Source organism: Benincasa hispida, chromosome 5 (assembly GCF_009727055.1).
Source record: "Benincasa hispida cultivar B227 chromosome 5, ASM972705v1, whole genome shotgun sequence".
Lineage (NCBI taxonomy): Eukaryota > Viridiplantae > Streptophyta > Magnoliopsida > Cucurbitales > Cucurbitaceae > Benincasa > Benincasa hispida.
The window spans coordinates 54,981,012-55,053,100 of NC_052353.1; the positions used below are offsets into that span (position 1 = coordinate 54,981,012).

Consider the following 72,089-nt stretch of genomic DNA (forward strand, 5'->3'; position numbering starts at 1 on the left):
ATCCGGATACTTGGATTGTTTTTCAAAGGTATGATCTTAAAACCCTCTTTTTAGAAAAGCATGCTTTAGTTTCTACCAAAATTAGTGAATTTGAATGCTTATGGATCCTAGATACTTCTGCTGCATGTTTTTTAACTCTTTCAATTGGTATTAGAGCCAGGTTTTAAGCATTCAATTCGATCTAATTTTGGTGTGGTGGGTGTTTTTCATGAGATATATGAAACTGATGCACTGCTATGGTTTTCTAAGATTTGGCATCTTAATTCTCTTTAATTTCTCAATAAAATTTGTAATTGACTCTTGTTTGATGAGCTTTTGTGTGTTAGCAAGAGTTTTTAATTTATTTGGAGTCATTAGAGTTGAAATTAAAATGTAATTAAAGAAACAAGCGAAGGAGGCCGAGCTGCTGTTCCAGTTTTTCCAGCTTCTACTCAAATTTGTTGCTGAGGTCCAGTAGTTAAGTGATCGTTTAGCTCCAGACGTTACACGATGTGAAGAAAAGCTAAACGATCATTTAGCAATGGGCACTGGTCGTTGTGATGTTGAACGCTAAGCGATCGTGTACCTGCGGGAGCTAAGCAATGCGTGCATTTGTTATACGATAGTGCTATGTGATCGTTTAGCTTTGTCATGGGAACTAAACGATACGTTCAATTTTCTAAACGATTGCACCATACGATCGTTTACCTACGATGCACGCTAAGCGATGCGATGAAGTGTTACGTGATAGCACTGAGCGATCATTTAGTCGTGGAGCTAAGCGATCGTGTAGATAAATGCTAAGCGACGCTATGATGTTCTATACGATGGAGCTAAGTGATCGTTTAGCTGCGGAAAATACTAAAGAATGACATGAATGCACTAGGCGTTGGTGTTAAGCGATCGTTTAGTACTATGCGATGGAGCTAAGCGATATCACAGTGATGGAACTAAGCGATCATCTAGTCCTATATGATAGAGTTAAACGATCGTTTAGCTTTCAGCAAACATTAAGCGATCGTGTACTTCCTCTCAACCTAAGGCGATGACACTAGATGATTACCTTCAGCGTTACACGATCGACCTTAGCAGCACTTTGAGGTTGGACCGAGAGCAGCTGGTTCGATTGATTTTCTCAAGGTCCAATCTGGTTCAGCCTCAAATGGTTTTGGTTGGTTCAGTTCAGACTTTCTTGGTCCGATTCAAACTCATCCAGTTCGGTTCAAGTTTTTTGGTTTCGGTTTGGAGCGGTTCGAGCAGTTCAAAGATGGTTTTGAAGTTGTTTGTAATAGTTAGGCATCTGTTTGCTTGTTTATGCCAAAACGAAAACTATAACAGTTAGAATTTAATTGTTTATGCATGAGATGTATGTAATAATTAAATAATTCATGTATATGCATACAGTATACCATGTAGATTTAAAACCCCACCGTAGGAAGTATGTTATATGCATTGAAAGTATGTTATAATTGTTATAATATATAGTATGCATGTTAGGGTTGTGTTTAATACAATAGTTATATTAGATACCTTTGTTGAATGTTGTGGATGTTAAGCATATCCAAATTTTGTAAGTTGTTACAAAGATGGTTAGACTTTTAAAATCCATAACAAAGAATAGCTACATGCTCACTTAGGTTAACAACTAATTTTAAACGTTAAAATAGATTGTTACCTTATAAAATATGGTTACAAACTCATATTGGTTCATAAACCTGTCTAAGACTGGGGGTACTTAATTTTACGGTTTACAAAACACCTCCTACTTGGGGATTATGTCCAAACTATTGAGAATTTTTAACTGTTTTTATGAGCTTGCGTGAGCGAAATGAGGTAATAAAATGGTTTAACAAGACATTGTAGGTTAAATCCAATTATAAGATTTATATTTTGATTAACCACTTAGACTTAGGTTGTATGAAATTAGCCGTCATGGCTAAGTAAATTACCTAATCATTTAGAACACTTTAGTGGGAGATTAAAAATATATTTGATATATAGTTATTAGCTCTCACGTCCTCAAGAATTCACACTGTGAGATCCATGCTCGACTTCTTGTTGATTTTACCTCGACTGCTCCATATGGAAACTGTTTGCATGGGTCAATAACAAGGTGAATGAGGGAAGTGGTTCATAGTAAGTGGGTGAAGGAAATGTGTCAACATTGTCCTACGGTCTCCTCCATTAGTTTGAATCGTGAGATTCCTATGTTGCACCTGTTGTCATTTTTATGCAGCAATAGTTAGTCGTTAACCACGGCGATCCTTACGGAGCGTTGTAACATAGGATTCAGAACAATCCAGGCTTCAGTAAAATGAATAGTGTCTTATAGTTCCATCTTGGTATCTCAGAGGCATATTCATACCGTTCTATAAGATCTGAAAATGGCGGGTCACACTTACAAGAATTACTAAATGTTAGTAAGGATCTTAACCGAAAACGATAACAAAAAAGAACTATTGGAATATGAGTTATTTTAGATAATAGTATTTGGCCAAGAACTGTCTTGCTTTTATGAAGGAATTCTTGACTGCCCCACGGTAGCACTTGTTCTAAATCACTTAAGTATCGTTGCAAATAAATAAAGATTTATTGGGTACTTTAATAGTTTTGCTAAAATGAATTTAGATGCATATTTAATAGAGTTTGTTTAAAATGTTCCGGCAATGTCGAACTCGATCATACAATTGCTCGCTTCTGAAAAATTTAACAGAGAGGGTTACTTGAATTGGAAGTCAAATATCAATACAATATTAGTAGTAGACGATTTGAGGTTTGTGTTAACAGATGAGCGTCCTCCAGTTCCCAGTTCAATGGCTACCCGAAATGTTCGAGATGTCTATGATAAGTGGTTGAGGGTAAACGAAAAAGCCCGAGTCTATATCTTGGCGAGTATATCTGATGTACTCAACAAGAAACATGAGGTCATGCCTGCAGCTCGTGAGATCATGACATCATTACAGGAGATGTTCGGGCAACCGTCATCGTCTGTTAGACATGAAGCCATCAAATATGTGTATGTGACACGTATGAAAGATGGGACCAATGTAAGAGAACACGTTCTCGACATGATGGTCCATTTTAAAATCACGGAGGCTCACGGGGCTATGATAGACAAAACAAGTCAAGTGAGCACGATACTAGAATCTCTTCCTGAGAGCTATCTGCCATTCAGGACAAATGTTGTCATGAAATAAATCAATTATAACTTAACAACACTGTTGAATGAATTGAAAACTTATCAATCTATGATGAAACTCAAGGAAAAAGAAATAAATGTTATTTTGAAACCGAAAAAGTTTTATAAAGGGTCCACGTCTAGTACGAAACCCGTTGATGATAAGAAAGTTGGTCCTTCTTCTTCTAAGGATAAACCATTCAAATGAAGAAGAAAGGAAAAGGGAAAAAGAAAATCGCCGCGAAGAAAAACAAAAACAAAACTCCCAAGGGAATGTTTCCATTGTGGAGAGGTTGGGCATTGGAAGCGTAATTGCCCAAAATATCTGGCTGAAAAGAAAGCAGAAAAGAATAAACAAGGTAAATATGATTTACTAGTTGTTGAAACATGTATAGTGGAAAATTCTCACTTTACCTGGATATTAGAATTAGGTGTCGCTAATCATGTTTATACTTTTCCATTAGTTCTTGGAGAAGACTTTCTAAATATGAGATGACTTTCAAGGTGGGCACAGGTGAAGTCATTTCAGCTGAAGCAGTGGGAGATGTGAAGTTTTTTTTTGGAGATTCGTTTATCTTGCTCAAGAATGTGTTCTTTGTACCTAAGATGAAAAGAAATCTGATCTCCATTTCCTGGCTTTTAGAAAATATGTACAGTGTATCTTTTGAATGTAATGAAGTGTTTGTTTATTCAAGAGGTATTCATATTTGTTCTTCTAGACATGAAAATAACTTATACATATTACAACCAACTGAAGCAAAAACTATTTTAAATATAGAGATGTTTAAAATGGCTGAAACTCATAATAAAAGGCAAAAAATTTCTCCTAATGCCTATCTTTGGCACCTCAGGCTTGGTCACATTAATCTCAACAGGATTGCGAGATTGGTAAAAAACGATAATCTAAATCAGTTAGAAAACAGTTCCCTACCTCCATGTGAATCTTGTCTTAAGGGAAAAATGACGAAAAGATCTTTTTCTGACAAAGGTCTTCGTGCCAAAGAACCTCTTGAACTTATACATTCAGACCTTTGTGGTTCAATGAATGTTAAAGCTCGAGGAGGATATCAGTACTTTGTCAGTTTTATTGACGATTACTCTCGATATGGCTATATTTACTTAATCAATCACAAGTCTGAAACTCTTGAAAATTTCAAAGAATTTAAGGCTGAGATTGAAAATCAGTTAAGTAAAAGAATTAAAACACTTTGATCTAATCAAGGTGGTGAGTATATGGATTTGCAATTCCAGAATTATCTATTAGATCATGGAATTCAATCCCAACTCATAGCACCTAGAACACCACAACAAAATGGTGTTGCAGAAAGGAGAAATCGAACCTTGTTAGACATGGTTCGGTCTATGATGAGTTATGCTCAATTACCTCAATTCTTTTGGGGATATACAATACAGACTGCAAATTATATTCTGAACGTTGTTCCGTCCAAAAGTGATTCAGAAACACCATATGAATTGTGGAAAGGACGCAAAGTGAGTTTACGTCATTTTTGTATTTGGGGTTGTCCAGCATCCATGTTGATACAGAATCCTAAAATATTAGAAACACGTTCAAAATTATGCCTATTTGTAGGATATCCCATGGAAACAAAAGGTTGATACTTTTATGATCCCTAAGAAGATAAAGTGTTTGTATCGGCAAATGAAACATTATTGGAAGAGGATCATATTAAAAATCATCTACCTCACAGTAAACTAATATTGCAAGAACTGTCTAAAGATACAACAGAAAGATCAACAAGAGTTGTTGATCAAGCTTGTCCATCAACAACGGTTGTTGTCCCATCACGTCCATCTCAAGAGTTGGGAATGCCTTGTCGTAGTGGGAGGGTTATTCAACAACCTAAACACTACATGGGTTTAACAGAAACTCAAAATATCATACAAGATGATGGTTTAGAGGATCCATTAACCTTTAAGTAGGTAATGGAAGATGTCGGCAGGGAACAGTGGATAAAAGCCATGGACGATGAAATGGAGTCTATGTACTTCAACTCAGTCTGGGAACTTGTAGATCAACCACAAGGTGTTACACCTATAGGTTGTAAGTGAATCTACAAGAGAAAACGAGACCAAACTAGCAAGGTACAGACCTATAACGCCAGGCTCGTGGCAAAGGGTTTTTCCCAAAGAGAAAAAATTGATTATGAAGATACCTATTCTCCTGTTGCCATGATTAAATCAATAAGAATACTTCTTTCCATCGCCACATATTATGACTATGAAATATGGAAAATGGATGTCAAGACAGCTTTTCTGAATGGCTATCTTGATGAAAGTATTTTTATATCTCAACTAGAGGGGTTCGTCGAAAAAGGACAGGAATAGAAAGTATGTAAGCTTAATGATCCATATATGGATTGAAATAAGCATCCAGATCCTGGAATATTAGATTTGACACTGCAATAAAATCTTGTGGCTTTGAATAGAACATTGACGAACCTTGTGTATACAAGAAGATAGTCAACAAAACTGTAGCATTCTTAGTTCTATACGTTGATGATATCTTGCTCATTGGGAATGAGACAAGTTTTCTTGCTGACGTAAAGAGATGGTTAGAAACACAGTTCCAAATGAAAGATTTGGATGATGCTCAGTATGTTCTAGGAATACAGATCTTTTGAGACTGAAAGAATAGAACATTAGCATTGTCTTAGGCAGTTTATATTGACAAGAGGTTGTCAAGGTATAATATGCAAAATTCCAAGAAAGGTTTATTACCTTTCAGGCATGGAATTCATTTTTCGAAGGAACAATGTCCTAAGACACCTCAAGAGATTGAGGAGATGAACAAAATTCCATATGCTTCTGCAGTTGGGAGTTTAATGTACGTTATGTTGTGTACATGCCCTGACATATGTTTTGCAGTTGGAATCGTTAGTAGGTTCCAATCCAATCCTGGACACGATCATTGGACCGCTGTAAAAAATATCCTCAAGTATTTAAGGAGAACAAGGGGCTATATGCTTGTGTATGGACCTAAAGATTTGATCCTTACAGAATACACTGATTCTGATTTTCAGACTAACGTAGATTCCAGGAAATCTACCTTAGGATCAGTTTTCACTCTTAACGGAGGCGCTATAGTTTGTAGATACATCAAGCAAAGTTGTATCACTGACTCCATCATGGAAATGGAATACGTGGCTGCATGTGAAGCTGTTAAGGAAGCAGTATGGCTACGCAAATTCTTAGCTGATTTGGAAGTCATTCCAAATATGCATCTGTTTATCACACTATATTGTGACAACAGTGGTTCAGTTGCTAACTCAAAGGAACCCAGGAGTCATAAGCATGGAAAACACATTGAAAGAAAGTACCATCTCATCCGGGAGATCATACACAGAGGAGACGTGCGCATCACAAAGATAGCCTCTAAAGACAACCTTGCTGATCCATTCACCAAGGCCCTCTCGGCTAAAGTTTTTTAGGACCACCTATTTGGACTAGGACTCCGAATACTATAATCTAGGGCAAGTAGGAGAATGTCTATGGTATTATAGATGTCCCAGTTTATTGTATTTTTTCCAATATGTATCTCAACATTATATTGTATATATTTTTTCTCACTGGAGTTTTAATCCAAGTGGGAGATTGTTGGGAATGTCCTAGAACTCGCAATTCGTGTTAAACATTCCATTTTATCAATAATATTGACTTGTTGATTTTTGCATCTTATTATGAAAATCCAATAAATGCATCCTTGGCTATAGTCTGAATGTTGTAACTTTATGTAATGACGTAAACAGGATCAAGTTGACAGTATATAGCCTAAATGGTCTAATAAGTATATGGATGTAATTGTGTATCTCAACCTGGAAACACTATTGGATGCGGCCCACTCTATAGTTGTTACAAGAAGTTGTAAGGTGCTACAAACGATATGATCCCAAAATCGTTCATGTTGAGATATGGGAGCAGAGGCATCCTATGCAATGAGTTTGCATTTAGACTAGACCACAAAAATAGTCACTTTTCTTTATAACGACTGTTTACTATTAAAACTGACTATTTCATTTAATATGTAACCTAGGTTAACTCGATCTTAATCCTGAGCTAGCTATGAACTTCTTTTTGTTTAGGATTATCCTTTGATCTGCAGAGGTAAGAGTAGTCCAACAACACTGCTCAATAAGCTTACCATTTTGGGGATAAGACCGGATGAATAGCTGGAGACATAGCCTTGCAAGATAGAATTCACTCTTACCCTATTTAGGGTTAGCAGATAGGTTGTTCTCTTAAGTACTGATTCTAGATCTTGAACAATCAGGGCCCCGCCTTCTCATGATAGAAAGGATTTGATTCATAGAGATTATGAATCAGAATTGTTCATTAGAGGATCAGTAGGAACTTAAGGAACAAGATGTATTCACAAGGGTAAAACGGTATTTTTGACCTAACTATGATTACGAACAACCTGTGAAGGATCGACTTACCGATTATGGTTATTAAATGGACATAATATATCTACAGTGAGGGGAGTTCAACTATGGGCTATAGTGGAGTGTCCCATTAGTTAACGAACGGGGGTTAGATCAGACTAATGAGTTTAGCTGATTAATCTCGAATAGTTGGAGCCCATGATCTGTAGGTCCGCGAGGTCCCCCTACTAGCTCGTAAAGGGATAAGCATTAGAGTAGCTTGAAAAATTAATTTGAATTGTTCAAATTAAATGGAACAAGAGAATATATATATTTAAATATGATTTAAATTTATGAAGATGATTATTGTACAAAAAATTAATTTAATATTTGATATTAAATTATTTTTCAATTAATTTATGAAATTAATATTAGAAAATAATTTTTCAAATCAAAATGGTTTTGAAATCATTTTGTGATTTTAAAAGAAAATCGAAAATCAGTTTTTGCATGCTAAGCATAAAATGGAGAATGCAGATTTTCCATTATCTTCATCTTCTTTCTCACACAAAATCCATTTTCTTCTCTTCATTAATTCTCCAAGCATGAGCTGCAAGCCATGCGCTTCACTTCTTTGCATGTTCATCTACAATATATAAAGAAGTTTGGAGTCATTTGAGAAGAATTAATGCAGAAATTTTGAGAGAATCTCTGTGAGAAGAAAAAGGTTCTTCCTATCCGGCTGCTGTATGTTCTTCATTGTTCTTCACCTTTTCAAGCTATTCTTAAGTCCCACAACTCTGCCTAAAGCTCCAAGAGGATAGTAAAGAAGGCTTTGAGGTGCATGGTGATTTCTGGTGAAGACTGCTACTTTACATTCGGATACTTGGAGAGTTCTTCAAAGGTATGATCTTAAAACCCTTTTTTTAGAAAAGCATGCTTTAGTTTCTACCAAAGTTAGTGAATTTGAATGCTTATGGATCCTTGATACTTCCGCAGCATGTTTTTTAACTCTTTCAGGTTCAACCTCTGGAACAAAGTTTGTACCTTTTTCATCTGGCACCAAAAAGGAGAAGAAGAAGAAAGGTGGGAAGGGGAAAGCTAACCATGTAGTTGTTGATCAAAGGGGCAGAAGGTCGATTAAGGCTGCAAAGAAATCTGTTTCCATTGTAACCAAGACAGGCATTGGAAGAGGAACTACCCCAAATACTTGGCAGAAAAGAAGAAGGTTAAGACAGGTAAATATGATTTACTTGTTTTGAAAACATGCTTAGTGTAGAATAATGATTCTGCCTGGATTATAAATTCTAGTGCCACTAACCATGTTTGTTCTTTGTTTCAGGGAATTAATTCCTAACGACAACTAGATGCTGGTGATATGACGATGCGGGTTGGAACTGGACACGTCATCTCAGTTGTGGCAGTGAGAGGTCTCCAGTTGACTTTACAAAATAAATTCATTTTACTAAAAAAATGTGTATGTACTTCCTGGTTTAAAAATGGACCTAATTTTTGTAAAGCATTTGCTTAAATAGTCTTATTGTATCAACTTCAATGTAAATAAAGTGTTTATTTCCAAATGGTATTGATATTTGTTCTACAAAACTAGAAAACAACCTTTATGTGCTAAGACCGTTAGCAACTAAGGCACTCCATAACACTAAAATGTTTAAAATTGTGGTAACTCAACATAAAAGACCTAAAATTGGTGAATAATGGAATTTTAAGTGAGTTAGAAGAAAATTCTTTACCAGTGTGTGATTCTTGCCTTGAAGGAAAAATGATTAAAAGATCTTTTACTGGAAAAGGTCACAAGGCCAAAGAACCTCTAGAGTTAGTACATTCAAACCTCTGTGGTCCGATGAATGTAAAAGCTAGGGGAGGTTATGAATATTTTATCACCTTTACAGATGATTATTCAAGACATAGGTATGTTTATTTAATGCAACAATGTCTGAATCTTTTGAAAAGGTCATAGAATTCAAGGCTGAAGTTGAAAATGCATTAAATAGAACAATAAAGATATTTCCATTTGATTGAGGTGGATAGTTTATGGATCTGACATTCCAAAACTATTTGATAGAACATGGAATTGTATCCCAACTCTCAGCACCTGGTACACCTCAGTAGAATGGTGTCTCATAAATGATAAATCGAGCCCTGTTGGACATGGTTTGATCTATGATGAGTTACACTTCATTACCTAACTCGTTTTAGGGTTATGCAGTAGAGACTGCAATGTGTATTTTGACGTGTGTTCCATCAAAGAGTGTTACCAAAATACCTTTGAAGTTATGGAATGGTTGTAAAGCTAGTTTATATCATTTCAGAATCTGAGGTTGCCCAGCACATGTGCTTGAGGCTAATCCTAAGAAACTGGAATCTCATTCAAAATTGTGCCTTTGTAGGCTACCTCAAAAGAATGGGAGGGGGTTACTGAAGGAACTCTAACTGGAGAAAACGTGAGAGGAAGCAAGATCGACCCAATTTCCATTTTTCATTGAATTTATGTTTTACAGTAAAACAAGAACAAGATATGCATTTACATAAATTATAGCATGCAATAAATAAAGGAAAACTTAGGGTTTCAAAAACCTTACCTTTGAAGAACACTTTCTTCAAGAATCCCTCAAACAAATCACGAACGAATCTTCTTCTCCAAACGGGACACCACCACTTGAGAACCCTTTGTATTCTCTTGGGACAAGAGTTGTAGGCTTTTCTTGATTTCTTGGAAAAGGAAAGGGAGATGGAGAGGAAGAAGGGAGGAGAAGAACTTTTCTTCTTTGTGCGTTTCTTTCAGAGAGAACTCTTATTTCAGTCAAAACCAAGGAAGGAGATGAATCCTATCACCATCCATCTATAATCCCACGTACATGGCTGAGAGAAATTAAGAGGAGGGAGCTGTAACTCCCTCTCTTTAATTAATTAATATTAATTTAATAAATTTAATTAATAATAATTATACATATAATAACAATCTTATCATATGTATATAACCTATATGTTATATTGATAACTGGTAGAAATTCAAGTTATTAAAGCTTAAATTATTAAAACAATGGGAGAAAGCGATGGTAAAATAGGTAATATTATATTTGAATGCGCCAAACTAAAAGAAAATTGTGATCGCTAACACTCATCACATAAAAACAGTTAAATTGCGTTATTCCTGCAGGTTTAATGCGATGGTGCGTTTGAGTTGGCGATCCAAGGGTACAATGCGATGGCGCGTTTGAGTTTGCGATCCAAGAGTACAATGTGATGGCGCGTTTGAGCTTGCGATCCAAGGGTACCTCAAAGATGATCGCGTGATGACTTTACATAAAGGCGGTAGCCTAATGTAATGAAACATGATGGGACGTAAAGCTGATAACAGTCAAATCGGAAATGCAGTTGACGGCCATTGAAGACCATACTGTTACAAATACATTGAACTTCCAGTGACTATCAGACGACGTAACAGGGTATGGAAATTAATGTTGCCCATCCATGCAATCATTAGTGAGAAGAACTGTTTCGCCTAAAAGTCTATAAATACCCAATGTTACCAAACCTGAAAGAGCGCGCGAGGAGGTGAGGTGAAGCCGAGGGAAGGGAATCTTTGAGAAGAAATTAATTTTCGGAGAGGTTGAGAGACTGCCGGAAATAACACGAAAGAGAGATACCCAATCCTTGCGAGAGCAATATTCTACAATTCGGGAAAGAGTTGAAGTGATAAGAGCAGTGTAAAAAGCCAGAGGAAGCAAGACATTGCTTACCTGGCTTGATACTTCTTACACCATTTATTGCTTTGTACTTAAATACTTTATTTGCAAAATTGAAAACTTCATTTCAATTTATGTTCAGTCTCTCCACACCATGCATGAATAACTAAATTTGTGAATAAGTTGAGAAGTACTTAGCTGGCATGACTTAAGCTATGCACTTTAAACGATCATCTTGTCTTATGTATGCTTCATTCATCATTTGGAGTTCTTGAGAGAGTAGTTTGAAGACAAAATCTAGGCTTGAGAGAGTCGGATTAGATCGCATAAGCAAGAATGGAGACTTAGAAATAAGTTTTATCTGCTACATTCCATACACATTCATGCATCCTAGAAATAGGAAATGTGGCATTATGCATTGAGAAATGTAGTGCTTAATATTTGTGTATAGCATGATCGCATGACTTGTACAAAATCTTAAGAAATGCTAGCTAAATCTCTTCTTAACCCCTTCATCGCATACTTGTTATAACACCACCCTTTCATCGTTACGCATTAATTCCATCGCATTAGAAAATCTAAGTTAAATCACCATCTACTTCTTTATCACCATCGCAATAGGATCAGAGAGTCCGTCGCATATCTATTTAGTAATCCCTGCATTCGACTCTGGACTTACCAGGACTCTAAGAAGGCTTATACTTGGGCTTTGTTAGGAAAACTTGCATGATCATTGCATCCACACATCCTTTCATCGCATGATAAATCAACGCATCATATATCCTATATAACACATAATCTATAGTTACATATTATATCAAATACAATATAATCTATAGAAATATTTTCTTTCAACCATACATGACATTTAATATAAATCACAGTTATATTAAATTCACTTATATGAATCTCATTCATATAATTGACATTTGGATCATATCCAAATATTTAATTCCTCTCAATATAAATCATATTTATATTAAATTAATTACATGAATCTCATTCATATAATTAGTATTTGAATCATATTCAAATTTCTCTCATGTTACCTTATATTATAATGTATCAAATACATTATATTAATTATATCTCATATATAATTAATTTAATTAATTATATCATATATAATTAATTCCCTCAATTAATTTGAACACTTCAAATTAATCCAATAATAATTCTCAATTAAATCCCTATTAAGTTACAGAGGAGATCTTATGGACTTGTAGATTGAAGCTCTAATGATACTCAGGTAATTAATTAAACTCTTTAATTAAATTATCCAACATCCGTTAACTGTTGGTCATTCCACTAAAGACCGACAACTGCACTCTTGGCACTACAAATAAATTTATGTGTCCATTGGATATAACCAATCAAAAGTGCGATGACCTTTCACAAATTACTCGTAAGTACACTTGGGCCAAAATACCGTTTTTCCCCTGTAATTACATCTAACTCCTTAAGTACCACTGATTCCTCTAATGAACAATATGTCATAGTCCAACTATGACCAAGTCCTTCTTAGGCCAGGAGAGGGTGTGGCCACTATGTTCAAAGTTCGGAATCAGCCCTTAAGGGAGCAATTTATCTACATGCCCCTGCATCAAGAAATGAGTGAATTCCGTCTTGTGTAGCTATGTTCTCAACTCCCTAGTCAAACGAATCCCCAAATGGTAGGCTTGTTGAGTTGGCAATCTAGCCACTCTCACCTATCAAATCAAAGGACCGCCTTCATGAGCAGGAGTTCACACCTCACTCAGTATTCAGTTTATGTCACCTATGGTCATCCTAATGAAATGTAAGTCTCTATTATTAACGGTGTAATATAAAGAGACTAATCATTTCATGGTCCGGTCTTATATAAACTCTTTGTATAGGATAGCCCGCTCACATATCTCCACATGAATGATCAGGATCAGATCAATTGTAGCACTTTACAACACTTGTAACACCTGCAAAGGGGTCGTATTCGTAGTGTCATAAGGATAAGGTACCCAGACTTATCCATCTACTACAGATCATTTAGGTTATTATTTAAACAAGATCCACTTGTATGTCTTTACATACTTGTTTAAATTACATGAAATAACCTCGGATCTTAGTTTATTGGATTGAGTATATGTTTATAAAATAACACTTATTTTATTAACAACAATATGTTTATACAAAGTTTACAAACTACAATATTACAAGAGATTTAGGACACCAATCCCAACAATCTTTTACTTGTCCTAAAGCTTAGGGAGCCTTATGTACAATACAAATAAAGTACAAAATCACAATAAACTATGGCATACACTATACCTTAGTAACATCTCCCATTTGCCCTAGACAGTATGCTGCATATCCCGTAGACCCAAACTATCTAGATGACCCTCGAACACTTTAGCTGTGAGAGCCTTTGTAAACGGATCAACAATGTTATGCTCCAAAGCAATCTTCGTGATAATCACGTCACCTCGATGCACAATTTCCCGAATCAAATGATATTTTCGCTCTATGTGCTTGCCTCTTTGGTGACTCAGGTTCCTTAGAATTTGCCACAGCACCACTATTATCACAATAAAGTGTAATGGGCAAAGACATATTTGTAACAACTTCTAAATCAGTAAGGAACTTCTTAAGCCAATCAACCTCTTTAGCAGCTTCACAAGCTGCTACGTATTCGGCTTCCATAGTGGAGTCTGCGATGCATCCTTGCTTGATGCTTCACCATACTATAGCTCCTCCATTTAGAGTAAACGATGACCCTGATGTGGATTTCTAAGAATCCCGATCAGTCTAAAAGTCAGAGTTTGTGTATCCTGTAAAGACCAAATCTTTATCTCCATACACGAGCATATAGTCCCTCGTTCTCTGAAGATACTTGAGGATTATTTTGACCATCGTCCAATGATTTAATCCTGGATTGGATTGATATCAACTGACAATCCTTACTGCATAGCACATGTCAGGTCTAGTACATAACATTGCATACATAAAACTACCAATAGCCAATGCATAGGGGATTCATCTTATTTCCTCAATCTCTTGAGAAGTCTTAGGACACTGTTTCTTAGACAATACAATTCCATCCCTAAAAGGTAATAAACCCTTCTTGAAATTATTCATCGAATATCTGACAAGCATCTTGTCAATATACGATGCCTGAGACAAGGTCAATCTTTTATTCTTATGATCTCTTATAGTTTGGATCCCTAAAACAAACTGCACCTCTCCCAGATCTTTCATTTGGAATTGGGTGGCTAGCCATTTCTTTACATTAGTCAGAAAACCTACATCGTTCTCAATGAGTAGGATATCATCCACATACAACACAAGGAAAGCTACTGAGTTGTTGATGATTTTCTTGTAAACACAAGGCTCATCAACATTCTGATCAAAGCCATAAAATTTGATCGTAGTATCAAATCTTATATTCCAAGATCGAGATGCTTGTTTCAGTCCATAAATGGATCGATTAAGTTTGCAAACCTTTTGCTTATGATCTTGTTCAATGAATCTTTTTGACTGATTCATGAAGATGGTCTCTTCAAGATTACCATTCAAAAAGGCAATCTTGACATCCATTTGCCATATCTCATAGTCATAATATATGGCTATAGACAAGAGAATCCTAATAGACTTTAACATGACAATAGGTGAGAAATTTTCTTCATAGTCCACTCCTTCAACCTGGGTATAACCCTTTGTCACAAGTCTAGCTTTAAAGGTTTGTACCTATCCGCATGCACCTCTTTTCCTCTTGTAGATCCATTTACAACCTATAGGTTTTACCCTCGTCAGGTTTATCTATAAGCTCCCAGACAGAATTAAAGTACATGGACTCCATTTCTTGATTCATGACTTTAATCCATTCATCCTTGTCAACATCTTCCATTGCTTGTATATAAGACAATGGTTCATCAACTTCATCATCAATTATGATGTTTTGGGCTTCTGTTAAACCCATGTAGCATACAGGTGGGTTCATAACCCTCCCACTATGTCGAGGCAATCTCAATTCTTGAGATGGATGACTAGATGAATTGACATCAACAACCCTTATTGATCTATCAGCCCATTCAACAACTCTTGTTAAAGTCTCAGCAGATTCATTAGAAATCTCACATAAAACCAGTTTACTTCATGGTTTATGATCCCTCATGTGGTCTTCCAAGAAGGCAGCGTTTGTCGATACAAACACTTTATTTTCACTTGGATCATAGAAGTATCCACATCTCGTTTCCTTGAGGTAACCTACAAATAGGCATACTTTTGAACAAGGTTCCAACTTTTTGGGGTTTTCCATTAGCACATGGGCAGGACATCCCCAAATTCTGAAGTGGCGTAAATTACCTTTACGACCTCTCCATAACTCAAAAGGTGTTTTAGAAACACTCTTTGAGTAGAGATGTCCATAGGGCTGGGGATGTCATTCCCTATCCTCGTCCCCGCTCCCCATTTCATTCCTCATCCCCCGTGAAATTTCCCATGGGGATCGGGGCGGAGGTTCCCCGTAGGGAATTTTTCCCCATTTTTTTTTTTTTTTTTTTTTTTGTAAAATTTCAATTAATTTAAATCACTAATGTGAACAATTTCAATTAAACAATTACTTTATCACTAAATTGTTTATTATGGTTAGTTTTACACAATTTGAATTTAAAGAAAAATTACTCAAATTTTGGCCTAAAAAAGCTAATTGATTTTTTTTCGTAGAAAGAAATAAATATAAATCAAATTATTGACATATATAATCTAAATTTAAATATTAAATTTAAACATATTCGTTATCTTTCCCAATAAATAATCAAATTTGAGATTTAAATGTAATATTTATATAATAATAAGAATAACATAACATTAGATAACTATACTAAATGAATACGTAGAAGCTAATTGGGGTGCGGGGGGAGGGGGAATGTATTCCCCGTCCCCCTCCTCGTTCAGCTCATGAGGAATTTCTTTCCCTCATTCCCTTCCCCCTTCCCCGCCCCGTCCCCATGGGGAAATTGGATATCTCTATCTTTAAGGGAACGTTGTTCAAAATATAAACTGCAGTCTCTACTGCATATCCCAAAACGAGTCAGGAAGATGAGCATAACACATCTTAGATCGAACCATGTCCAATAGGATTCTGTTTCTCCTTTTTAATATACCATTCTTGAGGTGTACCTTGGACTGAGAGTTGGGATATGATTCCATGTTCTATCATATAGTTTTGGAATCTTAAGTCCATATACTCTTCACCACGATCATATCATAGTGTTTTTATCTTTTTACCTAACAAGTTTTCAACTTCAGTCTTGTACTCCTTGAATTTTTCAAGAGCTTTAGACTTATGTTGTATTAGGTATAAATACCCAAATCTAGAATAATAATCTATGAAAGAGATGAAATATTCATACCCACCTCATGCTCTTACATTCATCAGACCATAGAGGTCTGAATGTATAAGCTCCAATGTTTCTTTGACTCTATAACCTTTTTCAGTAAAAGGTCGTTTGGTCATTTTGCCTTCAAAGCATGACTCACATACTGGTAAAGAGTATTCTTCTAAACCATTTAGAAGTCCACTTTTCACCAACCTCTTAATCCTATCGAGATTGATATGACCTATCCTTAAATGCTAAAATGGGCATTTTCTTTAGGAGAAATTCTCGGTCTTTTTACAGTTGTTGCCAACATTTCAGTATTGAGCATAGCTTTTATGACTAACGACCTTAGTACATATAAGTTATTTTCCATTGAACCAAAACCCAACTCCATTCCATTCTTAAAAATAAACACTTTATTCTCAGATAAGGATATTGAATATTTTTGTTCAATTAGACAGGAAACAAAAATTAGGTTCCTCTTGATATGAGAAACTACATATACGTCATCTAATAACATATATCGTTTCTTGTCCAAAAATAACTTAAGTCTGCCTACAGTAACAGTTGAAACGGCCTCGCCAGTATCAACTCTAAGAGCCATTTCTCTCATCTTCCAATTGTTTCTAGGAATTAAATCCTTGATAGGAAGAACACACACGGTTAGTAGCTCCTGAATCAACTATCCAGGTAGAATCATCATTCTCTACTAAGCACGTTTCCCTAACAAATAAATCAAATTTATTTTCTTTGGAGTTCTTTCTTTTCTGGAAAGTAGTAGGACCAGCTCTACAACCCAAGTCATAATCTCCAAGTTTCATCTCAAAGGACAATCCTCGTCAATAAACTTCATCAGAGTTGGCAACAATTGCTTTCTCTATTAGTCCCTTGACATTCAATATGGAATGGTGATTATCATGGGAACTGACACTACTGATTTCATTGTCATCAATCCCTTTTTTGCTTGAATCGTGAGAATATTCGTTCAAACAATTCTTGCATTGATTGCATGATCTCATGTGCAATTACCATGTTCTCAAACCTTTTGGCCAATAGCTAGACGCATTTATCTCTTTAGCACAGATTAAGTTACTCGTTTAATCCATATTAATTACCAAGGTATTAAGAAAACTTCATGGAGAAAACGACTAATGGAGGAACGGAAATAGACAGAAAAGTGGAAATGAAAGTGATCGAGACATTCAATAAAACTATTTAGCATCTGATACATGATTTATGAATGAAGAGATTAAGAGAATGAAATACAATTGATGAAATAGAGTTAGAAACAAATACAAATAAGTGTCAACGTCTTAGCGCCGATCTGGATGGAGATTTGCTTGCCGGTGTAGATGGATTGTGTGGAAGGATGAGCTTCCCTCTCAGGCTTGCTCAACTGGTAGCAGGGATCTAAGCACAGAGCTTCAAGGCGGGGATTTGGCAGAATTGCACTGAGACTCACCTCTCGGCCTTGTCTCTTCTCTTCCCGGATTTTTTCCGATCAGTATTCAACTCAGCCTTTCTCTCAGTAATCTAGCATCAATTAGCCCTCATATCCAGTATATATTCTCTGAATTCTATGGGGGTATTTATAGGTGAAAAGCTTTGACTCTTGGCTTGTGGACCCCACTTCTTGTTATAGAAATTCCGAAGATGGAGGAATAAATATTCCTTATGTTATGCAATCAGACCGTCAAATCTGCACAACGGTTAGTTGTACATGTGTCACAATCCTCTGCGTTTGCATTGCTCAGCTGCATCTTTCGATCGATTGCTCGCATGCGGTGTTGTTTTTATTACCGCATACGGTTGACATTCAGCTTGGGATCAACTGTCGTATTACGCCGTCATTGCGTTAATCGTCTCTTCATTGTTGATTGACGGGCGCAATGTTACAGAGATGCGTTGTTCAGTTTCTCGTTGAGTCTTGATCGCAAGCGGTAACTTAGTTTCCTACAAAACAGAGTAGAAATATCCTCTTCTACCATTTTAATGATGTTAGTGGGTGTAATTGTGATAATTTATATTTATTGTATTTCTGAGCTAATTTTCATACAATCGACGCATATTCCTTCTCTTTTGGCCGCAATATCTGAATAAGGCAGCATAAATAACTTGTATTTCTATAAGTTATCACTAATGCATCAGGTATGCTTGCCAAAATGTGAACTCGGGTGCTCAAATTAGCCTTCATCTACACCTCATATGCATTACGAACATTTCGTGGTGCATCAGGGGCTGGAACTTAGGATAATCCTTAGTCATGACAATTTTGAGGTCGTTTACCACGAAAAACGTTAATGGATTCTTTCTACGTCGTGTATTTGAAATCAGTTAAATTAGAAAAGGCAACTAACGAAAAAATGCTATTTGACATATTTGCTGGAAAAATAAACACATTAATCTACATTAGATTTTAGCATAACTCTTATAAAATCCAATCAGTTTCAGCAAAATCTAAATGAACCCCATTTAACATCTAATTTTGCAATGACGCTTTAGTGATTTAGGACAAAAGTCACCGAAGGGTAGTCAATTGTCCCTTCACTAAATTGAGACACTCTTAACCAATCATTACACCAGAATAACTCTTATTCCCTTGTACTGGGGTTTTTTGTGCCCTAGTTTATTGTTTTGTGTACTTGTAATTTGATTATCTTGTACATCGCACTCGCTTTAGGACAAGTGTGAGATTGTTGGGGTTGAAGTCCTAAATCTCGTAGGGTTCTATAGTTTGTAAACCTTGTATGATTAAACATTTTTATGATTAATAATATATGATATTTTATTCACTTCTGTCTATGAAATATGTGATATTTTAGTTGCATTAACCACAAACCAATAAACTAACATCCATGGTTATCGTTGTAACTTAAACATGTATGTGGAGGCATATAGGTGGATCATGTTTAAGTGATAACCTAAATGGTCTGTAGTATATGGATAAGACTGGGTACCTTATCCTTGTGACACTATGAGTATGGCCCGCTTTGTAGGTATTACAAATGTTGTAAAGTACTACAAATGATCTGATCCTGATCATTCATGTATTAGACATGTGAGCGGTATTCTATATAAAGACCACGAAGTGTTTAGTCTCATTATATAATGTCGTTCATAATAGAGACTTTCATTTCACTAAGATGACCATAGGTAACACGACTTTAATCTTGAGTGAGTTGTGAACTCCTGCCTATGAGGGCGGTTCTTTGATTTGCATGGGTGAGAGTGGCCAGATCCCCGACTCAACAAGCCTACCATTTTGGGGATTCATCTGATTGAGGAGTTGGGAACTCAACTATACAAGCTGTCTCTTATACACATCTAGATGTGTATAAGAGACAGCCCTAAAGTAGGGGTAAGTAGATAAATCGCTCCTTTAAGAGCTGATTTCAAGTCTTGAACCTGTCTCTTATACACATCTAGATGTGTATAAGAGACAGCTCTTGGCCAGAGAGAGGTTTAGTCATAGTGGGACTATGATCTATTGTTCATAGGAGTTAGATGTAACTACAAAGGCAAAACGGTAATTTGGCCCAGTTGTACTTACAAGCAATTTGTGAAGGGTCATTGTACTTTTGATTGGTTCTATCCAATGGACACATAAATATATTTGTAGTGCGAAGAGTGTAGCTGTCGTCTTTAATGAAGTGTCTGGCAGCTAACAGATGGTGGATAAAGTAATTACAGAGTTTAATTATTTATTCACATACCGTTGGAGCTTCAAGCTACAAGTCCATAAGGTCCCCTTGGTAGCTCAAAGGATTTAAGCTGAGAATCAGTTTTTGGGTTAATTTAATATGTTTAAATTAATAAGAGTGAGTTTAATTATATATGATATAATTAAATTAATTCAATTATATATTATATAATTGACATGATGTATTTGATACATTATAGTTTAATTGGAGGAACAAATATTTGAATATGATTCAAATATATTTTCTATGAATAAGATTCATAGTCGTTAAATTTAATATAAATATGATTTATATTAAATGTCATAAAATAAAGAAAAAGAACTATGGTTTATATATTGTATATGATGCAATATTAAAATTATAGGCTATAAATATAATATGATAAATTGGTTATCATATTTATTTATATTATTAATTATTTGATAATTAATTTTCTTTTTCTCTTTAACCATCCTTAGTGGGATGTTAATGGGTTTTATGACAAAAATGGGATAAATGAAAATACGATTTTTATTACTCTAAGAGATAAGCATTCATGATTGAGAGACTATCGATCGCGTAAGAAAGCCTATGCGATAGACTTGATCGCCTACACGATAGAACAATACTCCATGCAATAGTGTTAGTTCTTCCTCGATCGTCTTCCTCCTCCATCCCACAAACTCCTTCTAACCAAAATAGCCAGAGCCCACCGCTCCTGGGTTCTCACATCAAGAATACCAAGGTCACCAAGTGGTATCGTCCTCCTTTGGTTCAAGTTATTGTTTGCTGCTGTTCGTTTGGAGTGTTCGTGACTTGTTCGACGCGTTCGTGAACGTTAGTTCGAGGGATTTACTTGAAGAATAGTTATTCAAAGGTATAATCTCTAAACCTTGTTTATTGTTAGAAAGCATGCTGTAATTTATGTTTTATGCATAATCTATCTGTTTTACTATAAATGTATGCGTTAAATCGAAATGGGATTTGGACGATCCGCTTCCACTCATAGGTTTCTGTCAAAAGAGTTCCTTCACCTATAACAATTATTCATTATTTATTTGGTTAAGAAATCATTAACATACTTAATAATTTCTTGTAAGTGTGACCCTCCATTTTAGATCCTAGAGTTCGCCCTAATGAGCCAATCGAAGGAAAAAACCGATGGGGGCAAGAACTAAAGCGATCTTATCCATTTCTGGAGTTTGCCTTGATATTAACCTACTGCAAAAACCATCTGAAGGGGGCTGCTCCCAGGGCGCCTCGAGGTTGTGTAAGAAGGTCTCACATTGTAAACTAATGAAAGTGACCGTAGGACATGTTAACACACATCCCTCTCCCACTTACTATAAATACTCTCTCCATTCACCTTGATATTGACCGATGCAAATACCATTCGAAGGAGGACACTCCCAGGGTGTCTCAAGGCCAAGCATGAGTCTCACGGTGTGAATATTAAGGGAGAAACGTAAGTGGAAAAATTGACGCATAGGGTCCTATAGTTTGTAAATGTATTGAATAAACCCATTGTCTATTTAATAAAATATATGATATTGTATTCCATATTTTTGTTGCATTAATGATGCGTTGTGAATTATGATGCAATTATGGTGTGAGTTTGCAGTGATGTGTTATGCGTTTCACATGCAAGTTTTCCTAATAAGACCCAAGTATAAGCCTCACTAGGTTTCCTAGTAAGTCCAAGGTCGAACACAGGGACTACTGAGTAATTATGCGACAGTTACTTCGATTCTCTTGCGGTGGTGAAAATAAATAAGTTGGATGGTGTTTCAAACAAAGAGTTGATGAAATTGAGAAGTACAATGAGTATGCGATGAACGGGTTGAGAAGGGGTTTAGCTAATATTTCCTAAGATTATGTACAAGCTATGCGATCATGCTACCCACAAACAACAGCATGTCATCTCTCAATGAAAATGCCATAATTCCTATTTCTAGGACGCATGCGATGTATACGAAAAAGTCGATAGGACTTATGTCCAAGCCTTTATTCTTGTCTATGCTATGATGCATGATGCACACATAAAACAAGGTGACCGCATACTATCATATCCTATTTCTAGGGTGCATGCGATGTGTAAATAGCGATAGAACTTATGTCTAAGTTTCTATTGCTTGCTTATGCGGTTTTAATCTGACTCTCTCAAGCCTAGATTCTAATCTGACTCTCTCTCAAGTCTAGATTCTATCTTTAGATTACTCTTTTAAGTATCTTTAAAGGGTGAATGACGCATACATAAGACAAGATGATCGCATAAATGTAAATCTTAGGTCATACCAGCTAAGTACTTCTCAACCCATTCGGGAATTTAGCTACTCATGCAAAGTGTGGAGAGATTGAACATAGATTGAAATGAGATTTCCATTTTCTAAGTAAAGTGCTGAATACAAAATAGCAACGAAATTTAGAGATAAGAACCCTGGTAAGCAATATCTTGCTTCCTGTGGCCTTTTACACTGTCTTTTTCACTCCAACTTTATCCAGATGAATTTTCTTGCTATCGCAAGTGTTGGCCCTCTCTCCTTGTAGCACTTTCCCGCAGTCTTTCGATCTGTCCTGAATGATCTCTCGGCTTCTTCGTCTCCTAGCTTGTCTCCGTCCTCTAAATCTAAGTATGTACGTGAGCAGACTAACGGCTCTCTAACTTGTTCTTTATATCTATTTGTTTTTTTGTTACAATGGTGGCCTTTGGTATTTATAGAGCTCAAGGTGAAACAACCTTTCTCTCTAATGATTGCAATGATGGGTGGTCATTAAATCTCCTACTCTGATGCACCGATTAATGGTCACCGAAAGTTGAGCGTACTTGTGACAGTGTGGCTTTAACGACTTGTCAACTAAATTCGGATTCGACCGTCATCAGCTTTCCGTCCTATCATGATTTATTATGCTGTCATCTTGATGCGCAGTCTTCATGCGGCCACCTTTCTGAGTAACTTCTCATGAACGCATATGATCGCATAACTTTGCGATCGCCATCTTTTAAGCGTGTGGACGCCTAATTCCTTGGATCGCAATTTTACTTGTGCCAACACATTTTTCTTGTACAAAATAAGTAAATTAACTGCTTTTATGCAATGGGCGCATGCGATCGCAATTTCTTCAGTTTAGCGCTTTTGGACATGATATTGTTTATTTCTACCGTCGCATTCTCTCATTGTTTTACTTATTTGCGTTGTAATAACATGTATTTCTACCCGTTATCAATTAACCACAAACCAATAAACTAACATCCAAAGTTATCTTGTAACTTAAACATGTATGTAGATACATATAGGTGGATCATGTTTAAGTGATAACCTAAATGGTCTGTAGTAGATGGATAAGGTTGGGTACCTTATCCTAGTGACACTACGAATATAACTCGCTTTGGAGGTGTTACAATTATTGTAAAGTTCTACAAATGATCTGATCCTGATCATTCAAGTATAGACATGTAAGCGGAGATATTCTATATAAAAGAGTTTATATAAGACCGGACCACAAAATGCAGTCTCATTATATAACACCATTCATAATAGAGACTTACATTTCACCAGGATGACCATAGGTAGCATGACCTGAATCCTGAGTAAGTTGTGAACTTCTGCCTATGAGGGCGGTCCTTTAATTTGTATGGGTGAGAGTGGCTAGATTGCCAACTCAACATGCCTATCATTTTGGAGATTCGTCTGATTGGGGAGCTGAGAACATAGCTACACAAGAAGGAATTCACTTTCCTCGAGGTCGAGATAAGTAGATAAATTGCTCCCTTAAGAGCTAATTCCGGGGATTGAACAATGTGGCGTCACACCTTCTCTTGGACCGAGAAAGTTTAGTCATAGTTGGACTATGATCTATTGTTCATTAGAGGGATCAGTGGTACTTAAGGAGTTGGATGTAACTATAGCGGCATAATTTTGGCCAGCTGTACTTACAAGCAATTTGTGAAGGGTCATCGTATTGTTGATTGGTTATATCCAATGGACACAGAAATATATTTGTAGTATGAAGAATGCAGTTGTCGGTCTTTAGTGGAGTGCCCGACAGTTAATGAATGGTGAATATTTTAATTAAAGAATTTGATTAAATATTCATGTACCGTTGGAGCTTCAAGCTACAGGTCCATGGGGTCCCCTTGGTAACTCAATAAGATAAAATGGGAATCAAATTTTGATTAATTTGAATTGTTCAAATTAATAGAGGGATTTAATTATATATGATATTATTAAGTTATTTTAATTATATGTGATATAATTATTATAATGTATTTGATATATTATAGCTTAATTAAGAGGAAATATTGAATATGATTCAAATATTATTAATATGAATTGGATTCATGATTGTTAAATTTAATATAAGTATGATTTATATTAAATGTTATATAAGAGAGAAAAGAATCTATAGGTTGTATTGTATATGATACAATATTAAACTATAGATTGTATGTTATATTTGATATAACATATAATCTAATATATATGATATGATAAGTTAGCTATCATATATATATATTATTTTATTTTAAAATGAGGGAGGGAGTTACAACTCCCTCCCGCTCTTTTTACGTGGGTGGTTGTTGCAATTTTGGCTTTTAGGAAGAGAAGAGAGAGTCTTCTTATTCACGACACACACTGTGAGAAAGACAGAAGAGTTCTATGAGTTTTGGATTTTTGGTTAGTTAATGATCTTCAAAACTTCTTCCTCTCTGTTCAAAACTTTCCCTCATTCCAAAATAGTCAGAGCCCGCCACTCCTGGGTTCTCTACCTGAGAATACCGAGGAAGCCTTCGTGGTAGTATTTGTGCTCTTGATCGAGGTTTTCTTGAATAAAGTCTTCAAGGCGTTTATGTACTGTTCGAGGGATTCTTGAAGAAAAGTCTTCAAAGGTAAGGTTTCTAAAACCTAATTATATAGTATGCTTTAATTTCTGTAAATGCATATCTTGTTCGTATTTTACTGTAAAATTTACATTCAATGAAAAATGGGATTTGGGATGATCTTTCTTCCGCTCACGGTTCCCTTCAATTAGGGATCCTACATATCAAAGGATACTCAAGGCTTAAAAGGCTAGGAAGGGAGCTAACAAAGGGTGAGTGGCTTCTAACTCTTAAAGTATTTGAACATAATGCTTTTACTAGTTTCAAGTCCTAGCATGTTGAAAATGGCTAAGTATAGAATGTTGATGAATGTTTCCAAGCATGTTTTAGACGAATTAGTTCTCAAACATGTTTAAGTTTTCTTAAAGACTGCAGTTAAATGCGTAAGAGTTTTATGAAGAATGAGTTCATGGAATGTTTTCTCTTATGAGCTAATGTATGTATTGCTAAGTTTTAAAGATGTTTTCTTTTAAGAAGTGTCATGCATGAACTTTAGTTTTATGATGAATTATCTAAGAAAACATGATTTCTTCAAGCTCTATTTGAACACATGATAAGACACTTATGGACGCATGACTTAAGATTTCTAATTCTAAGTTTCATGAAGCATGCGTCGTTCAACATTCCTTTATTCCATGCTAGTTATTACAGTAAATGCTTTTAAAGCTTGTTTTAGTGGAATGCTTGATATTCTAAATTGAATGATTTTCCTAGAAGTTTAACTAGTATGATGTGATGAGGAAGCCGATACTGAATGAAGATGAGAAGGTGTCTGGCTTATGATGAAGAAACCGATACCGAAGGACTATGAGAAGGTATCTGGTCCCTGGTACCTAAGGTTGATGGTACCAAGAATATTACCACGTGCACATAGGTATAGTTTGATGTTGGTCGTGTTGAGATTACTCCACACGAACTAAGGATTTCATCGTTGAGTGATTGAGCAAAATGACTCTCCTCAACTATGGTTATAAGGTGAAGAATTCTATTTGAGATTTTCAGTATTTTATGCGATATGATGATTTACATGTTTTACGACATAATATTTTTAAAACCCTGGGTTTCAGTGTTATATGTTTTTCAAGAAGAAAGATATGTTTTGAATCATTTGAATGTCGTTTTCAAAAGTTGTGTGAAAACATAGATTTTCATGGTAAAAACATATGTTATTTTTTAAAGTATGCCACTCACTGAGCTCCCCAACTCATGTTTTCCTATGGTTTCATTTCTCCCCTGGTAGCAGAAAAGTTCCAGGATTCCAGGGTTGCGGGTTACTTGACAAAGATAATTCAGTCTGCCACCATTGTAAAAGAGTTCGATAGTCAAGTGTGTTAGGCCCTACCTAATTAGAGTATGAATTTGGTCTATAATGAAATATATCTTGAGTGATAATGTGGAAATAATATAAAGTGATGATAGGTTATGTTGAGTTATGTAATGGTTATGACGTTTTACAGATTCAGTTGGCTGAAGATGTCATAAGAGGGTTGACATTTGCTGTTTTCACATGTTCTCTTGGATTAAATAGGTAATATGAGAGGGGTTGTGATATAACATCTTAAAACTTGGGACAAATGAAAATTAAATTCAAAACCTAAATATTAAAAATATATATTTTTTTTCAATATTTTATTCGTTAGCATATATTTATGTCGATTGAGTTAGGCTCATCTTAACGAACTTCATTTAATTTTAATTATATATTCAGCAAAAAGATTGGTGTAACCGGATGTGCCAAAATATTTTTGCTTTGATTTATTTTAAGAAAAATAAATTTTAATCCTTATCCCTTCCTTTCACCCTTTGGCCTTTGTCGCAATCCGACGCGATCACACGTGAGTTCAAGTCCACGAAATTTCCACTGTCACCATACCCCACATCTCGCAGTCACTCTCCAACCCAGTCCCTTTCTTTTTTTCAAAAAAGAAAAAAAGATTACCTTTTCGGTTTATTAATCTTATTTTAAATTTTAAGTTTAATTTCTATTTCACTCTAAATTTTTAAATGTTATATTTTTTTTTTTAAAAAAAAAAAATCGAATCTAATATTCATTTGATTATTAAATTTCAATATTTTACAAGTTTACTTTCGAGTTTTCGCTAATGCTCACTTTGATCTTTTACATTTTCACTTAAAAAAATTTAAATCATTTATTTAAAATAATCATGGAGTTAAAATTCATAACTATATAGTAATGAAAATTAGTTAAAACTAACTAATTAAAATTATTTTGGTTCTTTTAAATTAATCAATAGATATTAACACTAGGGGCTAAAGTGTATATTTAGTGAAAAATCAAGTTTAAAAGTGTGAATTTTGAAATTTAGGAACCAAATAGAAATAAAGCTCAAAATTTAAGGGTATAAATGTAACATTTTGAAATCTAATTACTAAAATAAAAATTAAACTCAAAATTCAGGGATAATTATGTAATATTTTAAAACATATAAATCAAATCAAAACTAGACCCAACGTCTAGGGATCAAAAAGTTAATTATCACCTTTTTAGGCATATTTTCACTTTTCTAAATATTGGTTGAATTATATGTTTGGGTTATAACTTCTGTTTTGGTTCTTTAACTTTAAAAAAATATTTAATAGGTGTGTGAACTTTTAATCTTGTGTTTAATAGAATCCTAAGTATTAAAAACTATTTAATATAACCTTTAAACATTTAGTTTTGTGGGAATAGGTTCTCCAAATTTTAATGTTCTTTCTAAGTCTTTAAAGGAATTCAAAGAAAAATTGTAATTTAACCCATAAATTATTCAATTAGACCGATATAAATACAATCGACAACTTTATGTTAGATATAGGGAAAAAAACAAGCGAAAAATAATTGTTACACTCTTCGTCCAAGTGTTGAGGAGTGCAACAACTACAATTTAATAGTTACATTGAATAATTTTCCTTGCTAGTCTCTCTTGTTCATGTTCGAATAACAATGTAGTCAATATTTTTATAAGTTTGGATATATAATGAAATTTTAAAGATGCAAGTTTAAACTTCATTTCAATCCTTTCAATCTTCCTTTTATATATATATATATATATTCTGTCTTAACTATTATAATTCAGAAAGTATCGACTTCGTTTTTTAGTATTTTTTTTTACTTTGCAGCATCTATTTATTCAATACTCGTCTCTAAAACATGTGGTTCAAATATAAAGTTATATCATAACATGTATACAAAAATTCAAACGCGCGTGATTAATTCATGGAAGGAAAAAAAGAGAAGAAGCAAAATGATTAGTTTTCTAAAATTGAAAGAACTAAAATAAATATTTTGAAATCTCAACGATATAAATAGAACAAATTTATAGAGATGGAAATCGACGTTTTTGAAAGCGAGTTAAACCGCGTGGAATGAGAATGAGATAAATCGATAAAAATTTGAACTTAGCATCAAATAGCATGACGCTAAACCCACATTAAACCAAAAATGACACTTTCTCAAAGTCCATAGGGGAATGAATTCTCTCTCTATTTCTCTCAGACGCGTCTGTGTGCTGACTGTTTGCTAGGGATCCTCGCTTCGTTGGCCTCAAAAGTTAACCCTTGTCACTCCTTAACCGGCGACCGCCGGCTCTCCTCCGTTTCCCCACCCACAGCCTTCCGCCAGACTTGCCTCCGCCTCCATTTCTGTCACGCCCATCTTCTTTTTCTTCTTCAAATCTCATCGAGGAGCAGCCAAAATCCAGAACCCACCTAGATCTTCCTCTATATAACATCTGCTATTCATCCCCCTTTGCAGATCTTTCTACTTTTCTTCTTATTCTTCTCGACTGTACTTTAATCTCTTGGTTCCTCTGTTTGTTTCCTACCCTTTTGGTCAAGTTTTTGACTGGTTCTGTTGATTGGGGTTAATTGGGGTTTTGGGTTATTTTTATTTATTTTTTTTTTTTAAAAAAAAATTGAATCGTTTGTGGGTTTAATTTGTTGAATGTGAATTCGTAGACTTGGTTCTAGATTGATTAAGTGTTTTCTCTGACCAATCCGCATAGAAATCTGGTGGAGGAAGTGGGTTTGGCTTTGACTACTATTCTGTTTCAAAAACCTCTTGAATCTTCAACTTCGACTTTGATTTCGTTATTTCTTTCTTTTTCTCTATTCATTGTTTGTGACCAGTAATTTTCCTTGGGTTTCTGGTTGGGATAAGAGGCAGAGAGGGGTTTTGGAAAATATCTCCTTGACCCCGATTGTTATGATAAGCAGAGGAATAAAGAATGAGAATTCAGTCCATTTGTACGGTAATGTTTTATTAGTACATTACCTACGTTGTGTTTGACTGAGAAAGGAGAAGGATATAAAATAAGGTAGGGGAAAAGCAAAACCTTCTGTGATTGGAATTTTTTAGTTTGAATAGAATCACTTAGGGAGGAGTATTTTTCTTTCAAAATGTGGAGGATTTTTTGGATGAGATGAGGGATGTTATCGGAGTTGATGAACTTTTTGAGGGCCTGTTTCCAGCCTAGCTCTGATCCGTATGCGGCAGCGGAAATCAGGGGGCGGCAGGACGGGCTGTTATGGTACAAAGATAGTGGACAACACTTGAATGGCGAGTTTTCAATGTCTGTGATTCAGGCCAACAATTTGCTTGAAGATCAGAGCCAGATTGAGTCGGGCAGTTTGAGCTTACACGAGTCTGGTCCCAAAGGAACATTTGTTGGTGTTTATGATGGCCATGGAGGCCCTGAGACTTCTCGGTATATCTGTGATCATCTATTCCAGCATCTCAAGAGTGAGACATCTACTTTCTGCACCAATTCAAAACTCAGAACTTTCTTATTGCAGCTTTATATTTTCTGTTTCCTATTTGATCATGGAGAGAAGGGAAAGAAACTAGTTTGTGGATCATTTAGGTATATTCCCTGTTTTTTAATGAAAAATTTCACTGATTTCCTTCTCTCACTTTCTCTCTTTCTCCTGTTTTCTTTTTTTCATGAAGTATTTGCCTGAATATATGATTTTTTTTCAATGAGTTTTTAAGGTATCGTGCACATCAATGATTCTGTAATAGTTCCTTTATAAAAAAGAGCAACTTGGAGTTAGCTACCGTTGATTCAGATAAAAGGTGACAGGCAATTGGGATTATGTTTACTAGGACAGAAGATTCTAGTTTGCACCTATAGTTTTCTTAATTAAGATGCTCGCTTCATATGCGATAAAAGGAATGTATCCCTGTCATAGATTTTTGGGTGGTCAGGGATACATCATTGATATTTGAAAGTTTTATTGATCTGTTTTGTGTAGGATTGACTTCTGAGCAAGATTTAATGTCTGCGGATGTAATACGCAAGGCATTCCAAGTGACAGAAGAGGGTTTTCTTTCAATAGTTCGAAGTCAATGGTCAACAAATCCTCAAATTGCAGCTGTTGGTTCATGCTGTCTAGTTGGTGTAATTTGTGATGGGACTCTTTATGTTGCAAATCTAGGTGATTCACGTGCTGTTTTGGGTAGAGTAGTGAAGGCAACTGGCGAGGTTCTAGCCATTCAGTTATCAACTGAGCACAATGTTTCTAATGAATCCACGAGGCAAGAGCTGCAGTCTTTGCACCCTGATGACCCACAAGTTGTGGTTTTAAGGCATAATGTTTGGCGAGTAAAGGGCATAATACAGGTTTGTATGTACAGATCTTTGCACTTCTCTAGTCTGTTGTAAGTAATTGATTGATTGGATTTGTGTCTGCTTTTCATATTCTGTATTGCTCCTACCTTCTATGTGCCGAATCATAGTAAGAGCAAAGGCCGAGTTTTTCTTGTGCGTATTGCGTCAAGTAACTTTTTCCTGCTCCACTCTTTGAGCAGAATGGAATTCCTGGATACACTAACCTTAAGGGCGTGCAAAGAATGAGTCTACATTGATTCTTTGGCATTGAAAGTTTCCTCCTTCCTCATATTTTCAATAGCAGTTTAGTTAGAACAGACAGCCATTAGTTATCCTCTTAGGTTCTTACAGATTCAGTATCCTTCGACCTTCCGACCCTAGCAGCTGCCTTCAACTCCAAACATTGTGCTTGCTCCTGGATGTGTAACCAAAACTCTTTTGGATTATTTTTTAAGGAAAAATGAAAATAACTCAGGATGTGGACTGCATATTTCTGGTTTTTATGTATTGTGGTTTAGAAAGGACATGTTGCATCCTTTTGATGAACACAAATTAATAACTTAAGGGTCGATGCTTAGGATCGATAGTTCAATTATCATTCAAGCTGAAAGTTAACCGGTAGGCCTTAGAGTTGATAGTCATTTGCATTGAATGGTATCAGGCATCAGCTTCTCCATTGTTAGCCGGTTATGGGGGAAAATAGCATAACACTCGTTTCATTTTGGAGAAATTAGAATGCCAAAAGATGTCTTTTCTTCTCTTCTTTCTGTTTCGGTTGCATTTTGGAAATATAAATTAACTTTAGAGACAAATGAATTGGATATTTTTATCAATGAACGCCATACACTAGTAGGATAGCTTGTCTAACTATTAATGCTTCTCATAATTCTTAGACCCATCTGGAGAATGCTTTCTTGTTGGGGCTATGGTTTTAATCTTCAGAGGTTTTACTATTACAGATTTCCAGATCTATAGGCGATGTGTACTTGAAAAAAGCTGAGTTCAATAGAGAACCGTTGTATGCAAAGTTTCGAGTTCAGAAACCCTTCAAAAAGCCATTTTTGAGCTCTGAACCAGCCATTTCTGAGATCCAGTTGAAGCCAGATGACCAATTTGTTATATTTGCATCAGATGGGTTGTGGGAGCACCTTAGCAATCAGGAAGTGGTCGATATAGTTCATAGCCACTCTCAAAATGTGAGATCTCAATCTAATTTTTCTCGGTTTCATCACCCTTTCCATTTAACAAGATATATAATTTTATTTTTCCTTATACTCATGCGGAGAACTAGAAGTTCAAACTTGCATTACTCTTCTTTTTGACGTAAGTAGTCTTGTTCATTGCGGTTTGAAGGAAGTTTGTTGAAGGATCTTGGATGTGATGAATTTTATTTTCCATCATGATGGCTAGAATTTGCATTTCATCTTTATTGTCTAAAAATTTGCACGAACTGATTTTGAGATTTAATAGGTATTGCCATAGATTTTCATCCATTTCAAATCTCTTTTTCCACTGATATACCAAGGATTGATTTTTTAGATGATTTCACTGTGGTCGACAAGCTTTAGCGGTTTCTTAGCCATAAGAATCTCTAGAACTTTTAAACTTGCAATTTCGTCCAGAAATTCTTTTTACCAATATCAGATGATTCTCAAATGAAATCTTCCATTTAGAGGTTTACCCAATTCACCAGTCTTCCCTTTTCAATTTTACCCAATCGTTTTTAAAATTCCAGGACTTTTTATGATTCCCTATTTAAGCACATATGAACAAATCTAGAGCCAAGGACCATTCTATTCTTTTTAACATATGCTATTACTTTTGCAGGGAAGTGCAAGAAGACTGGTCAGAGCTGCTCTTCAAGTAGCTGCAAAGAAAAGAGAAATGAGGTACTCAGATTTGAAGAAGATCGGTCGTGGTGTTCGTCGCCATTTCCATGACGACATCACCGTGGTGGTTGTGTTTCTTGATACAAATTTGCTCTTCAAAGCCAGCTCAACAAAGAGCTCAAGTGTCTCACTACGAGGTGGTGGAGTCAACCAGCTTCCTAACTCTTTATCCCCCGTCACTACGCCCGTGTAGAACCCAGAAAACCCCTGATTGAAGGCTTGGTATGGATCTTCTGCTGTATTCCCCCTATGTGAATAGTAAGTAGCTTCCAATAGAAAGAAAGAGCTGCAAGGCCCATCCAACTTATTGTACTAGATTCAAAGCTCTCAACTGAATAGTCTCATGTAAAAGAAGAGTAAACTTAAAAAAAAGGTGGTACAATCAGATATTTATTAGTGGGTTAGATCTTGTAATGTAAAACTCTATGTAACTCTGCCTGTTCCACCCCTTCTGGTATATTTCAGGTCTTCAAGTTCTTTATACTCAGTGTTAAACTTTTGCCCTTTTCCACTTAGAAAATGCAACCAACTTTTGTAACTAGCTTCAATTTGAAAGACACTAATACCATTTAGCCTTTGTAAATGCATCATGTCTTAACAGGGTTGAATGGCTTGAAAGAATTCTAGTTCCTTTGTAGTAAGGTGTTTTCACTGGCTCTATTGTTTCAGCCATACTAACTGTCCCTAATTCTCTACCTAGATGTTCTAAACCTATGTTAGTACGAATAGAAAAAGACAAGAAAACATAAGTAATTATGGCTTTAGATTCATTTGCATGGTTGTAATTTTTAAAATAATTGTTAACTATTTTGTTTTAAAAAAATCAATTGCGAACGAAGTAAATTAGTATTTGGTAAATTTAAAGTTGAAATCTAAAAAAAGTAGGTATTAGCGTTTGATAAATAAATATTAAATTATATTATTCTAGCTATAATTATAATAACTAAAATAAACTTACTACTAAATCTTTTATCTTTTTTTTAAAATATATAATTTTAGGTAATTATTTAGAATGATATATTTTGTTTATCGTAAATTAATTTTTAAATATTAAGAGTAATAACTTTGTTTTTTTAAAAAAATTGATATATTTTTTTAAAAAAAGGAGATGCATTCAACTTATGAAAAATAGAAAGTATAGACTTGATTAGGTGAGGAAGAAAATAAGTGTATGAAATAAATCTTAATTCTAAAAAATATAATTAAAAATTAAAATTTAATTTAAAACTATATCTAATTTTACGATAATCCAAAAGCTTGAACGTGCGATATTAAATGATTTAAATCCTAATCTATTTTACCAAAACACAAAAATCGTTAAGATTTGCTTTTAATTACTTTTGTTCATCCCAACATCAACTACAAACGATATCGATGAAAAAATTACAAATAATAATAACATTTCAAAAGGAGTTTCTCTCAAGTCCTACAATGGACGTTCCCTCCAAAGACCCTCTCTCTTATTTATAACCAAAATCCTCTATATAATTACCACTTTATCTCTTACTAATATCCTATTAATATTTATAATATACATCCTTACTAATAATCTCACGATCTAGCTTTAAATGTGTGGTTGTTGGCTTAGGTTTGAATTGAGGTAATGTTTTGTGCGTTAGGTTGATCTCTTAGGTTATGAGCTTGTTAATCTTATAGATTACAGTTTACACAAATTAATGTTACATGACCTTAAATTTATAAAATCCTTTCGATGTTATGTGTTGGTATTTACAAATCATAAACCCACAATCGTGAAATATATGTTATCAATCGGACCATACCTCGATATATAAGACATTTATTATTTTACTTTCGAAAATTCAATCTTCTTTTACTCCACTTTTCTTTATGTAAAATAATAAAATAAGTACATAATTTGAATACGAAAAATTATTTTAAATGACATAGATGGTTAAAAATATTTACAAATAATAATAAAATATTACAATCTATATACGATAGACTATTATTTGTATCTATATAAACACATTTATTGCAGTCTATGGACAGTGAAATTTTATTATTTTTATAAATATTTTGTCTCATTTTCATATATTTGAAAACAACTTCTTGAATAGATATTACATATTTTGATCATGTTTATATTTTGTTTTATTACCACTTTTTGATAGGGCCAAATTTTGATAAATGGTTTTAAAAACTTGACTTTTTTTTTTTTTTTTTTTTTTTTTTTTTTTTTTTTTAATTTAGCTTAGAATTCAAATGTACTTAAAAAAAACAAACAAAGTGGAACAAGTATAATTTTTTTTAAAATAATAATAATAATAAAAAAATAAAATAAAGCTCTATTTAATAATCATTTGATTTTTAAAAATTATACTTGCTTTCTTCTATTTCCTTACTATAATTTTCTTCTTTGTGAAGAAAACATTTGAATTTTATAGTCAAAATTCAAAAACAAAAACAAGTATTTAAAAACTTTTTTTTTAATTTCCAAAAACTTGCTTTTATTTTTGGAATTTGAATAAAAATTCAAAATTTAGAAAACCATACCAAAAAAATTAAAAGCCACATTGTTAACTAAGGGTGCCAAAATGATTATCTACCTCAAATTGTTCAAATTAATTAAGAGGATGTTTGACTCAAGGAGTTGGAGGTAGAAAAGAGTGGATGGAGCTTCTGAACTCCACTCTTGTTTGGTTCAAGGAGTTTGTGGGTCACATGACTAAAAAACATCAAGTTTATACTTTATTAACTTCTTAAACTATGCGCCGTAACTTCACGACTCCACTCCTTATCCCAAACATCCCATAAATCCGTCCTCTAGACATAGCAAGGTGCTAACATAGAACTACTTCGAGAAACATTGACATGAAACGAGAACTTAAAACCGGTAAAATTGGAATGATCAAATTCTCTATAAAACCAGTACAACTACTTGGGACTGTATTCTTTTCACTTCCATAATCTACAACTCAAACTGGAATCTTACATTGCAGACACAGGCTAAATCAGCATTGAACAGAATCGATATCTGCAGAGTTAACAAGTTTCAAAAACTTTCTCAGAGGGATAACATGGACACCTACCAGAACACTTCCTGAACAGTAAATTGATCATAACTATGTCAAGAATTTTTGTTCTGTTTCCCCTTTGTACAATATGAAATGATACACATCCTCAAAAATGCTAACGTATGAACATGTGAATGAATTTACATTGTTATGGAGATTTGACTATAAATCCAGAGCCTATCTCATCCCTAACCCAAGTAAAGAGAGACGAAAAGTTGAGAGAAGATGATAAATTCACTTATCATAGCGGCTGGAGAACGTAAGCCGAGGAATGGAACGACGTCAACTTGCAACCAATTCTCAACTGCTGAACCAACTACTGCACCTGCCACAAGCCCACCTATGACTATGATGGATGCTTTTCCTGCAAAGAACAGTAGAGCTAATAAAAAATATTATCATATGAAAATTGCAGGACCTATATATGGCTCCAAGATGTGAGATCTGTATTTCTCAGCACAAATTTGTGCGCACGAATCAAAATAATTTCATTTAGGTCAAAATTCCTGAATATCTGTAATAAAAGTAATTTAAATATCGCTTGTAGTATAAAAGAATATATTTTTCTTAAATCACCGATTGACCCAAAAACTTAAATTGATGGGTGAAGACAAATTTAATATTAAGCCTGTTCCCCCTCAACCATCAAAGTCTCCCCTTCTAAAATCAAGTAGAGAACAATAACTTAAGTTTTATTTCTCAAAACCTCAACAGCATCCGCAAGCAGAAAACCATGCAATTCCTTCTATTGTTCTCCAAATTCACAAAGATTGAGATAGTTTTAATCTTGTAAGAACTAAAAGCATAAAGAATTAGCATTAGCAGAACTCCTTACCAAGCTTCACATTCCTTTTGGTCATGAAATACAAGGAAGCTCCACAACTACTTGCTAAGATTAGTCCAGGAACATCAGCTCCATCATATGTCATTGTAGTAGATGTGGCTGCTCCATTTACATAAGTTAAAACCATCAAAGCTCCATATACACCTGCTTGTATGCCAAAATTACTAATGGTTGGCGTTTCAATAGACAATTGTGTGTTCTTCCTTGTAGACTTCAGCCACTGAGGCATTAGGCGAATCTTTGGGTCATTGATGGGTTTGGCATCAGCATAAAGGATCCCACTACTCACAACTTTTCCTGCTCGTCGCTGAGTCAAGCTCCGCATTAGCAACATGTCATATGCAGCCTCAACCTAGTACACGTAAAAGAAGCAATGACCGACCATGAGTGAACTGAAGACCAACACTAATGATTGAGATTATAGCGAAAAACAGATATTGAATTGCAATCATGGAACAAGACCAAATCAAAGTGGCTCAAGAACAAAATTTCCAATAACTTTAAGATTGAGCGGCAGAGATAATCTACTGTACTAAAATTGTACTCAATCGATGTAAAAAAAAAAAAAAAAAATTGTACTCAATCTGCAGCAGCATTATGAATTAACCAACTTCGATAAGTTTGTCCCGTGCCGTTAAAAATAACAACTGAGCTGCAAATAAATTTAATAATCCTGGTACAGTATTTTGTTCAAAACTATAACTACCTCCTTATGTAGTAAAAACGATCTGAATACAATGTGCGAATCTAAATTGTAGAGTCATGCACGTTTTCTTAACTCTTCATCTTAGCCTAGCCAATTCCTTCTACTTCCCGTTTGCCTGGTTCAATTTACAGTTTATGAATCAAACATTTCTCACAGTTAAAACTTCAAGCGCATAAAAACGAGGTACATGGATTCATAAATTGGACCATGTCGCCGGATTTATAGATTAATTGACAATGAATAGGTACAAAAGGAAAGTATTACTCACTCAAGAAATTCACAAGCTCCATGATGATCATATAAAATAAAATATAAAAAAAAAAACAAAAAAACAAAAAACAAAAAAGATAAAGATCATACGAATAATTACCAAATCAATCGGAGTTCAAAATTCAGAATGCCAATATTCAAATCAAAGAGGACGCAATAGTTAGATCCCTAATTTACCAAAATTCCCCTAATGAAGTAGAAAAATCGAACTCCTTCTACCTGCGCCACTGTTTCTTGGTCGTCGTTGCAAGCAGCCAAAATCGAATTCCTAGCACGAAGAATGTCATCGAACGAAGCCGCATCGGAAACTCCGAGGACCTTGAGAGCGTTTTCCACGGACATCTCGAACGGCGCAGAGTCATCGGCTCTCGAGCCCGCTTGCACCGGCGTGGCCGTCATCGTCGGCGTTCGAGAGGTTTGTGAAATGCTAACGCCTTTCCATAGACTCAATTTTCCGATGAAGTTCGAACGAAGACGGTGACATGGCGGCGTAGGAAAGGCAGCGCCGCCAGAAAGATTGTTGGGGCGGACGGAAAGAGTGGCTGCCATTCCTTTGAATTCAATGAAAATGTAAGGCTTTTCTTCTGAGAGGTGTGTATCTGTGCGTGGTTTCCAGTGTGAGCTGAACGAAGCAGAGCTGGTTGGATTAGGCTGCGCCAATCTTATAGTACGCTATTGTGAGCTCTCCTGAGTTTTTTTTTTTTTTTTTTTTTTTTGACCCAATCCAATATAGTACTTTGAAAAGAAAAAAAAAAAAAATATATATATATATATATATAATATATATATATAATTATTATGGTTAAAAGGACTATTTTGGTTGGTTCAATTTTAGTCATAGTCAATAAATCTTAAAGGTAGTTCTACTATTTGCATATTGTTTTTATTTTTTTAAAAAATTGTTTTTGAATTTCTAATTTGTTCCATTTTAAATTTTGAAAACATATATTATATTTTCATTATATAAAATTTATTGTTATTATTTAGTTAATTTAGATTAAAATTTGAAACATTTATTAAAAGTATAAGATTAAAATTATATATTTGAAAGTATATTATTAGAGTTGAACAATCTCAAATACATATATCAAAATGATATTTTAATTCACAAATTTAGTCTCTATATACTTATTTCTAATTTTAGTTTATATAGTTCAAATAAATTTTAGAATGAGTCTCTATTAGTAGTTTATTATTGTTTTTTCACAAAAATATTTGGTTATCTATTAACATTTTAACTATAAATTTTCAAAACATATTTACATATTGTATTTTTTTACATTGATATTGTTATTGTTTACTTAATTTTGATAAAATTAACTTCGAATCATTAAATTTAAAATTTATTGGAAGCTACAGAGTATGTGGGAAAAAAAAAAACTAAGACTAATTTGTACTCTTGCTTGAGAAGATGAGCAATATTTAGGTGCATTGTGGCAACCTCTATATTTGTTTACCTCACCTTTAATCACACAATAATGAAATTAAAAAAATATTTTAAAAAGAAAGAAAACAACATTAAATTTTTTTAAATATTTTAAAAAGAAAGAAAACCACGTGAAAAATTGTCGTTAAATAATTTAGTGGATGACAACAAAATAGATGCAACCCTCAGGCCTTGATACGCCTAAATATTTTCTTTAGAAGATACACAAAGTATTTTAGCTTTTTTTTTAGTACTGTATTTTAGTTCTTTATCTCCTATCATGTAGTTTTTAAACTTACTAATTACAACAAAGGTCGAGTATTGTCTAAAGTTATGCTCGATTAATATACAAAATTTATAGAGAATGTCAACTTAGCTCGGTTGTAACTGATATGTACTCTCTTCCTAAAAATCATATGTGTAATCCCTATCCTAAATATTTTCAAAACAATTTGATTTATTTTCTCACATTTAATTAAATAGTTGTACGTATCAACATAACTATTTGATTTTTTGAAAATCATGAAGTCTATAAATATTACTCCACTCCACTAGATTTATATTGTCATTGTTTTGTACTTTTCATATATATTTTTAAAATTTAAGTCAAGTTTTGAAAAGAAAAAATAAAATAAGTTTTACAATTTTTTAAAAAAACCAGCTAAGAATTCATTTTTTTTAAATGATAAAATTCACCGTAACAAATTAGAAGAAAAACAAACATAAATTTCAAAATTACAACTAACAACCAAATGATTATAAAATCACACATGAATTATGTATTTTAATTTGAGAAAATCATGTACTAAAATAATAATAGTAATAATAATAATTTTAGAAAGTCACAGTCAACAATGTCAATGCAAAGTTTATTTATATATGTTTGTACATATAGGTTTTCTTTTAATATAAAAAAACGTTTTTTTAACAAATAAAAATTTATGGATATTAATAAAGGCTACATTATTCAAAGTTTACGAAATTGGTTTTATGAAGCAAAGTTTCCACAATGTTGACTATCGTGTGTGTCTATTAAGGATGTTTATGGATTAAGCCTGTTATAAAATTTTCAACCAAAATAATATTTATTAAAAAATGAATCTAATCAAACTAAACCATAAAATATTTAAATTGGATTAATGCAGATTAATCGGGTCATTTATTTAAATTTTTGTTATAAAAATAAGCAAAATGTAAATATGTAAAAATCTAATTTAATTATTTTCATATATTGAATTAAAATAAACAATCTATTCTCAATTTACATAGTCTAACACCGCAAAGAAACTATTTTAAGAGTTGTTGAAGAATAAATTATTAAAAAAATATTGAAATTAAATTAAATTAAAATCAATATATATATAAATAATTATGTTATATATAATTAAAAATATATATATTTTAAAATGAGTAATAAATTCGGGTTGGTTCGGATTATATTAGGTTAACTCATAAAATTTTCAGGTCATCGGATTTTTTGAACACCCTCTATAAATAATAGGGGTGCAAGAAACCGAACCAAATCGGTTCAGACCGAATCGACCCAAAACGTTGAGGTTTGGTCGATTCACCGGTTCGCCCGACCCGCTTAAGTAGGGTTAGTGCAAATATCTTCGATTCCATCTTCTTCGTTCGGTCACCCGCCGCTCCCCTTTCTGCCTGTCCGTCTGTCAGCGTCGATAAGGTATGTTTGAACTGAAATTTATTCTGGGTTTTGTTTATTTTTTTATTTGAATTTTCTTCTAGGTTTATCGTGGACTTCTTCTGAAATTTCTTCTGGATTTACTGTTTTTTTTTTTTGGTTGTGATCTTGATTTCTGAATCGATTTTTCTATTGACTGCAAATTGTGGGTTTGTTGTGATATTGATTTCTGAAATTACCGACTTCTTCTGGGTTTTTTTTATTCCCTCTTCTGCAAGTTTTTTCCTTTCTTTTGTTCTTATGTTTTCATATTTTGATTTGGGTTTTAGTGGAAAATGTTGGATTCACTCAAGTTTTAACTAGTAATCAGTTGGGTATGTTTTTTGTTTTTTTTTTTGTTTTTTTTTGTTTGGTTTTGTTTTAATTTTTTGTTTTTGTTTTTAATCTGTTGATCCAAATCTTCTGTTGGCAGAGGTTAGAGCAATACCTCTGGAATATGTTTTCATTTTTTTTTAAAGTAGAAAAAAGACTATATGATTATATGATTATTTGGCAGAGGGCTGCTTCCGTAGATTAAAAAAAACCACTTGGCACGCCTCTGCCTAAACCCGTGGCAGGGTATTTCTTAACAGAATTGGAGCTTGCTAGCAAAAGTTTGGCCAAATCTCTAAGATGAGGGCACAACATTGTTGAACACTTGGGTTCGGCCATCACTTGTGGTAACCTTGAAGGACAGAGATTGGCCATTGAGATAGGAATTGGACTGCCAATTGGCCCCCCAATTCCTTGACATTGTGGTCCAATGGTTAGATTTTGAGCCTTTAATTGACACAGATTTGATGTCTACCTCCCACATTGCTTATCAAAACTAGTTCAAAATAATCTCTTCCATTCACTGTGAATCTCACTCCTCCTTTCTTTATGCAAGGAACCCTATCATTGAAGAAAAATTAAATTAATTACTACATTAGTTTTTGTCCCGGTAGTAATTTTTCATTTGGAGGATAGAATTTACCTTTGGTAGACGCCTGGGATGATTCCGCCTCTGTAAATGCCGATCTTCTGCCAAGCAGGCTGAGCCATATCGAAAAAAGATTATATGATTATATGATTATATGATTATTTGGCAGAGGTTAGAGGAATACCTCTGGAATAGGTTTGAATTAGAATACACAATTTTTAAAAGCCTTACCATCAAATAATACTCACGATCAGATGAGTTCAATATGAAAAAAATTTGATTTCACATTCACTAGTAGGTTAATGGAAAGGGTCATCCTTCTTCTCTGCCTCCATTTATTTCACATGTTGAAATGAAATCAAACTTGTATTAAATTTTGTTAATCCTATGGCATTGCTTGAATTTAACTGCTATCAGAAAAATTAACATGAAGATAGCTTATTCCTTTTTATGAGAGATGAGACAGTTGCTTGAATTATTTTGTAAAGAGAAAATGGCAGGGTGAAAACTTTTGAACCTTGCAAGTTTGATTTTTTACTTATATTTATGTTGTCATCCTTCTTCTCTGCCTCCATTTATTTCACATGTTGAAATGAAATCAAACTTGTATTAAATTTTGTCAATCCTATGGCATTGCTTGAATTTAACTGCTATCAGAAAAATTAACTTGAAGATAGCTTATTCCTTTTTATGAGAGATGAGACAGTTGCTTGAATTATTTTGTGAAGAGAAAATGGCAGGGTGAAAACTTCTGAACCTTAAAAGTTTGATTTTTTCCCCTGTTTGATTTTTTACTTATGTTTATGTTGGTTTGATATTGTCAGTTTGGTTTTGATTTTGCTAAGGAAACTTACTCATTTTAAGATTTTTATTAATAATTAGTTTTTTTTCTTCTTCTTGAAGATGAAAGCTAGATTGGACGGTAGTAGTTTTTGTTGAGAATTGGGGTTTCATATTTCACCATAATCTTCACATTCTTCACCACTACATTGTTGCAGCTATTGATCACAACATGACTTTACTGACTATTGATTGATATTAGCCCATTTATAGTTGATGCTGACATCTAAAGATTATTAAACTTAGTAGTGTGTTTAATTTAAATATTATTTTTCATAGGATGACTTCATTGTTTACGAATGAGACTTCAAATCAAAGTTGTTTTAGTCCAGTAAGATTGTTAGGAAAAAGAAAACCTATTAAACCAGTTTCATCGGCCTGGGAACATTTTATTAAAGTAGAAGGATGTGATCTTGAATATCCTAGGGCCGCTTGTAAGTACTATGGGGTTACGTATGCCTGTGATTCCAATAAAAATGGTACAACAAATCTAAAATGACATAGAGAAATGTAAGAAGTATACAAATAAGTCAGAAGATTATGTTGAAGGAGAGGGAGATTCTGAAAGTAGTTTGATGGCTACATCCTTCACTCAAGAAAATTGTACAATAATGCTTGCTTGTATGGTCATATTAGATGAATTGCCATTTAAGTTTGTAGAGAGTGAAGGATTTCGTAAATTTTGCCAGGTATTAAATTCAAAGTTTATAATTCCATCCAGAGTAATTGTTGCAAAGGATTGTTTTCAAATGTACATGGGAGAGCAAAAAAAGTTAAAGAGGGCATTGACTCAAAGTGGTCAAAGAGATTTTTTAACAACTAATACATGGACTTCGGTGTAGAATATTAACTATATGGTTATAACGGCTCATTTTATTGATGGTGATTGGAATTTGCACATAAGGATTCTTAACTTTTGTCAAATAGCTAATCATAGAGGAGATACGATAGGTAGAGCAATTGAAAAATGCTTAGAAAGTTGGGGTATTGATAGGATTTTTCCCATAACGGTCGATAATGCAAGTTCAAATGATAAAGCTATTGCATATTTGGTTAAGTTTAGAGGCAAAAATGGATTGGTGTTAGATGGTGAATTTATTCAAGTTGGATGTTGTGCTCATATCCTTAATTTAGTAGTTAGTAATGCTTAAAAAATTTGCACACGTCTATCACTCGAATTAGAAATGTTGTGAAGTGTGTTAGGTCATCTCCTAAAAGATTGCAAATATTTAAAGATTTTGCTAATGAAGATAAGATGTCAACAAAAAATTGTCTTACAATGGATGTTCCAACACGATGGAATTCAACTTTCATTATGTTGGACGGAGCAATTAAGTGTCAAAGAGACATTTGAAAGATTAGAGGAGTATGATCCAAGTTATTTGTCAAAGGATGATATGCCTACTATTGAAGATTGGGATAATGCAAAAGTGTTTGTAGAGTTTCTAAAGACTTTTTCAGAGGTAACGATAAAGTGTGTTATGAATTTCATATCAACTTAACACATTTCCTCTAAATTTTCCTAATTATTCTAAAGAAAGAGATACAATAACTTGTATTTCTACAAGTTATCACTCGGTCATCTACTCGAGCAAGGTATGGATCGGGCACAAAATTTGAGAACCACTGTCACACTAAACCTAATCAAACACCCTATTAGGGTGAGATCGGGACCTCTACCCACCCGATACCAGGGCAACAATGTCTAACCTGGTCCATAATCGACCAGGGTTTAAAACAGGCCAAAATACTAGTATACCTATTCTTGTTCTACTCCCGATTCCTACCTGGTCGGGGCGACGCTAGGGTCACCCCTACCTTCTCGGGCACCAGGCTCTCCTTTCCCTCAAGCTCGGTCCTTACCCGATTGAGGCAAGACTAGGGCCACTCCTACCTACCTCAACATAGGCTCATCCTTTCATTCAAGCCCGATATTTACCAATTAGGGTGAGACTAGGGTCCCCCCTACCTACCCCAACCCTAGGCTTCTCCTTCCCAACCCAGTTGCGACCCAACCAGGCTATAAGCTAGTCCACCTGGTCAATACCTGGCCAAGGGTAGTTTGGGCTCATTCATATTTGTTGGATTTTATGCCTTAAAACTCGTAAACAGTAAACATTATTAATTGATTGTCATTAGTAAAAAGTTATCAATGTTAATTCAATAAATGTTATTGTTTGTGTTATTTGTCTATTTTATCTTAATAACCCTAAATTGAAAAAACTAACATCCAAGGCTGTCTTATGAGTCTTGAACTATATGTGGAGGCAAACAGGGATCAATGTTCAAGATATAGCTTAAAGGGTCTATATTATAGAGATAAGGTTAGATATCTTATCCTGGTAACACTATGGATAAGACCCACTTTGTATTCGATGCAAACGCAATGATCCAACGCGTTTGTGTAAGTGACACGCGAGTGTGGGTATCCTATGCAATGAGTTTGCATAAGATTGAACCGCAAAATAGTAACTGCAGATATAACATCGTTAACTAGTTAGGTTCCTATTTCAATTGGATGACTTAGACAATTTAGTCTTAATCTTGAGTATATTATGAACTCCTGTGCATGAGGGATTATCCTTTGACTTGTACGGGTGAGAGTGGCCAGATCGTCGATCCAATATACCTACCATTTTGGGGACAAGACCGAGTGGGAGTTGGGAACATAATGATACAAGATGAAATTCACTCATTCTCGTCTTAAGGGTAGTAGATGAGTGTTCCCTTAAGTGGTGTCTCCGAGACTTAAACAAAGGGCCCTACTCTCTCATTGGCCTGAGAGGGGTTTCTGTTTATTGGTTGGACCATAAACAAGTTGTTTGTTAGAGAAGCATTGGTACTTAAGGATTCATAGGTAACCCAAGGGTAAAATGGTAATTTGACCTAGTTGGTGTTAAGAACACTCATGAAGGATTAACTTGTTAGTGTTGGTCTATATCTATGGGCGCATAAATATATCTGTAGTGAGAAGAGTGCAGCTGCGGGTCTTTAGTAGAGTGTACCCACAGTTAATGAATATTGATTAACTTGATTAAAGAGTTTGGCCAATTAAACTAAAAGCCAATATCTCAAACATTTATTTAATTCGTAAATATCAGAACAAAAACAAAACAAAAACCCAACATTTTAACGGCTCAAACATAAATCAACAAAATTAGTGAAAAGATGTGATGGAATCTGGCCAAAATCAAACTTGAGTGAAACGTGAAGAGTGAAGAAGAAAGAGTGAGGAAGAAAGAGTGAAATGTCTTGTGACTTTTAAAATTCAAGGGTAAGATTGTAATTTCACATTTTTTTAATAAAAAAATTGGAGGTGTAAAAAAAATTTAAAATGTCAATTACCCGAAAAGAAAGAGGCCTTAGGCTCCCTCTTCTTCTCTCCCTGTCCGGGATAGCTGCCCAACCCACCCCGGTTGCATACCTCTTCATCGGCAACCACAGACCAGAAGTGACGGTCGGCGAGTCTTCTATGACAACAGTGCTAAATTCTTCTTGGTGCTGACAACCTCAGACCCCGTGAGCCCTTGTGTTGACGGCAGTACCCATGAAACTCAACCAAGGCGACTGCATTAGCTTCGTCGGTGTACTCTTCTTTCGACGATGAGCGTCTCCTTCTCCAGCGTTTTTTTAATTGAGCTTGCGAACGCCGCACCAGCAGTGGTTTTCTGTTAGTTTTGAAGTTTTCAATTAGGTTCTCGAAGTATTAACACATTTTGAACCCTTTCGGACCCGTTTTAAAGTATGTTAGATCAGTCTATAACATGCGGAAGCTATCTGTTTGTAGTCTTGGACGTATTTGAAGTGGTTGATTAAAGTTTATGGTGGATTTTGGACAAGAATATTCCTCATGAATGATCTTTCAGTATTTCTTGGTAGTGATTAAAGTTTTTGAGCAGAGTTCCTAACACCTATGTATTGTTGCTATTGTTTAGGCTTATATGATATTGATGCTTTGTTCAAGTTTTGGATTTTGGATTGAGAACAATAGGTTTTCGATTATGGTAAGCAGTTTCTGCATCCCTTTCAAAGTATAAATTTTGATAAAGTTATGTTTTGGTTGTTGTGATTTGACAAACGCCCGAAAGTATATTTGTATGATTTGAGAATTGACCGAACTTGTTTTGTTTGTTTTCAATGGTTTTTCCTAAATGAAAGTATGCGACTGTTTTGAACGATCTTTTGGAAGTGTTTTGATTGGTTTCAAATTGAAAGTTTGTTTTAGTTTGGTCACTTATGAAAATTATTGAGTCTGAATGTTTTGGTTCCATGAATTCTTCTACATGTGTTGTTTCAAATGCTTGTGTAAAATTTTTGGAAAATACGGGCAGTTGCACTATTGAAACACTATTGAAGTGCAGGTATCATAATCTATCTTATTCAGAGTAACAATTAAGCTGTTTGATTGAGTTTTGAGCAACTAGGAAATCTTGTAATAATTCGTATGTTAGTTTGTCTGTTTCATATTGATTTTGTTATGGATCGATGGTAAGCATTTTTTTTCTCCTGTTGCAGTGGTGTTATTAAACTCTTGCTCAAAGATGGTGATCGCTTCTGCACTTGGGGCTAATCCTATTGGTTAATCCACTTTTCTCTCTCATAGTATTTTTGTTTGTTTGTTTAAGTATCTTTTGGTCCTCAAAAACTCGTTTCATTTTAGGTACGGTTTGTATTCCTCAGTCCAAGGAACCGTTCCATGTTCTACATTACAACACAGCAAGATTCAACAAGTCCACTATCTTGCAGAGACTGCACACAAGGGTACTTTCTACTCATTTTAAACTTTGAATTTGATTTCAGTTATAATCTGATCATTTCAAATTTTCAATTGTTAGATTTCTAAAAGGACTGGACATCATGTCTATGCCGGGAGAATGGGCTTTAACCATGCTGCATCGGGACAAGATAATCAGCAACTGAGTTTTAATGATGAATGGCCTCCAGAACCTTTCTTCTTGAGTCTAATTAAAGAAACCGTTTGGTAATCTTTCGCGGCTCTTTCTCCCGTTCTTATTCGTAATGAATGTTGGACATTGAAGATTAGAACTGGTTTTAGTTCTACAATCACTTGGTTGTATTTCTGGAGATATATTTGCCCTGGTCTGCTTATGCTAATGTGCCCCATATCTACACTTGAATCTGGACACTGAAACGGTGTTTGTTATATTGCATTTTTAAAGATGATTAGTACGTTTTGTTCATTCAAAAAAAGTAATGAATTTTGGATCATCATGTGTAGGATGGTTTTGTTTTGAACTTTAGGGGATTGAGATCGTTGTTAATATTTCTGGCTGAGCAGCCCAGTCAACTGAAGTACATTGAATGGCCTAGCTTCCAAAGCACGGTATGGAGGCAAGATTAGTATGTTAAATATTTCATGTGCATTACCTTCTTGTAGTTTGTAAGATTTATATTTGATAAAATATTTTAATTCATTATGGGAATTCTCTCAATATTCTCTTTGAAATTTGGCTTTTATTTTGAATTCAATTCAATTTTGTGCAGCTGAAGACTGCCACGTTAGCTCTCGTTCTCGTTGCTTTGTTGATCGTAGCACTCTCATCGGTGGACTCGGCGCTCAGCTACATTTTGACCTTATTTCTCAGAAGAACTTCGTAATAAATGCTTCTACTCTTGTTACAACAGTTACTCAGAAATTTAGCTTCTCTTTGCCTTTTTTAAAATGATAACTGAGAGTGAGAGTTGTTGGTATGTTAATGTAGTTGGAGATGTTCTGAAATAGGTAATGCATAAGCATCTCTTTGAAATCATGCCACAAAGAAAGTAGAGAATGTTGTCTTCCATGTTTCTCATATACTCACACTTGCGACCCTCCCCATATGTACAATCAAGAAGGTTGGGTCATAAGTAACTATTATACACTTCCTTTGTAGTTAAGGCCGTAGGGGTATTAGTGGTTCGGTTCTGACTGTTTAAATATATACAGAATAATTGAAAACCACTCGAAACTGACAACCGACAGTTTAGTTGGTTATCAGTTTGTCGTTCCCGTTTATTACTCACTTGCAGGGGCAGTGTGGGTGTTGGAGCGAAATGGGTCAGTTGGCACCAAAGCCAACTTGACCAACTCATCCACTTGATAACTAATTCACATTTTTTAATATAAGTATTATCGGTTGGCTCGATTTATTTCGGTTTAGTCTTAACATAATCTGAAACTAATCGAAAATATTCAGTTTTCTTTATTTTAAAGTTGAAACTGCCAAACTGAACTGTCTCCAACCCGATCCGGCATTGGTTTCGGCTGGTTTGAGTGATTTTTTTATTTTGGTTTTTCAATTTTTACTTGTACTCCTAGTTGAGGGGATATTCTGTCATCACCTTCCAATTTTTTCCCTCGGTTATCAAGTTTTATGGTTAAAAAAACAATTTCATTGATCAAATGAAATATCCAAAGATATACAAGATAAGCTCGTATAAAAGATGTTTTTAATATATAACAAGAAAGGAAAAACTATGACCTGTTGAGTTTTTGGAAGACTCCGGAACTAGAAGGATGTATATTGAAACTAGGTGGAATAGACACCCTGCATCTCTTCCTGATCATCTCCAACCTTTAGGAAAACATACTTCCAAATGCCCTATCACATGCTCCAATCTACCCAACTAAATTGTTTGTACTACCTTTCAGTATTGAATCTCAAGAACCATATAATACTTGAACACATTACACATCCCAAAAGTGCTAGACCTGCTGTTAAGATTTGTATACTAGATTTAGAATGACAATGCCTTGCTTAGAAGTAAGCTTTTGCTTTACAATAATGGATCTCCATGTTAATGTTTTGCAATTTATCATCATTATAAGTGTTATTATCCTTCAATAGATTTTATCCGGAATCAAAATTTAGTAAACAAAACATTAATTACACCAAATAACCAAGTTCCTTCTATGGATGATGAGTATTCCTCCCATTGGCTATTTGGCCATATTTCAAAATAGAAATGTGGTCATGGATTCACTCCAATTATCCTTTTTGTTGTTTGAATACAACCACCTATTATAAGCACATGTCTGCTTAGTTAATAATAATATCCAGTGTGAAATACATGAATTTGAACCAGAGTGATACACTCCTGGTTTTAATTATATCAAACAGTACCTAAAATGAAACGAGTTTTTGAGGACCAAAAGATACTTAAACAAACAAACAAAAAATATTATGAGAGAAAGAAAAGTGGATTAACCAATAGGATTAGCCACAAGTGCAGAAGCGATCAGCATCTTAAAGCAAGAGTTTAATAACACACTGCAACAGGAGAAAAAAATGCTTACCATCGATCCATTACAAAATCAATATGAAACAGACAAACTAACATACTAATTGTTACAAGATTTCCCAGTTGCTCTCAATCAAACAGCTTAATTGTTACTCTGAATAAGATAGATTATGATACCTGCGCTTCAATAGTGTAACTGCCCGTATTTTCCAAAAATCTTATACAAGCATTTGAGACAACACATGTAGAAGAATTCATGGAACCAAAACATTCAGACAATAATTTTCATAAGTGACCAAACTAAAACAAACTTTCAATTCGGAACCAATCAAAACACTTTCAAAAGATCCTTCAACACAGTCACAATACTTTCATTTAGCAAAAACCATTGAAAACAAACAAAACAATTTTGGTCAATTCTCAAATCATACAAATATACTTTCGGACATTTGTCAAATCACAACAACCAAAACATAACTTTATCAAAATTTATACTTCGAAAGGGATGCAGAAACTGCTTACCAGAATCGAAAACCTATCGTTCTCAATCAGAAATCCAAAACTTGAACAAAGCATCAATATCATATGCACAATAGTGACAATGTATAGGTGTTAGAACTCTGCTAAAAAACTTTAATCACTACCAAAAGATACCAAAAGATCATTCATGAGGAATATTCTTATCCAAAATCCACCATAAACTTTAATCGACCACTTCAAATACGTCCAAGACTACAAACAGATAGCTTCCGCGTGTTACTGGTCTAACATACTTTAAAACGTGTCCGAAAGGGTTCGAAATGTGTTAATACTTATAGAACATTAATTGAATGCTTCGAAACTAGTAGGAAACCACTGCTGATGCAGCGTTCGCAAGCTCAATTAAAAAACGCTGGAGAAGAAGACGCTCACCGTCGAAGGAAGTGTCCACCGACGAAGCTAACACAGTCACCTTGGTTGTGTTTCGTGGGTACTGCCGTCGACACAAGGGCTCACGGGGTCGGCACCAAGAAGAATTTAGCGCTCTTGTCGTAGGAGACTCGCGGGCCGTCACTCGTGGTCTGTGGTTGCCGGTGAAGAGGTCTGCAACGGGGGTGGGTTGGGCAGCTGCAAGGGACGGGGAGAGAAGAAGAGGGAGGCTAAGGCCTTTTTTTTTTTTTTTTTTTTTTGGGTAATTGACATTTATAATTTTTTTTTACCCCATCAATTTTTTTAAAAAAATGTGAAATTACAATCTTACCCCTAGAATTTTAAAAGTCACAAGACGTTTCACTCTTTTTTCCACACTCTTTCTTCTTCACTCTTCACGTTTCACTTGAGTTTGATTTTGGCCAGATTCCATCTCATCTTTTCAAGATAATTTGGATTTCTAATCTCAACATCCAAGTTTTGTTATACCCCATTTTTTCGTGAATTTTGTTGGCTTTTTTAGCTGTTAAAAACGTTGGGTTTTTGTTCTGATATTTATGAATTAAATAAATGTTTGAGATATTGGCTTTTTGTTTACTTTATTTGGAGGCTGCTCGTTCTGAGAAAAAACAGTAGGACTTCTAATCGTTTAGGGTTTTCGATGGATTTCTCTTGCATTCATATTTGAGTGAAATTTCTTCGTTTTGAGAATACTTTAATACATTTCCCCCCTCAATTTCGACGTTTTCTAAATGATTTGAACCCAAAAAGATGATTTTTCACCTAAAAATCAGATTTTTATTTTCTGTATTTCGTTCATTATCTGATCGGGCTTCATACGAGGCTAATCGAGTAATGATTTGGGCGAGCATATTGGGGTAGAAAATGATTCTTATCTTTGTAGATTCCTTAATGTCACGAACAAGTCTCTACAAGGTTCCAACGAACGGATCTCCAAACGGTCTTGATTATGAACAATTCTTTGACGGATCTTGAACACTACCATGAGAGAAACCTCGTTTTCTCTTAGGACTGCAATAGATGATAGGTGATATCCAACTATTAGGAAATGGAGAGAAGAATAGTGTTTTGGAGAGTAGATAGGGTAAGAGAAAATTCTGCACAATAGCATTACGGTGTTGTATATTGTCAAAATTTCTCTACAATGAGACTGTATGAGAATGTGTGTATTGCCATAGGGAGGTCTTCAGCTAGAGAAGGGTCAAGACCTTTCCCTAATATATTTTCCTTTTTCTTAATATATTTTCCTTTTATGTAATTAATTAATTAACTCATTTAATTAAATAACACTTATTTAATTAATTAATCAATTAAATAACAGTTATTTAATTTATCAATTAAATAATAGTTATTTAATTCTAATTTGCATAATGATTAAATAACCATTTATATATTACACCCAATTTAATGTATGTATTTAATTATCATATACATCACATGAATATGTGTAATACCTCTCTATAAATTAATTCTTTATGAATCTAATTCACTTGAATTGATTAATTTTGAATCTTATTCAAATATTACTTTCCAATTTAATTATAGATCATATCTATAATTAATTATATATTTATCACATTAATATATAGTTTCCTTAAATTAATTTGAACTACGCAAATTATTCATTTTAAGTATTCTCTAGTGAGCTAACGAGTGGATCTGATGGACCTGTAGATCAGAAGCTCCAACGATATGAGATTAATTAGCCGAACTTTTTAACCAAGTTAATTAATATTCGTTAACTCTGGGTACACTTCACTAAAGACCCACAGCTGCACACTTTTCACTACAGATATATTTTGTGTCCACAGATATAGATGAACACCAGCAAGTTAATGCTTCACGAGTGTTTGTAACACCATCTGGGTCAAGTTACCGTTGTATCCTTGGGTTACCTCTGAATCCTTCATTACCAGTGCTTCTCTAATAAACAATCTGTTTATGGTCCAACCAATAAACAAAAACCCCTCTCAGGCCAATGAGAGAGTAAAGCCATTTGTTCAAGTCCCGGAGATACCACTTAAGAGAATACTCATCCACTTACCTTTAAGGTGGGAATGAGTGAATTTCATCTCGTATCATTATATTCCCACCTCCTCACTCGGTCTTGTCTCTAAGATGGTAGACATATTAGATCAACGATCTGGCCACTCTCACCCATACAAGTCAAAAGACAATCCTAATGAACAAGAGTTCATAATATACTTAGGATTAAGACTAAGTTGCCTAGGTCATCTAATTGAAATAGGAACCTAACTAGTTAACAGTGTTACATCTAGCAGTTACTATTTCGCGGTCTAGTCTTATGCAAAATCATTGCATAGGATACCCACACCTGCGTATTACTTACACGAATGCGTTGGATCATTGCATTTGTATCGAATACAAAGTAGGTTTTATTCATAATGTTATCAAGATAAGGTACTTAGCCTTATCTCTATACTATAGACCCTTTAGGCTGTATCTTGAACATTGATCCCTATTTGTCTTCACATATAGTTCAAGACTCATAAGACAACCTTGGATATTAGTTTTTTGGATTTAGGATTATTAAGATAAAATAGACAAATAAAACAAACAATAACATTTATTGAATTAACATTGATAACTCTTTATTAATGACAATCAATTAATAATGTTTACTGTTTACGAGTTTTAGGGCATAAAACCTAACAAATATGAATTGGCCCAGACTACCCTTGGCCAGGTATTAACCAAGTGGACTAGCTTATGGCCTAGCTGGGTCGCGACTGGGCTGGGAAGGAGAAGCCTAGAGTCGGGGTAGGTAGGGGGGGACCTTAGTTTTGCCCTAATTACAGGCTTGAATGAAAGGATGAGCCTATGTTAAGGTAGGTAGGAGTGGCCCTAGTCTTGCCTCAGTCGAGACTGAGCTTGAGGGAAATGAGAGCCTGGTGCCTGGGTAGGTAGGGGTGACCCTAGTGTCGCCCTAGTCGGGTAGGAATTAGGGGTAGAACAAGAATGGGTGTACTGGTTTCGACCTATTTTAAACCCTAGTCGGTTATGTACCGGGGGGAGGTAGGGGTCCCGGTCTCACTCGGGTTAGGTGTTTGATTGGGTTTAGTAGGGTTGGAAAAATTCCCTGCTGGGGACCCGATTGAGGAATCCCCGATTTGATGTGGCAATGGGGTCAAATCGGGAAAAAATTTCATAGCCCCATCCGGGGACGGGGACGGTATCCTCGCCTCGACCCGATCCCGATTAACCCCCGACCCTTGATTTGATATATTTATATTTTGATAAATATATATTTATAATATATAAAATAATTTATTTATATATATGTTTATAATGTATAGTGTTGGATTGGAGCCCAATATTAAATATCCAAATTCTAACTTTAAGCCCAAGAAGCCAAGCACAAACTTAAAAAACTTAAATAAAATCAAATTTTAATTTTAAAAAAGGGGATCCTACGAGGAACTAGTAGGGGATTCCTCGCGGGGAACTAGTAGGGGAACTAGTAGGGGAATCCTCGCGAGGAAACGGGGAATGAGGCCCCGCGGGACCCCGTTTTCTAATGGGGAATTCGTGCCACTGTCCCCGCCTTCAAATGGCGGGGATGGGGGCAGGATGCGGGAGAATTTCCCCACAGGTTCGGGGACGGGGGACGGCTCCCTCGCCTCGCCCTAGCCCCGTTGCCAACTCTAGGGTTTAGTGTGACAATGACTCTCAAATTTTGGGCCCGATCCATACCCTGCTCGGGTAGATGGCCGTGTGATAACTTGTAGAAATACAAGTTATTGTATCTCTTTCTTTAGAATAATTAGGAAAATTTAGAGGGAATGTTTAAGTTGATATGAAATTCATAGCAAATAATCTTACTCTGCATTCATATACTTACAAAACTCATAATCTTGAACACTATAAATTTGGTCATTTTTAATGCATGATTTGAAGAAAAATGGCCAAGGAAGAAAAAGTTGCAGCCTTGAACGCATAAAAGAGATTGGCTCAATTTCCAACTTTGCAACAGAGAAAACTACACGATGAGATGAAACATGAAGAGAGAAAACTACAAACGCGTAAGCGGTGGATGTCATATCAAGATGCAAGTTGGTAGCTGATTTGAAATATCCACAGCAGAGCCAATGAATTTGTGACGCAAGTGGTCGACGCAATAGGACATGAAATGAAATGAAAGGTGTCAGTGCATCATTAGAGAGAGGCAAAAAAACCTTCTTTCTTATGTCTATAAATAGTCCATTGAAGATTTGTTTAAGTATCAGACGAGACTTCTTACCTAGGAATTGGCCAAAGTTCTATAAATTCTTCACTTGAAACCCACCATTGCCACCACTTCAAGTTTTTCTTTGGAGAATTCTGAATGAAAGCTCAGTTTTCTTCTCTGGAAAATGAGAAGAGAAGCCACCACCATCGTGCAGCCACATTGAAGTTGCACCATAAGAGTCAAAGGGAACAAGAAATTGTGACCTGCAACTTGACATTTTTATTTCTTGATTTTCATTAAATTTTTCTCAACATGCTCATTTGCATTAAGTTGTAGAGATTGAAAGACTTTTTAATCTTAATATGAATACAATGTCTTCCATATTCTATCCATCCACATCTCTTCTCGTAAGCATGGGCGGCTAAATTTTTAGTGGGTTGAGGAAGATGAGCTAGCATTTTTAATAAGTTGTGCATAAGTAGGCGTTTATTTTGTTTAATGCATACACAGTGAGTAGCTGAGATCAAATTGAGAGATTGGTCTAAGTAGAAAACAATCAATTACTTGAGAGAGTATGTGATTGTGGAACTCGTTAAACAAGGATAAAAGTGGCTTTAGAGATAACATGTTGCAACTAAAACTCATCACATGAATCCTAGAAATAGGACATTGTGGCTTAAAATACTGAGAAGTGAAATTCATTACTTTATGAGTTTATAGCATGAACACATGACTTATGTACTACTTAGGAAAATGTTAGTGAAACTTTCTCAAACTCTGTCTAGTAACTGATATTCTCTCCATTTTCACCACATGTTGCTTCATCTAGTAATTGAACTTGTCATCACACATTCATCATCATTCATCGCATCACCATCATCCATGCCACTATATTTTTAAGTAATTCATGAGTTAGGAAAACAATATTTTCAATGCATACTTGAAAACAAACTACTTCTTTAAGGTCAAACAATCATATCATCACACTTTAGTCATATGACTCTGAGTTCAACCTCGGACCTCACCAAGACTACCCTTTTTAGACTTGCACTTGGGTCTAAATAGGAAAACATTGCGTTCAAACTAGATTATTCATCACTTTTAGGATTCTAGAAAATGCAATAAGTTTTTGGCGTTGTTATTGGGGACATCTGTATTTGATTTGTGCTAAAATTTGTTTTTGATTTTTTCAGGACCTTGATTTTAAGTGTACTGCACCCTTTTTTGTAAAGTGGTGCAAAAAATTACATGAGTGAAGGCACGATGCCTGAACCAATATATGACCCTTAGATCGAACAAACTTTCTATATACGCATAGGAACAAACTGGAAGAGACGACAGAGAAACAGGCCTCAAGTAATGAGAGATCAACAAAAAAAAACCAATAGCACCAACATGATCATCAATAAAGGCAACAATGTGGTGAACAACGCATTGGCACCTGCCAATCCCACACTTCTTACAAATGATTGCAACGGACCAATCAAAGACTATGCTTTGTCCGAGCTATATGATTTTTCACCAGACATCATGTGACCATTAGTTGAAGGTACACGATTTGGATGAAATCAGTAATGCTGCAGATAGTACAAATAGTTAGATAGTTTGGAGGAACACCAGAACAAAATTCTCATGCCCACTTAAAAAGCTCCATTGGGATTGGCAACTCTTTTGTGATTCTAAATGTCTCAACTGAGGAAATTCGATTATTTTTGTTTCCATTATCTCTGAAAGATGGAGCAAGACGATGGGCATATGAACTAAAATCAAGTGAAATCAGCTCATAGGAACAGATGGTAGCTAAATTCATGAAGAAGTTCTTCCATTCTACGTAAAATGCAAAAAGGCGAAGAGATATCACCAATTTTCAACAAACGGATCAGGAAACCTTGAGTGATGCTCAAAAGAGATTCAAGAAATGAGTAAAAAACTACCCGCATAATGGTCTTCCATACTACGTGCAAATGGAGATTTTAATGATGGACTTACAGAAGCATCACAGACCGCAACTGACTTTGCAGCGGAAGGTGGCTTGCTACAAAAGACATATATTGAGGCAAAGGTCGTCTTGGACCAGATCTCACAAAACCATGAAGATTGGGAAGATAATGGATTTGAATCACGATCAATTTCAACAAGGGGAAAAAATTGGAGAATGGATAATGACACCATCGCAACACCAAAAATGCAAGTGACCACAACGACGAAGTTACTGTTATGACAAAGAACAAAGATGGTGCATAGAATGGTAATCAGTTAGGCTTCGTGAATCAAATCATTAGCCCATGCATGGTCTGTGGTGGACCACACGCTTATGCGATATGCCCGTATAACCCACAATCGGTATGTTTCATCAAGAACAACTCATCCTCAGATACTTACAGTCCAGGCGGAAAATCCACCCGATTTTCTCTTTTGGGGAAGGGGGACAGCTATATGCAAATCAACATGGCAACCAAAGTATGAATAGAAGTGATCACCTGGGTTCCACCAAGGACAACAGAGACACCAACAATTTCCAAGTTCATCGCAATAGTGATCAACTTCATCATCCCCATTGGAGAATCTACTCAAAGAGTACATATAAAAGAATGAAGCTCTAATGCAAAGCATCATCTATCGGGAATCTAGAAGTCCAAGTGGGCCGGCTTGTAGGGGAATTGAAAAATATGCCACAAGGAACCTTATCAAGCAATATAGAAGTTCCACGCCACACAGGGAACTTAGATAAGAAGCAAGGTCATACGGTAGCATTGGGAAGTGGGAAGCCATTGATGGAAACTTCCAGAAGAAACAACTCACCAATCAGATCAACCACTAAGAAGATTAACGATTTTTCTAACTAGTAGCCCAATAATCAACAAATGTAGAATTCGAAAGTGCACAACTCAATGCAAGAAAGCCAAGAATGTGAGTTCAGAGTATCATCTGTGAATGCATCAACCTTAAACACATAATCAAAGATGCGATCACCTCCCTATCCACATAGATTGAAGAAAAAGAATGACGAAAGCCAATTTTAAAACTTCTTAGATGTGCTAAAACAGTTGCATATCAACATTCTTTTGGTAGAAGCGTTGGAACAAATGTCGTCATATGTGAAGTTTTTGAAAGATATTCTCTCCAAAAAAGAAGGATTGAAAGATTTGAGACAATGACTCTGACATAAGAATGTAGCGTCATAATACAAGAGAACATCCTAACAAAAATGAAAGATCCTGAGAGTTTCACCATTTCTTGCTCCATTGGAGGCGTTGACATAGGACAAATACCATGTCATATAGGGGCCAACATAAATTTGATGTCCCTATAAATCTTCAAGAAGTTAGGAATTGGAGAAATAAGGCCAATTACAGTGACATTGCAAATGGTAGATCGTTCTCTGATGCACCTTGAAGGAATAATTGAAGATGTACTGGTGAGAGTTGATGAATTTATCTTACCCATAGACTTCATAATCTAGGATTATGAAGCAGATTGAGATGCACCCATCATTTTGAGTAGACCATTCCTATCCACTGGACGGACGCAACTTGACATTTGATGCGTTGTGAATGTGTGAATGCGACGGTAAATTTTGATTCCTTTGCGTATGTTGGTATGTTGTTTAAAGTATAAATCCTATGTGGTGGAATCGAGTAAAGAGTTAATGATAGCGAAAGTTACAATGAGTATGTGGGGAATGAATTGAGAAGGGATTTAGCTAACACTTCCTAAGATTGCGTTCAAGTTATGTGATCATGCTACATGCATACAACAACATATCATTTCTCAATGCAAATGCCATAGTTCCTAATTTTAGGATGCATGCGATGTATACGATAATGTCTATAGGACTTATGTCTAAGCCTCTATTCTTGTCTATGCGATGATGAATGATACACACATACACAAGGCGACTGCATACTATCATATCCTATTTCTAGGGTGCATGCGATGCATGATAGCAAAAAAAACTTATCTCTAAGTCTCTATCTCTTGCTTATGCAATTCTAATCTAACTTTCTCAAGCCTAGATTCTAACTTGACTCTCTCAAGTCTAGGTTCTTTCTTTAGATTACTCTTTCAAGTATCTCTAAAGGGTGATGGACGCATACATAAGACAAGATAATCGCATAAAATGAAGATCTTTGGTTATGCTAGCTAAGTGCTTCTCAACCCATTCGGAAGTCTTATGCACAATGTGAAGAGATTGAACAGATGTAGAGATACAAATTCCATTTTATAAATAAAATCAGAATACAAACGACAATGGAAAGTAGGGATAGGAAGCCCGATAGCAATGTCTTGTTCCCCAAGGCTTTTACATTGTGTTTTACTCTATTCTGCCCAAAAGAATGTTTTTGCTTTTGCAAGTGTCGGCCCTCTCTCCATTCTCAACGCTTCCTGGCAGTCTCTCGAGCTAACCATGAATGATCTTTCGGCGTCTTCTCTCTTCGCTCGCCTCCTAAGTATAAGAATTACAGACTAACGACTATCTATGATTTATCTTCTATGTATATGGTGAACTGTGTATATGTCGAACTAGCAAAATTCTGAACTTCTTTGACGAAGGTGGCCCTCGGTATTTATAGAGCTTCAAGGTGAAAAACTTTTCTCTCAAATGATTGCAATGATGGCTGGTCATTAATTCTTCTGTCTGATGTGCCGATTAATGGTCACCAAAAAGTTGAGTGTACTTGCTATAGTGTGTCATTAACGGCTTGTCAACTAAATTCGGATTTGACCGTCACCAACTTTCTGTCCTATCATGATTTATTAAGCTTTCACTTTGATGCGCCATCTTTATGCGTCCACCTTCTTGAGCAGATCTTCGCGAGCGCATACGATCGCATAACTTTGGGGTTGCAATCTTTTAATGTGCTCAGGTGCCGAATTCCTTGGATTGCAATGTGCTTTGTGCCAACGCATTTTCCTGCTCAAAATAAGCAAATTAGTTGCTTTAATGTGATGGGCGCATGCGATCGTAATGTTCTCAACTTAATGCTTTTGGACACGATTTTGCATGTTTTTACCATCACATTCCCACATTATTTTATATCTTTGCATTGTAATAACGTGCATAAGGTGAAATAATAATGAGGGTAAATGGACAAAAGGTATCAACATCCTTAATATTGGGAATGTCCTAAAACTCACCGTTCGTAGTATGAAATATATTCTATCATCAATAAAAGTATTATCGAGAATTTATTCAATAAAAAGTATTATTGAAATTTCATTCTATTATAAAATCCAATAAACGAATCCATGGCTATAGTATGAATACTTTAACTTTATGTAGAGACATAACAGAGGATCAAGTTTTAGTGTATAGCCAAAAAGGTCTATAAGTATATGGATGAGTTTGGGTACCTCATCCTGTAGACATTATTGGATGTGACCTACTTTATATATTCATACAAATGATGTGATCCCAAAATCATTCACGTGGAGACATGAGTGGGGGCATCCTATGCAATAAATATTTGCATAAGACCGGACCACGAGATAGTCACTTTTCTTTATAATAACCGTTTATTGTTAAAATTGACTGTTTCAATTAGATGATCTAAGGTAACTCAATCGTAATCCTGTTCTAACTATGAACTCCTGTTTATTCGGGATTCTCCTTTGATCTGCATAGGTGAGAGTAGTTCAGTAGTACTGCTCAATAAACCTGTCATTTTTAAGATAAAATCGGATAGATAGTTGGGGACATGGTCTTACAAGATGGAATTCACTTCTACCCGTTTTAGGGTTAGCAGATAGGTTGTTCTCTTAAGTACTGATTCCTAGTCTTGAACAAAGGGACCCCACCCTCTCATGGATGAGAGGGAAATGATTTATTAGTTGGACTATAAACCAAATGTTCAATAGAGGATTAGTGGAGAATTAGGGAGCAAAATGTATTTATAGGGGTAAAACGATAATTTTGACCTAGCTGTAAATACGAACAACCTGTGAAGGATCGAATTACTGATTATGGTTAAATCAAGTGGACAGAAATATATTTACAATGAGGAGAGTGCAACTACTGAGCTATAGTCGTATGTCTTGGTAGTTAACGAATATTAATTAATTCACTTTAAAGAGTTCAGCTAATTAATCTTAAATTGTTGGAGCTCATGATCTATAGGTCTATGAATAGGATTCATATTTGAAATAGGTATTTTATTAATTTAATATTAATTTAATAATTAATTAATTAATTAAAATTATGTAAAATAAATAATTTTTTAATTTTACAAAATTCAATTTCAGAATTGAATTTTAGTTTTTATTTAATTTGATTTTAATGAAAAATTAAATTAAATAAAATATGAAAATTGAAATTATTTTTAATTTTGAAATGGGTTTACCTCATTTTTATCTTGTTAGTGGATTAATCCACATTTTTATATCTATCCCACTTACTAAATGTCATTTGAAGTGTCAAATGGCTAGATTAGTGAGTGTTTGCATGTATTTGTTGATTAAATACTTCATTTTTAGAGACTGCATGGATGGCTTATATGCATCTTTATTGCATTTTTATATCTCTCTCCAAACTTGCACCGAAATCGCTCTCTATTCAGAGTTCCACCACTCAATCCAAGTTAGAGGATAGTAGAGAAGATTCTCTTAGTGGTCTACTAAGAATTTGAAGGTCAAATTCGTGGAGTTCAGCTAGGATGAAGAAGAAATCTTCAAAGGTTTTATTTTTTTTTTGAAAACCCTTGTATGTGAAAAACTTATTTCAGCATGCTTTATACTCAAATTAAGTGTAATAAAAGTGCTTAATGATTATGTTTGCTTCCGTTTATTACATGTTTACTCTAACACTTAAGGCGTTGGAATACCCAGAAGAAATGGAGGGATGGCAAGTAATTGATGCAGAAGACGATTGGTGATGTGAAACACATCTTGAAGGTGATATTGAAGATGAAGAAAGTGAAGTCAACACATAGCTCCCTGACACAAGTTATACGACGAAAGTAATTCAGAGAAACTTTGAGCCTCTGGACTTAGGTGACCGAATAGTAAGGTTAAACCTTCACTGGAGTAGTCACTAGCATTAGAGATGAAAATTCTTCCCGCTCATTTAAAGTATGCCTTATTCAGTGAAGGAAAAACCTTGCTTGTTATTATCTTAGCCATGTTTACTTCAGACAATGAAGAAGTTCTTTTGAAAGTGTTGAAGAAATACACCTGAGTCATCAGATGGACTTTCATAGATATGAGGTAAGTAAGCCCTTCATATTGCATTGAAAAGCATCTGAAAAGTGCTTTAATTACTTTCAATTTCAGAATTATTATTGCTAGTCTTATATGGTTTGATGTGGTTTGTTGAGTAATTTCAGGAAGCTGAACCTTAGGTGCAAAATAGGCAAAAATGACCAAATCTTGAAGCAAACCTCCAAATACAAGTATCTAAAGGTCAACTATGAAATAGGAGGGAAGCTAGAGACCAAAATTGAAGAAAAAGAGGCTGAACTTAAAAGAAAAGTCGGGGGGTCAACGTTAAGCTAGCGTTGCAACCCTGCCTCGCGATGCTGAAGACCTAAGAGCAGAAATAGGTTAGTGTCGTAATGTTGCTTTGCAGCGATACAACGCTTTAGATGGTAGGTGCGCATTACAACCGCTTCGAACGTCAGCATTGCAACGTTGGGAAAATCTGTCTTAAAGAACAGTAGCACCGTCTAAGAGAAGAAGGAGAAGAATTGGAGGAAAACAAGATTTTTTGGGAGAGAGTTCAACCTAGGGCAGAGAGCATTCATCTAGAAAGTGATTCCTAGCTGGAGATCAGCCCGGAATTCGTTGGTGGAGGTCAAGAAGATCGTGATTGAGATTCGGTTACGGTGAAGAGAGATTGTTTCTTTAATTCTTTAATTCATTCTTTCTCCATGATAAATTCTCTTTGTCTAGGGAGTATTATTAAAGGAATCATGTGTAGCTAAACTCTAAATTCTAGGGTGGTGTTGGATTTTTGGGTTTCTTGAATGAATTCTTAATATTATGATTGATTAATTCTTGATTAGGTTTCTAAATTATTTGTTCTTAATGTTTTTGCTTAACTGGCCATTAATCAATTGATCTATGGTTAATCTTCTACTTGAGAAAGAGATTAATTTGTTAAACATGGTTATCTAGATTGTTGTTCAAGATTGCATGAGAATGATTCAAGAATAACAAGAGGTGTAATTGACGTGTTTTAATGCAAACTAGTTTAAGCAATAGGAAGATATTCAACTTGATAAACTAAGGTTAGGATGGATTGAGCTTGAAACTTTGAAAGAGAAATTTCCGAATTTAGAACTTCTACCTTCAACCAATCTTTATTAATCAATTGCATGTCAAGTTCCATTTGCACCCCCTTAATGAAACAACACCCTAGAATTGAACTCTTCTTGATTGTGTCTTCCTTTTTATTAATTGTATTTTAATTTCACTCACAAATTGATATTCTGATTGCCTAACTAAAATCAATAAAGAACTACAATAACTAAGCTTAGGAGAAATTATTCACTTTAGTCTCTGAGGACGATACTCGGTTTTAATTGGGATATTATTACTTCAATACCTATGCTTACATTTGGTATCAAGTTTTTTGCGCTGTTGTCAGAGACTGACAATAATAATTTTTCGAAGCTTTATATTGTTAAGAACTGAATTGATCTTAATTTAAATTTTTGTTGTTTTTTTTTGTTTTTTTTTAATGTTTATTGAGTTGTTGGAGAATCCCTGTGTATGCGACGAAGTCAACAATATGATCTTATTCCTTTTGATCCAGAAATTGAATGAACATTGAGAAGAGTAAAAAGGAATGTGAGAGCTGAATTCGACACCATGGGAGACCAAGTGAGAGCTGGTAGAACTATTCGAGATTACTTCCAGCCAGCTGTTCCTACGTCGCAGTCTGGCATTGCAGAGGTCCCAATAAATGCCAATAATTTTGAGCTGAAGCTTGGTCTGATTCAAATGGCGAGAGAACACATTTAGAGGAACTCCACTTGAAGATTTGCACAAGCATATCCATTCCTTCCTGGAAATTTGTAGAACAGTAAAAATAAACAAAGTCTCTTCGTATAAGATTGTTTCCTTTTTCTGTACAGGATAAGGTGAAGGATTGACTGGAGTCACTGTTAATAGGAATCATAACTTGAAGGAAATCTAAAACATAGACATCCAACGAGTGGAAGCGAATCGTTCCAAATCCCATTAGAAAGAACACAACAATTACAGTCTAAATAGAAATGATTATGCATATATTATAAATTACTACATGCTACTTATAAATGAATAAACAAGGGAGACTACAAAATACTATGAATTTGTATCATATCTAGTAGCAGTGGATAATAGAAACATGCACATTTCTAAATTCAGATCCTAACAGGTATCAAAAACCAACCACAATGTGCATATCGTTGGATAATTTATTCCTCCTCGATTTGTTTTATATTAAAAAAGGTATATAAAAATGTTAAGTTATTCACATTTTCTCACTAATTTGCTCCCTAAAAATGGGAATTGAAATTATATATATACACACACATATATTCAAAATATTAAAAAGTGGATTTTTTCCCCTACATATGAAAATTTCTGATCCTGTTACCATATATCCGAAGCCTATCATATAGACTTACTACTCGATCGTGTAGCAACGAGTAATTGAGTAACTATCGTATAGTAAACTCGGAACTCCATCGTGTAGTCTCTCTATGTTATTGTTTAGTAAAACACTTTTACTTGATAGCCTTTCTGTGAGATCAATCTGAATGAATTATCAACTTGATTTTTGGAAAACCATTTTCCTTTTATCTCGCAGTTACCATAACTATTTTAAAAACCTCCCACTCAATTCGGTTTTTAAAGAAAAGGATAATTATCATATAATTAATATATTATAAATAAATATGATAACCAACTTATCATATTATATTTATAACATATAGTTTTAATATTTCATCATATGAAACATATAAACCATAGTTCTTTTTCTATATTATAGTATTTAATATAAATCATATTTATATTAATTTCTCCAATTAATGTATCTAATACATCATATCAATTATATCACATATAATTGAATTAATTTAATTATATCACATATAACTAAATTTTCTCTAGTTAATTTGAACACTTGAAATTAACCCAAATTTTGATTCTCAACTTGTACCCATTGAGTTACCAAGAGCACCTTATGGACCTGTAGTTTGAAGCTCCAACGATATGTGAATAACTGACTAACTATCTAATCACGAGATCCACCATCCCCTAACTGCTGGTCACTTCACTAAAGACCGAAAGTTGCATTCTTCGTACTACAGATATATTTATGTGTCTATTGGATATAACCAATAAACAGTGTGATGACCCTTCACAAATCGCTCGTAAGTACAGTTGGGTCAATTTACCGTTTTACTCCTGTAGTTACATCTAATGTCTTAAGTACCACTGATTTCTCTAATGAACAATAACTCACAGTCCTACTATGACGGAGTCCTCTCTTCCTAAGAGAGGGTGTGGCCACTATGTTCAAGACTCGGAATCACCTCTCAAGGGAGCAATTTATCTACTTACCTCTACTTTAGGAAAGGAGTGAATTCCTTCTTGTGTAGTTGAATTCCTAGCTCCCCAATCAGACGAATCCCCAAAATGGTAGGTTTGTTGAGTTGGCAATCTGTGTTGGGTTTTATGTCCTAAAAACTCGCAGTTTGTAAAATAGTAAATATTTTCTATTATCAATATACTTGTTATTGATTTCATAAATTGTATGAAAGTCTAAATTCAATAAACTAAGACCCATGACTATTGTATGAGTACTTGAACTTTATGTGGAGACATAAGAGTGGATCGGGTTCAAGTAAATAGTCAAAATGATCTATGGTACATGAATGAGATTGGGTACCTTATTCTGGTAACACCATTAGATGCGGCCTACTTTGTAATTGTTACAAAGAGTTGTAAAGTGCTACATACGATGTGATCCTAATTCGTACATGTTATGACATGAGAAGTGGGGGCGTCCTATGGAATGAGTTTGCATAAGATCAGGACCAAGAAATAAGTCACTCTTACTTTATAACGCTGTTTACTATTTAAGACTGACTAGTTCACCTAGATGACCTAGATAACACGATCTTAATCCTAAGCTAACTATGAACTTCTGTTTATTCGGGATTGCCCTTAGATTTACATAGTTAAGGGTTGGCTCAATAGCGCCGGCTCAATAAGACTCCCATTTCAGGGGTAAGATCGGATAGATAGTTGAGGACATAGAGTGCAAGACGGAGTTCACGCCTACCTGATTTAGGGATAGGAGAAAGGTTGTTCTCTCAAGTACTGAATCCAAAGGTGCCTAACCACTCTCACTTGAGGACTGAGAGGAGTTTTGGTTAGTGATTTGCGATCATCCAATAATTGTCTTAATGGATCCAAGTAGGGTACTTAGGAGAATCATAGACGTAATCTTCTGGGGGTAAAACAGTATTTTGACCCAGCACGCCGTTATTACGAAGACTTGTGGGGTCGACTTGCTTGATTATGGTTAAATCATGTGGACATAATATATTCTAAAGTGAGGGAGTGAAACTATGGGCTTTAGTGGAGTGACCCATTATTAACAAATGGGATTAATTTAGTCTAATGAGTTTAGTCAATTAATCTCGGATCGTTGGAGCCCATGATCTGTAGGTCCGTAAGGTCCCCCTACTAGCTCATAACGGACTACTCTTAGAATAGCGTGATAAGTTAATTTGCATCGTCCAAAATAGATATTAAGGGAATTAGTATTATATGAGAATATAATTCATGTTTAATTGTGAGTATAATTAAAATGAAATAGGAGAATTTATATATATATATGTATGTATGTATATGTGAATGTATTATATGTGATGTAATGTATAGTATGTTAATATATTATGTACTTGGTATAATATGTTATATGTATGTATGTAGTATAGTTGTATGTATATATATGTTCGTATGTAGTGATATATTAGTATCGTTATGTATGTTAATGTATTATGTAGTATTAGTCTATTATGATTATAAATGTGATTTATAGATATATAAAGATGAATTTGTGTTAAAATTAATTTAATATTTGATATTAAATTGATTAAGTTTTATTTAATAATTAATTTATGAAATTAATTAATTTTTATTTTTTAAAAATCAAAATAGATTTATTAAAATCAAAATTTTGATTTTATGATAAAATTGAAAAGAGAGAAAAAAAATACAAAACACTAAATGGAAAAAAGAGTTTTTTCATTATCCATCTTTGTAGTTGTTCAGACATGAAGCATTTTCTTTGGCTTTGTCTTCTCCAAACATGAGCTGCAAATCATGTAACTCTTTTATTTGCATGTTGATCTGTAATATAATGAAGAGATTGGAGTAAAAATTGGGCATGCAATTTATAGAGATTTTGAGAGAAAATTTGGTTTGAAGAAAGAGTTCTTCAATTGGTCTTTTACAGTGAGCATTTCTTCTTCTATCCTTGATTCAAGCTTGTTTTGAGTCCCACAACCCAATCTAGAGCACCAAGAGAATACTGAGGAAGATCTTGAGGTGGTCTACAACAAGATTTGGAGAAGATAGCAGCTGGTGAAGGAGCTTTGAAGAAGTTTTACAAGAGGTATGTCTTTAAACTCACTTGTTTCTGCAAAAGCATGCTTTATATTTTGCCAAAATTAGTGAATTTGAGTGTTTAGATGATCTTTGTGCTTCCACTACTGTTGATACAATCTACAATTGGTATCAAAGCATCAAATAAGCATTCAATTCGGTTTAATTTTGGTTTGGTGGGTGTTTTATATGAGAAATATGAAACTGGTTCACTAATATGGTTTTTTGAGTTTTGGCTGTTTAATTCTCATTAGTTTCTGATTTAAATTTGTAATTGGCTCTTGTTTGATAAGCGTATATGTGTTAGCAAGAGTCTATAATTTATTTGAAGTCATTAGAGTTGAAATTAAGATGTAATTGAAGAAACAAGTGAAGGAGGCCGAGCTGCTGTACCAGTTTTTTAGCTTCTGCTCAGAATCGTTGTTGAGTTTCCAGTTGCTAAACGATCGTCTAGCTTTAGATCCTACACGATGTGAAGAAAAGCTAGACGATCGTATAGCAATGGGCACTGGTCGTTGTGATGTTGAATTCTAAACGATCGTGTACTTGCGGGAGCTAAACGATGCGTTCAATTTGCTATACGATAGCACTAAGCGATCATTTAGTTTTGGCGTGGGAACTAAATGATACGTTGAATTTACTATACGATGGTACTATGCGATCTTTTAGCAAAGTTACGCGCTAAGTGATGCGATGAAGTACTACACGATAGTGTTGAGCGATCGTTTAGATGCGAAGCTAAGTGATCGTGTAGACGAAGTGCTAAGCGATGCGTTGAAGTTTTTATGCGATGGAAGTAAATGATTGCTTACCTATGAAATGCTAAGCGACGCGATGAAGTTCTATATGATGAAGTTAAGCGATCGTTTAGCTACGGTGGATACTAAACGATGACATGATGCGCTAGACGATGGTGTTAAGTGATCGTTTGGTTCTATACGATAGAACGAAGCGATAGTTATGCAATAGCTATACGATAGCTAAGCGATGGAGTCGAGCGATCGTGTAGTTCTATACGATAGAGCTAAGTGATCGTTTAGCTTCAACAGTCACTAAGCGATCGTGTTGTTTTATGCGATAAAGCTAAACGATCGTTTAGTTGAGGCAAACACTAAGCAATCGTGTAGTCCTTCCACAACACAAGGCGATGGAGCAAGACGATAATCTTCAACGCTATACGAATGGCCTTTGCAAGATTTTGAGTTGGACCGAGAGTAGCCGGTTCGACCGATTTTCTTAAGGTCCAATCTGGTTCAGCCTTAAAATGTTTTGGCTGGTCCAGTTTAGACTTTAATGGTCCGGTTCAGACTCATCTAGTCCGGTTCAAGATGCTTGGGTTCGATTTGGAGCGGTTCAAAGATGATTTTGAAGCTGATTGTAATAGTTAGGCTTCTGTATGCTTGTTTTGCCAAAACTAAAACCATATCAGTCTAGGTTTAATTATTTATGCATTTGATGTATCACCCTGGAAGTGACCTCCCTACGGAAAGTATTTTTTTAGCTTAAATCTAGATTTCGGTGAATAAGAGGAAGTTGTTCAAACATAAGTCTATTATACGATAAATAGATTTCAACTACCATGTCTCCACATAGTTTACACCGTGAGATTCATATGACGCTTCGTGTCACCCTGAAAGTGGCCTCCCTACGAAGAGTGTTTTGATTGAGTCAATATCAAGGTAAACAAAGGAAGTAATTCATAGTAAGTGGGTGAAAGATATGTGTCAATATATCCTATGGTCTCCTCCATTAGTCTGAACTGTGAGATTCTTATGTTACGTCTGTTGGTTATCTTTAAGCGGCCCTTTGCTAGTCGTTTAGCGACGGCTATCCCACGGAGGCTGTCTCTTATACACATCTAGATGTGTATAAGAGACAGAGTCTGAACTGTGAGATTCTTATGTTACGTCTGTTGGTTATCTTTAAGCGGCCCTTTGCTAGTCGTTTAGCGACGGCTATCCCACGGAGGGTTGTAACATAGGATTCAGAATAACCCAGGCTTCAGTAAAATGAATAGGGTTTTATAGTTCCGTCTTGGATATTGTCTTCTATTTTGGAGGCAAGTTCATACCGTTCTATAAGATCTGAAAATGGCGGGTCATACTTACAAGAATTACTAAGTTGTTAGTAAAGATCTTAACCGAAAATGATAACTAAACGACTATAGGAATAAGAGTTATTTCGGGGATAGTGTTTGGTCAAAATTGTTTGTTTTAGGAGTATCTGACTACCCCACGGTAGCACATATTTTGACTCACTAAAATATCGTTGCAAATAAATAATGGTTATGGGTACATTATTACTTTTTGCTAAAATTTGATTTTGGATTTAGTTACAATTTGCTAATTAGAATTTGTTTGAATTTTATCAGCATGTCGAATTCTAGAATACTCGCTTTTATGTACATAACAGTAAAATCAAATCAACAAACAAATTACTAGCGGTTGATTACACCAACAGAGTTTTAACAGAGGATTGTCCTCTATCTCCCAACTCATATAAAATTATGAATTATGTAGATGAGAATGCTGAATTTGAACAACAAGATAAACATGATTTACTTGTTATCGAAGCATGTTTAGTGGAAAACGATAAAATCTGGATAATTGATTTAGGTGCCGCTAATCATATATATACTATCTCATAGAAAACAAGTTCTTGGAGACAGCTGACAGAAGGTGAAACTTAAGGTAGGGACTGGGGAGATTGTTTCAGCCAAAGTAGTGGGAGATATGAAGTTATTTATAGGAAATAAGTACATTTATTTGAAAAATGTATATATTCCTTCGATGAAAAGGAATCTAATTTCTGTCTCTTGTTTGCTAGAACAAAATTATAAAGTTTATTTCGAAAATGATGAAGTATTAATCAAAATGGGAAATAGACAGATTTGCTCTACAAAATTAGAAAATAACTTGTACATGTTAAAACCAATTGAGGTCAAAGCTGTTTTGAACATAGAGATGCTTAAAACTGCTGGGACTCATGAGAAAAGAAAGATTTCTCCAAATGTTTATCTTTGGCACTTGAGACTGGGTCACATAAATCTCAACAGGATTGAGAGATTGGTTAAGAACGGTCATCTAAATAAGTTGGAAGACAGTTCATTATCACCATGTGAGTCCTGTCTTGAGGGTAAAATGACAAAGAGATCTTTTTCTGGAAAAGGTCTTAGAGCCAAAGAAACCCTAGAGTTGATTCACTCAGACCTTTATGGGCCTCTAAATGTTAGAGCAAGAGGAGAGTATGAATACTTCACCAGTTTTATAGATGATTATTCCAGGTATGGGCGTGTTTACCTAATGTGCCAAAGGTCTGAAACTTTTGAAAAGTTCAAAGAATATAAGGCTGAGGTTGAAAACCAATTAGGTAAAAAGATTAAAACACTTCGATCGGATCGAGGTGGTGAGTGTATGGACATAGAATTCCAGAACTATTTGATAGAACATGGAACTCAGTCTCAACTCATAGCCCCTGGCACACCTCAGCAGAACGGTGTGGCAGAGAGGAGAAACAAAACCTTGTTGGACATGGTTCTTTCCATGATGAGTTACTGATAACGGGCAAAAATGCATGTTATCATAGTGCTAAGTTCTTAAACAATGTTGGATTACATTGATAGAATATGTTAAATTGCGTCCATTAAGCATAAATTCTATAATATTGCGGTTGCATGCGTCCAACGCATTAGAGCAGTTGATCTTTATATTTTTGTGCAGAATAATACGTTAAAGCAATGCAAAAAATGCGATCATAGGAATACATCGGTTGAGCGCAACTTCACCGCAAGACTTTGTGTTGATCGTGCTCGCAAACATCCACCCAAGAAGAATCACCGCAACATGGTGGACGCATCCGGACGAAAGGACAATTAAGATCGATGGGATAGAAATCTGACGGCAGTCGAATCCAAATTAAGTTGACAGCCGATAACGGTCACAAAGTACATCCAGCTTTATTGGTGACAATTATTCGGCGCATCAGTCAGGAATTAAAGCTGTCCCATCTGTACAACCAGGAAAGAGAAGCCGCCTTTTACCTTTGATGCCCTATAAATACCAAGTGCATTCTTCAGAGAAGGGGCTAAGCAGTCAATTCCCTCACCACCATTACAAGTTCACACCTCTGTTCATAGTATTCTTTTCCACATTACGGTGGAGCTAGATAAGAGTGGTGACGCCGGAGATCATCAAAGGCGGTTCAAGAAAGAACCTTGGGGCGTAAGAGCAGAGAGCGAGCTGACTCTCGCGAAAGCGAGAATATCTTTAGAGCACGAGTAGAAACAGTGTAACACCTGGCAGCAAGAAATTGCTCCAGGCTCTTTACTATACTTGCATTGTTATTCTGTACTTCATCTTATATCTATTCAATGGAAGTTCTATTTCTACATCTGCTCACTCTCTTAATACGCTTGAGTAGTTAAACTAGTTGAATGGGTTGAGAGGAACTAAGCTAGCATGATCTAGGAAGTTCATTGCTTGCGATTGTCTTGTTTTATGCTATGCAGAATACCCCTTTAGAGTTACTCGAGAGAGAATCTAAAGAAAGAACCTAATGTATCGAGAGAGCTAGGTTAGAATCTGACTTGAAAGAACAAGATTAGGCTTGCATAAACAAGAAATAGGAACTTAGAGATAAGCTCTATTTGTCAACTTGCATCGCATGTGTCCTAGGAATAGGAGTGATATTATGTGGTAGAATATTTGTGTGAATGTCATGTTGTCATCTCATAAATAGAGATAGA

General features: G+C 35.0%; 3 protein-coding genes across 5 annotated transcripts; 2 read left to right on the forward strand and 1 right to left on the reverse strand.

Moving 5' to 3' along the window:
• The first annotated feature begins 28,563 nt into the window (after positions 1 to 28,563).
• On the forward strand, positions 28,564 to 33,237 carry LOC120077782 (probable protein phosphatase 2C 60). Its single transcript, XM_039031802.1, has 4 exons — positions 28,564 to 29,897; positions 30,410 to 30,777; positions 31,725 to 31,961; positions 32,593 to 33,237. Exons 1-4 carry the CDS (start codon positions 29,585 to 29,587, stop codon positions 32,845 to 32,847), a joined length of 1,173 nt encoding a protein of 390 aa, XP_038887730.1. The 5' UTR covers positions 28,564 to 29,584; the 3' UTR covers positions 32,848 to 33,237.
• Positions 33,238 to 35,528: 2,291 nt separating this feature from the next.
• Positions 35,529 to 38,150, reverse strand: LOC120077563 (protein CHAPERONE-LIKE PROTEIN OF POR1, chloroplastic-like). Its single transcript, XM_039031493.1, has 3 exons — positions 37,729 to 38,150; positions 36,525 to 36,885; positions 35,529 to 36,053 (listed from the first exon to the last, which is right to left on the reverse strand). The coding sequence occupies exons 1-3, from the start codon at positions 38,056 to 38,058 to the stop codon at positions 35,878 to 35,880; spliced, it is 867 nt and encodes a 288-aa protein (XP_038887421.1). The 5' UTR covers positions 38,059 to 38,150; the 3' UTR covers positions 35,529 to 35,877.
• A 2,369-nt stretch (positions 38,151 to 40,519) lies between these two features.
• LOC120078486 lies at positions 40,520 to 48,186 on the forward strand. 3 transcript variants are annotated; one of them, XM_039032753.1, is made up of 7 exons: positions 40,534 to 40,619; positions 46,314 to 46,382; positions 46,894 to 46,956; positions 47,039 to 47,139; positions 47,214 to 47,359; positions 47,641 to 47,722; positions 47,884 to 48,186. In XM_039032753.1, the coding sequence occupies exons 3-7, from the start codon at positions 46,920 to 46,922 to the stop codon at positions 47,995 to 47,997; spliced, it is 480 nt and encodes a 159-aa protein (XP_038888681.1). In that variant the 5' UTR covers positions 40,534 to 40,619; positions 46,314 to 46,382; positions 46,894 to 46,919; the 3' UTR covers positions 47,998 to 48,186. The 3 variants fall into 3 exon arrangements, with proteins under 3 accessions (XP_038888680.1, XP_038888681.1, XP_038888682.1); XM_039032752.1 differs by lacking the exon at positions 46,314 to 46,382 and having other exon boundaries at positions 40,520 to 40,619; XM_039032754.1 differs by lacking the exons at positions 40,534 to 40,619; positions 46,314 to 46,382 and adding an exon at positions 41,209 to 41,382.
• Positions 48,187 to 72,089: the final 23,903 nt, after the last annotated feature.

What these genes read in the sequence shown, in the direction of transcription:
- LOC120078486 (XM_039032752.1), top strand. Translation starts at nt 46,920, where the DNA reads ATGGTGATCGCTTCTGCACTTGGGGCTAATCCTATTG. An exon ending in CTAATTAAAGAAACCGTTTG is followed by an intron (nt 47,360 to 47,640) that starts GTAATCTTTCGC and finishes TTTGAACTTTAG; the next exon opens with GGGATTGAGATCGTTGTTAA. An exon ending in GGCCTAGCTTCCAAAGCACG is followed by an intron (nt 47,723 to 47,883) that starts GTATGGAGGCAA and finishes AATTTTGTGCAG; the next exon opens with CTGAAGACTGCCACGTTAGC.
- LOC120077782 (XM_039031802.1), top strand. Translation starts at nt 29,585, where the DNA reads ATGTTATCGGAGTTGATGAACTTTTTGAGGGCCTGTTTCCAGCCTAGC. An exon ending in GAGTAAAGGGCATAATACAG is followed by an intron (nt 30,778 to 31,724) that starts GTTTGTATGTAC and finishes TTACTATTACAG; the next exon opens with ATTTCCAGATCTATAGGCGA. An exon ending in TTCATAGCCACTCTCAAAAT is followed by an intron (nt 31,962 to 32,592) that starts GTGAGATCTCAA and finishes TTACTTTTGCAG; the next exon opens with GGAAGTGCAAGAAGACTGGT.
- LOC120077563 (XM_039031493.1), bottom strand. Translation starts at nt 38,058, where the DNA reads ATGGCAGCCACTCTTTCCGTCCGCCCCAACAATCTTTCTGGCGGCGCT. An exon ending in ACCAAGAAACAGTGGCGCAG is followed by an intron (nt 36,886 to 37,728) that starts GTAGAAGGAGTT and finishes TACGTGTACTAG; the next exon opens with GTTGAGGCTGCATATGACAT. An exon ending in CAAAAGGAATGTGAAGCTTG is followed by an intron (nt 36,054 to 36,524) that starts GTAAGGAGTTCT and finishes TGTTCTTTGCAG; the next exon opens with GAAAAGCATCCATCATAGTC.